This window comes from Papilio machaon, chromosome 13, assembly GCF_912999745.1.
Source record: "Papilio machaon chromosome 13, ilPapMach1.1, whole genome shotgun sequence".
Lineage (NCBI taxonomy): Eukaryota > Metazoa > Arthropoda > Insecta > Lepidoptera > Papilionidae > Papilio > Papilio machaon.
This window is the reverse complement of record NC_059998.1, coordinates 7,342,071-7,414,159: the sequence shown is the minus strand read 5'-3', so window position 1 is coordinate 7,414,159 and position 72,089 is coordinate 7,342,071. Positions and strand designations below refer to the sequence as shown.

General features: G+C 33.9%; 2 protein-coding genes across 5 annotated transcripts in view; one reads left to right on the top strand and one right to left on the bottom strand.

Moving 5' to 3' along the window:
- The window catches only part of LOC106709217 (RING finger protein nhl-1), a 32,381-nt gene extending 12,232 nt beyond the window's left edge, over positions 1-20,149 (top strand). The window contains exons 4-13 of one of the 4 annotated variants that reach the window (XM_045680427.1): positions 14,346-14,506; positions 14,618-16,048; positions 16,266-16,473; positions 16,561-17,493; positions 17,593-17,765; positions 18,200-18,340; positions 18,433-18,573; positions 18,875-19,092; positions 19,573-19,787; positions 20,075-20,149. In XM_045680427.1, the coding sequence (XP_045536383.1) occupies positions 14,372-14,506; positions 14,618-16,048; positions 16,266-16,473; positions 16,561-17,493; positions 17,593-17,765; positions 18,200-18,340; positions 18,433-18,573; positions 18,875-19,092; positions 19,573-19,786 (3,594 nt within the window). In that variant the 5' untranslated portion in view covers positions 14,346-14,371 and the 3' untranslated portion in view covers position 19,787; positions 20,075-20,149. Of the gene's footprint in view, positions 1-10,624; positions 10,822-14,345; positions 14,507-14,617; positions 16,049-16,265; positions 17,494-17,592; positions 17,766-18,199; positions 18,341-18,432; positions 18,574-18,874; positions 19,093-19,572; positions 19,788-20,074 lie in introns of those variants that run through there. The other 3 variants (XM_045680425.1, XM_045680426.1, XM_045680424.1) reach the window with 3 other exon arrangements.
- Positions 20,150-36,780: 16,631 nt separating this feature from the next.
- Positions 36,781-68,773, bottom strand: LOC123721595. Its single transcript, XM_045680722.1, has 4 exons — positions 68,546-68,773; positions 40,563-40,851; positions 37,611-40,307; positions 36,781-36,935 (listed from the first exon to the last, which is right to left on the bottom strand). The coding sequence occupies exons 1-4, from the start codon at positions 68,771-68,773 to the stop codon at positions 36,781-36,783; spliced, it is 3,369 nt and encodes a 1,122-aa protein (XP_045536678.1).
- Between the last annotated feature and the right edge of the window lie 3,316 nt (positions 68,774-72,089).

Here is a 72,089-nt window from a genome sequence, read left to right as displayed (position 1 = left end):
ATATCATAACCACCATAAAATGTAATTTATCATAAACTAGCTTTTACCCGCGACTCCGTCCGCGGAATAAAAAATAGAAAACGGGGTAAAAATTATCCTATGTCCTTTTCCTGGTTCTAAGTTACCTGCCCATCAATTTTCAGTCAAATCGATTCAGCCGTTCTTGAGTTATAAATGGTGTAACTAACACAACTTTCTTTTATATATATAGATGATCACGCATTAGTAATGTTAGTTTACGATATAAAAATACCAAGTTTAAGCTTACGAACAAGAACGTTAAAATGAAACTTAAATAAGTAACAAAAACAATAAAGTTTAAATAAATCATGACGTCACAAATTACTGTTCGTAATAGAAAGGTGTTTAAATGAAACAGCAAATGCGCGCGGTAACAACTCGCAAAGTTCTGAAAGCTCACGCTTTTATGTAAAGTGCTGTAAAACAACTATATTTATATGCTTAAACAATGAAACTCCATTTTCATTTGTAATTTGTTTATTTTCTGCTTCAATTAAATTTTACGTAATGTAAAAAAATCAATTGAAATTATTAAATTGATGTTTTTGGAAGATGTGAAAAACTGTGTACCAGTGCGGGTCTTTAAGATTATGAGTATGGCAGCTTATTTCATTAATCAAGAGAAAAGCACTATGGGATTGACAAAGCCTGTATGGACCAAAAACTCAAAAAAAGTGTGCCAGTGTCGCGCCAAATATAATTCCGTAGCTTATGCCCCTACCCCTCTAAAAACAGGTGAGAGTGCTGTTTATCATCATCACCCTGGCTTTATCCCATGTGCGGTTTGTGCCTAAGTTTAGGTTAAGTTAAATTACAAAAAAATGGTAAATGTTTATAAGAATAAAAAAAAGTTTACAAATACGAACAACCGCGTTGTGGAATACTCTGTCCTCGGCGGTATTTCCAAACAGTTACGACTTAGGGACCTTCAAGAAAAGAGCGTATACATTCCTTAAAGGCCGGCAACGCATCTGCGATTCCTCTGGCGTTGCGGATGTCCATGAGCGTCGGATCAAATAATTCTCGGTCCGTTGCTCGTTTGCCCCCTTCTCCTATAAAAAAAAAAAATTAACCAATACACACACTGCTGCGCTGCAGTCGTTAAGTATGATTTATTACCGTACCCAGAGTCGTAGTAATAGTCATTTATTCTGATCATATGCGTAAATTTCTAATACTAGATCTTCACTAAGTTTATCCCTTAGTGACCAATTAAATCTTAATGCGGCAGGTATACCACATACTCGTATACTAGAGCGTAGAAAATTTCTAATGACTTAAATTATCTACGTATAATTTAATTTTTTTAAATTGGATTACTAAATCTTTTAAAGAGCGAGCTCATTACGAGCTGAGGGGCTTGACAATATTACTACGTGTTAGATTAACGTTGTAGAGTAATACTTAAATGTAAATTTATCTGACAGCGAATACGTAACCTTAGCGTGGAATTCCACTGCTTTAACTCACGTATTATTACATATTCCAGTCTCTGTATTCCCAAAGCTAATGAAAGGGATGAAGTTATGTATAAAATTGTGTTACGACAATGAAATTCTACGCTTACATTTTAATGATAATTTTCAACTGAATTAAATAATTCGTTGCTATCTATAGTTTGTTATTTGGAATTATGAAATTAAATAGATGTTTTTTTAATATTAAAATGTAGAAGTTGTTCTAAAAAAAAAAAACTAAATAATTATAACACAGTGTTATTTAATTTAGGCTCGTGAAAAAATTCAAGTTCAAATTATCAGACGTAAAAAAAAAGAAAATCCGAAATAAGGACAAGTTTTTCAATTTGAAATTTAATCCAATTCGGTTACGGGCCGTTGACGATGTTGCCAAAATAGAAATTGCTTAGAACATTAGGATCTTCAGGGCACATGATCGTGATCTTTTACTGTTATTAGTCGAATCCATTGTACTGTAATACACCTTGAGTATAAAATTGGGTTACTCCCTTACAAAACAGAATTACAAGAACATGATGGGATTGTTTTAAGTGAACATTCTATTAGAGACTTGAAAATGTTATAGGCCTTCTTAGGGAATTGCCTCAATACTGAAAACACTTACAATGCCTAAGTGAATGTTTAGCAGATGTATGAAATACTACTTTTTTATATATTATATATGGCAAACGAACAAGCGGTTACCTGAATTCGCCGAAATAGCGAAGTCCATCCGACTACCCATGCGATATCCACAATTGCAGATGCGTTAACCTTCAATCTACGGAGGAGGGGAAACGAAAAAAGACGATTTTCTTCTTTCTCAATTCACTTCCTTTCCCACCCTTTCCTAATATGAAAAGAATTGAAAGGGTGAAGGAACTAATATTAGACCTCCGACACTTATGCTCATGATGCAAAACGCGGAATAACTTCCACTTCACATGTGTCTTTTGCGTGGTCGGTCCATTCGGTTAACGGATTTGTTGCTGGCATCTACCACAGTTAATATATTGGAAAAACTTCTAGCAAACTATTGTAAACTAAAATAAAATCTAATATATAAAATTCTCGTGTCACAGTTTTCGTTCCCGTACTCTTCCGAAAAGGCTTGACCGATTCTCATGAAATTTTGTGAGCATATTCAGTAGATCTGAGAATCGGCCAACATCTATTTTTCATTTTTTTTAATTGCGCGCGGACGGAGTCGCGGGCGACAGCTAGTATTATATAAATTTAATACTACTTGTTCTATAATGCTATTTATAATATTTTCTTCAATTATCACTCAATTAAATCTAGTTTTCTTTTAAAAGAACAAAATATAGTGATTAAAAGTAATGATAAAACAGTCTTAAAGTACATACTTAGGTAGAAAACTAGATTTTATTTCTGCCCTATTTTTCGCTTGAGGGAAATTTCTCTTCATCTCAATATTATTTTTCATTGAGCACTCTAATAGAAAATTCTTAAGCATTGATTAGTTCTTAATGAGCTCATTCAATGAGCAATTTGCGCAGAAGAGATTAAGGTTATATAGCACAATGACGTCACAAGATAAGAGTTTAATAAAGATACCTAAATACAATATTAAGACTATTAATTGAACATTAGTAAATAGTTAATCTTCTTAAAATATCGTCTTTGCCAAGTTATGCGATCATTAGTTCAATTTGAGCTCTAGAAACTGCAGCTCTGAAAAGCTTTCAAATCTTTCCTGAGTCAGGATATCCTGAGGCTTTGCTCACCTTTGCTCACCTTTGCTCACTATTCGTTAAGCTCTACTTTTTAATTAGCGCTAGTATATTAGCCTTCTATTATTATATTTAGACTTCACGCATATCATTGAATTTCTTCTCAGATATGTACAGGTTGCATGACAATGTTTTCCTTCGCCGTAAGAAAGTCAGATAAATGTACATATGAAAATCGAAAAACACATTGGTACATGGCGGGATTCGAACCCAGGACCTGCAGATTGCATGTCAAGTGCTTAACAACTGAGCCACCGACGCTCTCTGCCTAGTTGATGTAATCGAAAACTTGAAATACATAAACGTCTCGTGTATATACACATAATGTTAGACCTTTTTAAATAAAATATTTTTAATAAAATTTCTAACAATTTAATATACAGAAGGCAAACGTGAAGTTAATATGACATGATTTTTCATGTATAATTATGATCATGACAGTTAATTAGAACTCAGTTCAAGTTACGCTAAATTATTAGATGGTGCGAGTAAGGGCACTTTGCCTCATGTTACATTATTGTACTTGAGTGAAATAATAAACGAGCATGGATTTTTATCAAAGCTTATAACCATAAGCATTTTATGTTTCGAATATTATATATTAATAATTTATGGATGTCTTATAGGAACTTTGTAAGTTTCTATCTTGCTAATATTATAAATGCAAATGTTTAGATGTATGGATGATTTTTACAAGGTATCTCCAGAACGGCTGCAGGAAATTTGGCACAGATGTAGAACATAGCCTGGAAGAATTCATAGGCTACTAATAAGGTATTATAATACAAGCTGAATTTCAACATAAACATTGGAAGTTCTCAGAGTATTAATCCACAATTAAAAACCAATTGAACACATATTCAGGTTTGTGTAATTGCCATTACTCGGACTTAACCATCTTTTATTTTAGTTCGCTCTTACAAAACTACATAAGGATATGGTCAATTTTCCTTATAGCTTATTGTTATTCCGAATTAAGCTTTCACATAATATGTTGAAAAATCGAACAGGACTTTATACACTTGGATCTTACTAGACTGTATAATACTGTGTGCATAGATTTGATAAAAAACGATATACCCGTATAACATTTATTTACTATTTATTTATAATACAGCGTTAACCTTGGAGATACCACAAAATTCCCACAAAACATCCACTGTTTGTTCAATGAAACACGACACTTTACTTTTGATAAAAGAGACTGTTTATTCTTGATACACAACTTTATAATATACAACAATACACTACGAAACGTAAAATAAACTTTATACAAAACAAACTCGTTACAACGTGAAGAAAAAACACACACAAGAAAGAATAATGAAAATAAACAAAAGACAACTCTATTCGATACATTTTTTCATAAATATGTCGCGGCGCCAATATGTGCCAGTTCTATGCATTATCATTAGTGGCGCCATCTATTGAAACTGAATTGCTCTTAAACATCCACAAAATTATTGTCCCACAAAATTATTTAAAATAATTTGACTGTAGGATCAAAAATTATTTTTAAATTTAAATTAATATAAAATAAAAGTAAATAAGTTAAGTTAATTCATTATGTTCACTTCAATCTATCTTAGAATTATTCTAAAAGATTGCATATGTTATGAAATCAAGTACTGTACCATTAAAGTATTGGAGCAAATAAATAACCATATGACATAACAATATCGTTAAATTTATTTCAAATTCTTACCACCACAAATGTAAAGTTTTCGTTTTATTTACCAAATTCAAAACTAAGTAGTCACTTGCAGAACAGGCTACGCGAGTCTACGGATTTCCAGCGTAGCACTATCGTAGCACTCGTATAACTATAATATTTAAGTTTGTTACTTTAATGTTTGGATATGAAATATGGTAATTTTTTATGCATCAACGACATAAAGCATGTCAGAGGCCTAATGTTCGACCAAGTTCCTTTCTCACATTTTTCTTAAAAGGACATGATGGGAAGGGGAAGAGAATTCAGGTGGCTTACTCGTTACTTTGATTTGATTTATTATTGTAATATTTTTAGTTAAAGTGTAGAGTATACATAAATCTTTCAAGCAATATAATTTCTTGTCACACGTGTAATAACGATGAAATTATGTCACACTATTAATATATTTAGTAAGTGGTAAACAACCCTTAGCATCCTGAAAACGGAACATTCCTGTGGTATTTGCTATGTAATTAAGTGTGAAGTAGCGAGCGAGAAATGACGCAACGACATACAATTAATTACAGGAGAGTGGTTCCGAAAAGGGCGTTTTAATCCGTTTGAAACCCCTAATGTCTAGGCGCACTCAAGTGTTACCGTCACGTATATGTGACTGTTTTAAGTAAATATGCTACATTTGGAGCTTTATATCAATTGTTTAATTAGGTACATTGGAAAAGTAAAGTAAATCAAAGATATGTGTGAAGTGCATCAACCTGCAATGGGCCATTCATGGTAGAACAGAGGACCTAGCACGAATGTTTGCATCACGCACCTCCGTAACGTAAGTGACTAAATATGTCAAACTTTGTATGAGAATTTTTGTTGCACTTTACGCCCGATACACAAATTTTAAAACAAATTTTGTCGATGACGTTACGAAGACACTCTTACGAATATTCGTTTTAGGTTCTAGCTCTCGCTCTAGTTCTTGATTTTACAAGAGGTCTTAACCTAAAATGAAGTCGAATATCGTGAAATAAATTGAATATTGCAGTGTAACGTATACTATTCTACCCTATTATATGTTTTTTATGGAATCTTTGTACGGTCTGGAAATAATAAAATGTACTTTATGATTGTACAAGTCGCTACGGAATCGTAAAGTGCAGAAGCTCTGCAGTTTTATGTCTTGGCGAATGCGGTCCTAGGATTTACGTCTCGGATAGATTCAGCCTTCGAGAAAATAAATGTTATGTTTGTCGTTCATGACCAAATGCTAACTTTATTTTGCATACCGATCCAAACGAGTCGGATTTTATGTTTCTATTTCTAATATTATGACAATTGAAATGCATAATGTTTGTAAAAATAATATAATTCTTATCTATTTTTGACGAAGATCAAAGTAAATGTAACAAATAGAGTGATTTTTTTTAAGGCAAACTGTAACAAATTAAAGCAGTATAGCTACGACAGTACCTGTTGAGGTAATAAAATTTTATGTATATCGAAACGAAAAGAAAAAATCTTTGTAAATCCCAAATATCGCTGGATGGATGAGGTAGATAGGGATCTTCGGGACCTACAGGTCCGAGACTGGGTCGGGACGGCGCGGGATCGAAGAAAGTGGAGACTTTTGTTGTCGGAGGCCAAGGCCCACTTTGGGTCACTGCGTCACCCTAGTTAAGTTTAAGTTAAATAAACGTGTCAATATGAGTAAGAATTAATAGTTTAGTAGTAATATTTTAACAGTGAAGATGAAGCATGAGCTTTTACTGCTGAGACACCTCTATCATAACATGTTATATTTCCTGACATTAACTTTAAAAAAGGAAAAGAAAAATTATGTTTCGGTGAAAACCTACGGTTACTTCAAGTATGTAATCTTAGCTTAAATGCCCCTTTGATATCATACATAGATATAATGAAAATAAATCCACTTTATTATCTGTATCGAGGATTAAATGATTATTTAAAAGATTGATTACTATTGGAACGAAGTTCCTTATCGCGCGTTGTGAAAGGGGGCTAGACGGAAAAAATTCTTACGAAAAGTTGTCACGACACTTTTTGCTATAGTAAGTATGTTAACGACGAATGAGCCATGCTTCACCATGGCAACTACGTGACAATATATAACTAAAATTCATAGAAATAAAATGTACTTCTTGTGAAGACTTAAGTTTTTTATTCATAGAATAAACATTGGTTCCTTCACTAATTAATCGAAAGGAACTTCGTTCCATCCGGGTGTCCCTTGACACCTCTCAAGTTTTTGTTTATTGAAGAAAGAAAATTTCTTCATCTGAACATAAAACTGACCACATTTTCGTGTTCCGGTATAATAAAGAAAGTTAAATGCGAAACGAAAACGGATAAATACGGATAAAACGTACGTAAGGTAAATATATTTTATTTTGGTCGTTAATCTTACGCCTGTTTACTTTACTCGAGGGCACATTCAATATATTCCTTTAATAAAATACACTCAAGGTTGACGAATTGAGAAGAAAGTCTTCGCCAAAAAACTGTTCTTTTCATTATTATTACTATATTAAATTCATCGAAAATAGTCCCTCAGCTCAAATGTGAGTCAAAGAATTTAATTTGCTTCCCATTTACGATCGAAAATTGCACAGCAAATTGTCAGCATAAGAGCTATTTAACATCTATGATGCAGATATTTTTTCCACAGAAATGAGAAGGAATTAGTTCCTTTAAAATAATTATGTTATAAATGCAGTAAAATATTTTACTTTTAATTAGAAATAAAACTTTTTTTTAATTGATAACCTCCACATTACGTAATTTTACGCTAACTACGTCTATGAAAGAAATAAAATTTTATATTAAACCTAGATTTTTTTATGTGAAAAGGTCAATTAATATACGATAATTAATTAAGAGTACCTTTTACTAATAAAACTCGTTTGCATGATTTATTAATATTAAAAAGCTTGTAAACTGCATGAAAAGGAATATTTTTAAAAAAAATATTTTATGTATGGGTTTGTTTTAGAATATTTATTAAAAATAGAAAAAAAACACATTGTTTTACAAATCTCATTAAGAAAAAACATTGAGTAGTAATAGAGTTTTGGAGTTGTGAATAATAAAAAGCGTTATTAATTATTTATGAAAAAAAAAATGCAAAATTTTATTCAATAGTGAAAATAACAATTTTTTTATAACACAGTTAACCATTTTGATTGTTAGTTTGCAACAAAGCTCCGAACTACAGAATCGATTTGAAAAATTCTTTCACTGTTGGGAAACTATTCTGTCCCCGGGTGACATAGGCTATATATGTTTAAATAATTAAATTATCTTATATATAAAATTCTCGTGTCACGGGGTTCGAACTTGAACTCCTCCGAAACGGCTTGACAGATTCTCATGAAATTTTGTAAGCATATTGAGTAGGTCTGAGAATCGGCCTACATCTATTTTTCATACCCCTATTAAGTTGTTTTTTAACTGCGCGCGGACGGAGTCTCGGGCGACAGCTAGTATTTAAATAAAAAAGGGTGTACAAAATTTTACTAAGTTATAAAATCTAAAGGATCCTGAACTAGTACTAATAAATATTGCTGTCTCTATTTCGTCAATATGAATGAAAGAGACGATGTAAATTAATACAAATATCACGCTGTGAAGTTCTACGGTAAAATAACAAAGACGCAAGTCAGAGATTGCTTTGTTACGTTAAAATGAGCATTTGAGGGATCAAGTGCAATCGTAACAAGGCCCAGTGGTCTATCTGTGTCAGCAGATTGTCTGCCTTGGCAGCAAATCCCCTTTGTGTGATCCGGTGTATATGAATTCTTTGTTCTGTACTTATGTTAATATTTAGCATAATATTTGCGTCGAAAATTGAAGAAATGTACACTGTTCTAGTCTCTGTCTTCGGCCGAGGCCGGGATAGTGTTCATTGTAGCCAATATTTGTTTTAGGAATAATCTTACTAATATTATAAATGCGAATGTTTTAATGGATAGATGTATGTTCGAACGTATCTTCTAAATGGCTCATCTCGATGAAATTTAGCATAGATGTAGAGCATAGTCTGGAAGAAGACATAGGCCACAAATTAATTTTTTTTATACAACCGCGCAGATGGATTCACGGGTGACAGTATAAGTTTGCTTATAAGTGCCATGGGGGTGATATAACAGACCGAAAGCTTTTTATTAAATAAAAAAGAAGATAATTTTGTAAAAATATACTATAGTTATTATAGAACATATATAGTACTTGGAATAACAACATCGTCAGCCTTCATATGACTGTTGATGGACATTTATCTGACGATTTTCTCCAATAGTAGCGTCGACAATTTTACTTCTCAAAATCCTCTACGCAAGTGAACGCCATAAAAAACCGCCGATGAAAACCATAACAAAAATTTTCAAATTCAAACAAATGCGAAAATTTGCGTTTAGTATAAAGAAATAAAACTAAAACAAGGTGTCAGTACTTTTTATTCACATTATACGTAATATAATGTTTTCTTTGTGCTTTGACATTTGAAATACTTTGTATAAGATCAAAGAACTGCAAAGAAAAATTCGTTTATTTATACATTTGGCTTGTGCTGAAATTTATACAGAGTCATTGGCATTTTGATTTGAAAGGGTACGTACATTTAAGTTTTATTTATATACGCAATAGTTTGGCTCATAAATTCACTTTTATAAACCAAATTTGTCAAATTAACTTAGATCAAAAATCAATTTTAAAAAACAGTGTGACAAGTTTCTTGTGGTCATCATCATCACACGCACAGTATGTACTTCTCCATACATCTCTATCAGCCGTCATATCTGAATTTACTCCCTTCTTACGCATATCCTCTTTCACACAATCTATCCATACTTTCTTTGGTTTTCCTCTACCTTTAAAGCCATCCACATTCAATCTTTTTACTTTTTGTTTAAATGATTAATTTATTTTTTTATTAATTAGATTGAATTTTATATATTGTGTGATAAATTTCTTATGGTGCAAGTTATATTTGCTTGCTAAGCGTTTTCTGAAAGAAGTTTCAATTTTCAGAGTTGTTTCAAATCTTGTGACCCACTTGATAACATCAAAACAGTTGACAGCTAATTTATTTTTCATAGTTAAATGATCTTAATGTCCTTGCACTGAATACACAATTGGAATCGGTGGCCCAGTATTCACATCTCTGGCAATGAATATTTTTAAGAAGACACCATTTCGTTTGAAATACTGTCATACTTCTACAATGTGGGAGGTTTTGTTTTTACGATCAATCGTAAAGATTCCAATAAACTGTGGTATAAGAATTGAATTATATAAACTCGTGTTCTATGGTTGTGCATTTATTAATTTAATAATAAATGTGCTTTTACAGTAAGGCACTTTGCTCAAAGAACTTTAGGGTTATGAAAAGAGATTAAGGACAAATTTTTGACTGATTTTTATGGCATCTGAGTACTTGTGGCTTATACTGTAAGACAAGCGAGCCTTATTTTTCCATCACATTCTTTAAATTTCGACCTAATTTTCGTTACAAATAAAAAAAACCCCAAAATTCCAATAACAAAGTATGTTGTCGCATTGAAAGTTGAATTTAACGTGAAACAATGCTAAATGAAGAGAAACAATCGCATCTCGGATCGTGTCCAATGACCTTTCGGCGTCCAAAAGTAAGTCTGACGGTAGGGAAATATCGAGCGAACGAGTGCGTCCAAAAATAAGCGCGCGCGCACGGTGTCGTGTTGCTAGTGTAGATCCGTGCGCGACATAGAGCGCACACCAACCTGTGATATCCATCTAGTCCAAACCCGTCTGCAATATGTCAAGTAATGTTGTGAACCCATACCCCTTTTAAGGATACGCTTATTTCTCGCTTGTGTGGATTGGATTTTTCCCCCAGTGTTTTTTCTCACATGACTCATATACCGCTGTAAGTACCGCTTTTGTTCTGTATTTAATTCTATTTTTAACTTTATATTTTATTGTTTAATTTCTTTATATTTTTTATTATTAAACAATTCACAAATTTTATAACTATCTAGCCTTTGTAAGCCTTACATTTTTTGAATACTTCTATTTTAAAAAAAACCCTTTTATAAAACTATAAATAGAACAGTCATACTTTATTTTTGATTAACAATAACATGCATTGTGTTTATATTTTTGATTTCTTCCACTAACTAATGTGTTTATATTGTGAGTGAGTTAATATTAATAATTGATTTAATTTTACATAATATTAAATATATTTTTAAAATAAAGGTCAATTAAATATAAAACACGTAGTAGGTTTATTTCATGAACATTCTTCTGAAGACGTGATTACACGCGCACATAATCGTGAGAGTTCAGAAGACATTCCTAAAAACGTAAACATGTGATTGAGGTGAGCTGAAATCGTACGAAATGTAAATGTCTTTGTTTACAATCTTAGTGAAAAAGTGAGGTTTCATGTTATTTTTGTTTTTAATTAAATAAGCAGTTAAAATCAATGTAATGTTGGATCTAATAACACTTTAAATCCGCGTAATATAACCTAGTTGCAGTATTGACAACTGAACATTAATAGTCACTATTGTTCAGTGGTTACTGATTTTCAGTGCAGTTCAGTATTTTCAAATGATCAATCACCTGATGAAGAATAAAGTAACACGTGAACGATGAGATAGAACAGCAGAGTTTAATATTGAATCACGAGAAAGTGTAGATTGAAAAAAGTTGCTGTGATTGGAATTTTGAAAAGTGTAATTCGGTCGGACGGAAACATTTAAAACGAATGAATGAAGAGCGTGTGAAAAGATAGATTATTGATTTACTTAAATTAGTGACATTGTCAGTGAGTGGTGAACACAGGTGATGACTTGGAGGATGTTCTCTTATCACCTGATGTTCAGTGATGACAGAAGAGTGTGTTCGGCGAACATCGTTTATCACATGCTAAAATCTTAATGTTTAAAACAATAAAGCCTCGAGATTAAATATTTTTGCGAGTATTAGAACTAATGGCAAGTATGTGTCAGATGAGTTTTACAAACTATATTTTGTTGAAATTGGACAATAACAATATCAAAGAAATATCTGATGTTTAGACAATGCTTTTAACATTGTCATTCTAACGCATTAAAATATCAATTAATTTTCATTTTAACAATAACTAATTATTATTTTGTTGAGAATTAATATGTTAATTTTTTATTCTTAGGATTTCATCATACCTTTGTTTTCGTCATCGTTAAATTCGTCTAAATTTTTTTCAATGAAATCCCGCTACGTATTGTGTCTAAAGATATTTCCCGCCAAATACGTAGTAGGTATAAGATAAAGAGTGCGGACATTGTTCAAAATAACCCTGACGTTTCCCGTACACGTTCGGGGAAATATAAACAGTGTACGTCATCAAATTAAATTTACTCACGCAGACAGATATATTCCCTTGAAAATTCTTGCGAAATAAATCCACGAGTCGGGAGAAATCTCTTTTATATAGTACAGTTAGAAAAATATATCCATGCTAGAGATATTTGATACATCATAACAAAACAGTTGACTTCATAAATGAAGTCAAACCCTTAAAGTGGCATTAAGATTTCTATTTTTAAGCGCGCGAAAATTCTTACTACTCTAATTTTGCATTGATTTATGTCAAAGAGGGTATTATTTTAAGTAAAATATAAAGTTTGAATCCTTTTAAAAAGTTGAGGTAAATTTTGTTGACCTCAATTCGAGTCAAATTTGACTATTGACATAAGTTTGTTTCGGCGCATTCAGATGCTTTGCCGTACATCTACTTTGTACCAAAGTCAACTTAAGGCAAATTGAAGTAAGCAAATATTACTGCACACGAATTTAATCTACAATTCGAATATGCATCAGTATTATCGCTTATATGAACATATCTTTAGAAATCCTACACAAAAAAGAGAGTATGAGATGCCATTCATCAACACATTTTCCGTGTATTAATGTCAAATGTTCCAACATAAATATTTTTTCGATATACCAGAGACATCTGTCGGAATCTAAATAGATGTAATCATTCATATTGCGACAGATTTTGTTTTTGTTTACTATAGTAAATGAAATACTCGTATTTATAGTTTGTGATCGCAAAAAATAAGTGACAAAACAACGTACTAAATTTGATATTATTGATCCTTCTTTTCGTATAACGGCTACTGCGAAATTTAGATTGGATTTAACATCATTTAATAGATGTAAATGTTTTAGAAGATCTTAATAACTACGTTGACACATTATTAGGGTTGACTATCATCAGAGATATGAAAACATGCATAAACTAATTACATTACATAAATAAAATTATATAGCTTGAATCAATCTTACACCAAGAATAAAAAAAAAACACTTGATAAATCCCACGGCAAATACATAAGTTACATCATTATTTATAAAGTAACGTGTGAAGTCATAGGATATGACGCTAACGGATACATCTATTGGTAAAATTTACAAAACGGTTCTACAGTTACTGATCACTGTTTTAGGATAATAAAAAAATAGGACCCATCTGCAGGCACTACCTTTCGATTATTTTTTTTTTTCAAAATCAGATCACCTGGGGCGGAGCTACGCGCTAACACACATAAAAATACAGTCGAATTGATAACCTCCTTCTTTTTGAAGTCGGCTAACAAAGACATGTAATTACAAGTTAGCAATTATTATACAATCTTAATTGAATAATTAAAAAATATCCAACACTAATAAAGAAATGAAGGAGCTACAGTTTATGAAAATAAATAGCATTGATATTTCCGTGTCTTGTAACCAACACACGTAACGTTATAAAGATTAGTCAAAAGAATCTGATCCCCTTTAAAATTCTTAAAGACGTTTTAGCGAGAAAATTTGAGCAATTATCATATCACTCCACTGTCTTAAATATCACTTCGTATGCAACAACGTAATTTGTTTGTTATTCTCAAGGGATACAGTTGAATTTTCATTGCTACTCCTCGTAGAACATTTGAAATGTTTCAGGAGTCGTGTGAAACAGCAGGCGGAGTTTCTATTTTTAAAAATAGCCGCATCTCGGCTAAAATTCATCCCACGAATACCGAATTAAGCATCCCATAAACATGCAGAATCCGCTAGGGGGCGTATTCGGGGTCACATTTATAAATTTAAACTTACTCGTGTATTGCTTCAAAACTTGAGCGTAGTAATTACGATCGTTGCAAAGCAAAATTTAAACTTATGAGAGTATTTCACATTATACTATAAATGTATCGTAAACATTTTTAATCTAATAAAGTTAAATAAATACGCACATTCCGCTGTTTACTGACTAAACTTAAGGATCACAAAATAGGTAACCTATAAGAGGTTATTCTATTAGTTAAACGTTAGTCTATAGATGAAAAAAAAAAACAAAAACACAAGGCAACGTAGCTAAAAACTTCATGCTTATTCCTATAATTTTTTTTGTTATAGATACATAGGCGGAGTGAAAAGCTAAGATGGAGCAGTTTGAGTCGCTGCTAACATGCTGCGTCTGTCTGGACCGGTTCAGAAATCCAAAACTGCTGCCATGTCAGCACAGTTACTGTATGGAACCATGTATGGACGGTCTTGTTGATTACGTAAGGCGGCAGGTATGTACATATATATTACATTAAATAAGAAACATATGTTTTAAAAATATCATCATCATTTTTATGTTCACTCTTTATTTAGATCAACAACTAACTTCTGAATTTTTGCAGGTCAAATGTCCGGAATGTCGCGCAGAGCATCGTATCCCCTATCAAGGGGTGCAAGGGTTTCCAACAAACGTTACCCTTCAGAGGTTTTTAGAACTCCATGCTCAAATCGCTGGAGAGCTACCAGATCCTACTGCTGGGCAAGTTATGGAGAGGTGTAATGTCTGTTCAGAAAAAGCGTATTGTGCTTTATGTGCACATTGCGACAAGAAAGTTTGCGATGATTGTAAGTCGGCGCATATGGAAGTACTCCGCAGAGAAATTGCAAGAATCAATAACCAAATTCGTCGTGGGGTGAATAGACTTCAAGATATATTAAGTGTAGTTGAACGAAACACCACTAATCTTCAAACGAATTGCGCGGCTGTAGCTGGAGAAGTGGATGAAATCCATAAACGTCTATCTAAGGCCTTGAAGGATAGAACCGATTTCCTTAGAAACGAGATCGATCGTTATTTAGCTACGGAACTTAGGAATTTAACTAATCTCAAAGATAACCTTGAACTAGAATTAAGTAATATACAAAGTAACTGTGATCTTGCTGATAAATATATGAATGATGATGTGGACTGGGAGGACACAGAACTTGTAGACACTAAGGAAATATTCCTAAAAACGGTCGAATTTTTAAGAAACTTTGACTACGAAGCAGGTGATTACAATCGTAGAGTCAGGTTTATAATGACTCATGATCCAAATCAACTTGTACTTCATGTTGCAAGTTACGGTGAATTAAACATAACTCATCCTCATACTTATGCTAATAGTCTTCAACCGTCACAAGGATTAACAAGATCTAAAAGTGACCATCGTCTAGCTACGCAATTCCGTCAGCAAGAAGATGCAAAGGGCTATACTGAAAACGATGAGCCGATATTAGGCGGCCGTAAGTTTGGAGAAAAACGACCGCCTCCTCCAGAGAGACACACTAGAGACTATGGTGCTACGGATGATTACAGTGGTTACGAATCTGAACATAGACCATCACGAAGATTCCGTTCAAGATTTGTTAGAAGTCACCAACAAGATAATGATTCTGATACAGAACAGCCTAGCCGGGTCGTTAAATCGGAGAATAAAGAGAAAGAAAAGGAAAAGGTAGCCGATACAGAAGATGCAACGCGAGGTCCCCTCAGTGGTATTTTTAGACTAAGTGACTGTCCTCGAGTAATGCAACGAATTCTTGATGTAGACAGTGGAAAAAAGAAAGAAAAAAAAGAAGTCCCACCACCACCGAAACCTGTACAACCAACACCTCAACCTGCTCGTCGTCCTCCCACCCAGAGACAACAAAGTGAAGATGATGAAATAACTAGGCTTAAAAGGCAAAACAAAGGGGCTGCTTCCTCTCAGGAACCAGACCGAGCCACGCAACGAAATACCGAAGAAGAACGCAATGCGATTACTCGTAAACCACCGACACCAGCTCGGGAGGTGAGTTGGGAAGATGAGAGAGAGTAAAAGCAAATAAGAATAAGTACACAACGATGTAGAAATTAGTTATATCATCGATACTAACAAGAAACGCAAACATTAACGGCATTCCATAAATACACTCCACGTATAACTCATAACCACTTAAAACACGACACAAAAATAGAATAATGACTTGTACATTGGTGCCAATATCGATTTTAAATATATTTCCCAGGCGTCCAGCGACGGTGAATCCGATGAATCTGTAGGAACTTTGCAACGTACTCAACGAAAAAATTCTACAACGATTCCTAAACCAACCGTGGCAACAAGAAGGCCGTCTGCTTCGGAAACTCCAAGCACACATCGTCCTGCCCCTCGTGCTCCGAGTACTGAATCGAGTGCTTCAACAGAAAGTTCTGGCTCGGCGGTAAAACACACAGGTGCGATTCTTACCATCGCAGAATTAAAAGCAAAATACAGTCCCACAGGAATTTCACCAAAACCAGCCTCTCGTTTCTTTTCCGCAGGCAACGAGAGAACGACCACATCGACAACAAATGGAACAGCGGGAGGTGCACAACGTGTCCAAAGCCGATTTATCGGATCACAGCGGCCGACGCCAGCTCCAGCACCCACCGAACAGGCTCACGAAGATTCTGACACGAGCTCCGAGGAGGAGACCGAGTCGTCAGAAGAGAGTGAAGAGGAGCCTGCTACGCAAAGGAAGCCCGAGAGTCAGGCGATGGCTCGCAGTGACATTGGCCCACTTCTTGCTCGTAGTTCAAATGCTCGTAATGATACGCAAGAGAACAAGTCAAAAGACCCGCCTGCTCAGTCGCGTTATCGTACACGTCAACCAGCACCACCTGAAGAAGAACCGACTTCTAGATACGGGGCAAGCGGTTCTTCATACAGTCGTTACGGCAGCAGACCTAAAGATGATGAGATGACATCTTCCATTGACGACGACACTAAATATCCTACAGCTCGATCACGATACCTCGCTCTGAAGGAGCGTCGTAATCGATTAGCGAGAAGTAAAAGTAGCCACACTGGCTTCGGAGCGGGAGACGATGACGAAGCGGATGACCCAGTGTCTCCAACAACAGCATCTCCGTCAGCGTATTTAGCAGCTCGATACGGCTCTGGTACTGGAGGATCAGAATTATCTCGTAGCCGCTCCTCTCACGCTCTGAAGTCAAGAGAAAGTTCACCGGAACGACCTGTTACTGGAGAAAAGGATGGCGCAGCCTTAAGTTCTTGGGCTAGATACTTGAAAAATAAATATGGATCGAGGGGTAAAGATCGCGATTCGAGTGGAACGTCGTCAAGCACTGCTCGTCGTCTGTCTCTCGGGTTACCATTACGTTCAGCTAATGAGCTTGCCAGTTCTGATGACGATTCAAAAAACGCGGCAGGCTCCCCCATCTCCCCTACGGCGGCTACAGCAGCGGTAGCAGGTTAGACTAAGAGAGTGGCGTGTACATAGGATTGAGGCTTACATCAAATTCATTTCGAATTTTAATGTGTTGTATTCCTAATTTTACTTTTCTTCTTAGGTTTCGCAGCAGCAGGTTCCTCCCCTAGGAGCCAATATCTGCAGAAACGCCGTTTACAATTCAGCGTGGGGAGTCGGGGGAGCGAACCCGGTTATTTCACATGGCCTCGTGGTATCGCTGTAGGTCCCGACAACACTATGGTCGTGGCTGATTCATCTAATCATCGAGTTCAGGTAAAGATGTTTCTAAAGATCATTTTTACGTAGTTTCATTTATATTAGGTGTCCTTTTCAACGAACAAGTGACTATAAATTATACATCTGATGATATTGAAAAGATAGGAGTTTTAGAATTCATAACGAAATATTTTAGTATTTTCTAATGTTTACGTAAGAGCTGATAGAAAAAGATTCTCGAATTCATGAACTGAAGTCATTTCTATTTAAAATCGGTAACTGCATCCTGATCAAAGCAATTAAAATCGCTTTTAAGACATGATCATTAAATCCCGAAATAGTTTTCACTCTCTGTGACCTTGGTAAACGACATACGCTGAAACGATTACAACAGTTATCTTTTTATGAATACGAAGTTTTTATCGTGAAAAATAAGAAATATTCTTGTAGTGGTTACGTAGGAGTATGTTACTTATGATTTGTTTTTGTAGGTGTTCGATATGAATGGTATATTCATAAAGGAGTTTGGTCAGTACGGTAGTGGTGAGGGAGAGTTCGACTGTCTCGCTGGTGTAGCTGTCAATCGTATTGGACAGTACATCATTGCTGATAGATACAACCATCGTATACAAGTAAGTGTGGAAGTTTAATTATTTCCGCAGTCAATTCCATAGGGTCATTGCTGATGTAATTCTTGTAAAATAATTGACATCCTTCTCAAAAGGTGTTCGATCCCGCCGGTCGGTTTCTGCGATCGTTTGGCAGCCAAGGAACTGGAGACGGCAAGTTTAACTACCCTTGGGGTATAACAACCGATGCCCTCGGATTTATTTACGTTTGCGACAAGGAGAACCATAGAGTACAGGTAGGCTGAAAGATACATAATTTTCTACTATATGGTTTAGCAAAAATAAAATTGAATATCAAAAACCAAAGTCTAAAAATGTTTGAACATAATTCGGTTTCTTTTTTTTTTGGCTATTTAGATAACTAAATTACAAAGAAGTATCATCTTAGGAATTCAGTAACATTTATCTAAACAGTTATTACGGCTAAAATAACATCAAAATTAAACAGTCTAGTTAAATAACAATTTTATGTTTTGTAATATACACGATTTACTAAAACTTTCAGTTGAAAGAATTTTAATTTTATTTCAATCCCAGGTCTTCCAATCCGATGGCACGTTCGTTGGTAAATTCGGTTCGTTCGGCTCTAAGCTTGGTCAGCTTGAACATCCTCATTACATCGCCGTCTCCAGTACCAACCGAGTGCTAGTTTCCGACTCTAACAATCACAGGATACAAGTCTTCGATGTTAACGGAAGAGTGTTATCCTCATTCGGCGAAGAGGGCTCCGAAGATGGACAGTTTAAATTCCCTAGGTAAGACAGCAAACACATCTATTCACCATTAATTATTAATCCAGCCAAAGTTTTACATGATAAGACTTACCATCAGTTGATGCGTATGAAATGTTTTAATACTACAAGATTTTAATTCGCAAATATGCTGCATAATGTTCATTATTTCAGTCGTATTTTTAATAAATCGGTAATTTAAACCTTGGCCTAAATCTGTACCTTCCTAAAATACTTTCAGAATTTGACGTGTTTACGCGTCGTCTGTTATGTGTCACGTTTCAAGAACTGTATAGCTTGTACGATAGACGTCTGACTTTCGTTTCGGTATTATTTTTCTTACTTCCAAAGTTTTTTTATTAAAATAAAAAACCCTACGTGCGTTCGTTCATGCGTGTGTGCCAAGAAAATGTTATACCGTTTTGGTTTCGTAGAAGAGATAAGTCAAGAAACAACTTTTTCTAATTCGTATCGGATTTTAATTGTATCTTTATTATTTCGCAGAGGTGTAGCGGTAGACGATCAAGGTTACATCGTGGTCGCAGATTCAGGCAACAATCGTATTCAAATCTTCCATCCTGACGGCACGTTCCTACGCGCGTTCGGCTCTTGGGGCTCCAGCGACGGAGAGTTTAAAGGCCTTGAAGGCATCGCCGTTATGTCCGGAGGGAATATTATTGTATGCGACCGAGAGAATCATAGAGTACAAGTGTTTTAAGGTAAAGTATAGTGTATTTTTTTTTTCACGACAATAGACAAATTGCGGGATTAGAACTCTCGCCCACATGATTGGATGTCCATACTATTCTATTGGCCGTTTAGTTAATAGCTGCTTCAGAGCTTGTACTTAAAGTAGATAATTGTATTATATTTAAGTTTTATATTTCATTAGAAGTTAACAATTTTATAATTTTCTTTTTTAAAATTAGTATTGATGAGGAATCTTTAAAGTTATGAACGTAGCTAAATTTTAACAACTATCAAAATTGTTGATGATAATTTTCAGATATTCGGAGCTTATGCCAAAGAAGATAAAACAACGTTAACAATAGTAAATGTATTTACTTATTATTTATTTATCGCTTATATAATGTTTATATATAAATATATATTATGTTAATTGGAGACTGTAAACTTCATGCCAAAAGCTTCTTGTAACATTTCATAAAATCATTTACGAGCATATATTTTCACAAGCTTTCTTACATTTATTGTTATTTTTAATGTCATTTATTCTGTTTCATTTAAAACTATTTGTAAAATTGTAAAGTGTTTAGTAAAATTGTAAACAGATAATCTTTTCTTAATAACGAGTTGTTATGATGCTTCTAGTTCTATATATTTGATTGCATCTCATATTTATAAATTGCAACTTTTCGAAATTACAATTTTTTATATAATTTGATTTGAACTGTATTTGTATTCGAACCTATTTAATTTTATTTAAACTGCAACTTTTTATTTTATCTTGATTGTTTTTTTTTTAACAATAACTCAATTAGCTTAATAAATAGTTAAATATTAGTTATTTTCAATTTTTGTTTATTCGTCGTTCATTTGTCAAAATAAAATTCTGTAGTAAAAAATATTTACATTAATTAATATAATGATTATATTTTATAATACTCGTAATGAATTTTAAATTTTGTGACATTTAAATGATGCTATTAAATTGCATTTTACTTTTATATTTAATTATTTAAAATAAATAAATACTCAATTATTTCGTTAACCGTTACAATATTAAAATTCTTTTTATTATTTATACTTAAACTTTTAATACTATCTACTAATTGAAAATAAATATACATTTCATTTATATATCGATGTATAATATATTTCATGTAAATTAAATAAACATATTTAAATACGATTACAAATTTATGCAAGTTTTTATGGTTTTTCGAGATGAATTAAAAACATTTTGTTATCTAAAATGTTGTTTTATTTTATATATATAATTTTTTCATTCATTATTATGTAGGTACATAATAAGCTATTATTATTATTACTAAAATGAATTCGTTATTATTGTAAATAATATTAAAAAATAAAATTACTAATGTCTTCAAATCTTTTTTAACTTAAAAAGTGCACGTACATACTATTGTACATCTCATATTGTTTGGTATGTTTTTTATTTATTTATTTGTATTAATAATATATTAAAAATATTGTACCAGTACTGCAATAAGCAAATTGAAACTTTTCTAGCATAGTGCGTGAATTTGTACCCGGTTCTAGTTTGGCTTGGACAGGTATTATCCGGTTTAGAGCGGACTTAAAACTTGGTGATATAGAGTTGTCTGTAGGATTCAATTCGAGGAAGTTTTCAGACGGATTACATGCTCAGTTCACATGACGAAATAGAATTTTCTTTCTATATAAAGGAGCCTGTACACTGGACACTAATGTAATAGGAAACATGGAAAGGACTTTTAGGTGTATTAAATTAAAGTAGTATATAATCAACTTTAAGTAATCCCATCACTCACACTACCAGCTTCTATTGGCTACTCTATGTCTGCTTAGATTCCGACAGAAAATATTTTTTATTACATCCGAATTATTAACAATTTGTTATTATCAAGTTAGTTCTCGGAACAATAACTAATAATTATCTGACTTTCGTGGCATAAAACCGTAACTTCTTGTCTTTACACGATTATTTCGACAATGGAATCCCACAATAACTATGGGATTCCATAGTCGAAGTAAGCAGACACTTCTGTCAACATTTTTTCATTACTAAGCTTAGTTACATTATTTAATTTAATTTTGATTATACGAAATCCACAGAAACCAATTACTGGCGGGCAAACAGAAATTTCTTAACACCAAGTAACTAAATATTCCTACAGCCCTTAATTTTCTTGCCTAAAATAAACCGTAACTTCCTGACTCTGCGTTATTTATGAAAGATAACAAACAAACTTTGTTATTTCAAAACCAGTTTTAGTCAGTAATTTCTGCTAAGAAATTTATTTAGAAACATAATTAGTAAACTCCTTAGGTTGTTTCGAAATCTCGGCAACTTATATAATATTAATTTATGATCTTTCTTAGGATTAATAAAATAAAACCATTTTGAATTTTATTATATAAGAATTTATATAATAATTTTTTTTTATTTTTATTTTAAACCATAATCCCGTTTTTAATCAAGGAGAAATTTTCGTACGATTTTTTATTCATTTTAAAGTATTTTATTTAAAATTTGCATATGCGATGATTCGAGAATTTTAATTATCTGAAATGCTGAAAAGAAAACGCAGAGCTTAAGAAGTGTCCGAACGAATCCGTTGTTTGAAACAGTGATTGATAAGTTTGTTTTTTTATTTTTTACACCAAGCAAACGAAGACGGGGGCGACATCTAGTTATGTATTAAATGTAAATAATGTAAATAGAATACTATGCTTCAAAAGATTCTAATATCCGAAGAATTTGTATTCCGAGCACGTTTCTATTAAGTTCTATGTCTACTTAATTTGTAAAGTCAGAATAGACAAACATTTCGCGTATTGTAATATTAAAAGCATCGTGATGTAATTAATATTGTATGGATTTATGTCACAGAAAAACATTTTTTTTCTTCTTTTGTTTTTCGTTGTATTTTAATTTCTTATCGGCTTATTGCTCGCGACTTTGTCAGTGTGGAATAAAAAAAATACATATTATAAGCTCCCGCCAAAATCAGTTCAGTCGCTTCGGAGATTACCCGGAATATACGCGAACTAGCTTACAGACAGACAATTTTTTAATATAATAAATTCAAATACATTATGTTATACTAAATACGAAAATTATTTTTAATCAGTCGCTGCAATTTTATTTATCTGCATAGTAAAAAATTGGATGCATTGGGGAAGACATGTGTCCTGTAGTGGACAGATTGGCTGATGAAAATGCTGAATAAAAAGATAAGTTAATACGCTTTTAAGAAACAGTAATTTAATAACAAAATATTGTTGATAAAAACATGTTTCAATAAAACATCTCGTAATATTTCCTAATAATTATTTATTTTCCTAAAATAAAAACATGTTTTGTTTCCTTCTTTATTATCTTTACGAATCATTTAAAATGTTCATGGAACTAATTTTAATTTTTAAACTAGGTTAAATTGAATAAAGAATTCAAAATTAAACAGGTAAAAGGCATGCGAAAAATAACTGTTCATAATTCTTTGAAGGTGACCTACTAACTGAAAGCGTCTAAAAGTTTTGAGTACATATTAGAGTTAATGCAGCGGCAATTTTTAATTTAAAATACACCTCGAACATGGAAAAGATATGTGATGAAGTTAATTGGTAAAAAACACTGACCTTTTCCAAGAAAATAGACAATTAACTTGCTTTTTTCCATTAATGTTTTTAGGCTAAGTCGAAAAGAGATTTATGAATTAAAATGCAATTGAAGTATATATAAATTACTGATTTGTGAAACAAGCATTACAAGGAATTTGTTCTATTCTAAACTGAATTTAAGCAATAGTAAACAACTATTAATGATAGCTTAAGTTCAATTCAATCTACGAAGAGCGGCAGTAAATTGAAGTCAAAGCGAACAGTAAACTAGTTAAACTTAGGCTAGCTTACTTATCAATTTGGAGGCGATGCTTAGCTCAACGTTTGGCTTTACTTACAATTTATACTGCAAGTTTATTTCACTATCAAATGAATGAATTACCAGTAATGCACTTTGTTCCACTAAAGTTCATTCTTCTGATTCCAGTGTCTACACACCTGTAAACTATATTGGTCATCATCTCATAGATGTCATAGAGATTGTGTAGTTTACTCTTGGACTTCTTGCTGTCATAGCATCGAAATTGGGTGAATCGAACTTTCAAATTAATGTATCGGAAGTAACTGATAAGATGAAAAGCCTCTAACTATTTATCACCTCATAAAGGTGAAGCAAAGGGAAAATTAAAGTCTAAATTCGATTAATATTACCTTAGCATGTCCGAGAGCGTCGGTGGCTCAGGGGTTAAGCACTTGACTTGCAATCTGCAGGTCTTGGGTTCGAATCCCGCCATGTACCAATGTGTTTTTCGATTTTCGATTTACATATGTACATTTATCCGACGTTCTTACGGTGAAGGAAAACATCGTGATGCAACCTGCACATATCTGAGAAGTAATTTAATGATATGTGTGAAGTCAACCAACCCGCACTTGGCCAGCGTGGTTGACTATGGCCTAGTCACCCCTAAAATTGGGGTAGGCTCCGAGCCCCTCGGTGGGGACGTAAAGCGAGCTGATGATGATGATGTCCAAACAACATTCTAAGAAGAAATCTAGCAAGAGTAGAAAGTGCACTAGCTTTCTATATATATGACTCATTGAAAAATTTATTTGATCATGATCATCATCATCTTCAAAATTATCATCAACTTTCATCCATCATCATTTCAAAATAGATATTATGTTCTCAACATGCATGTTATTTACGAGCGTTAGTAAAGATTTGATAATTCCTGGAACTGATTTATTAGGAATATCCGAATGAAAGATAAACAGCCGCTGTCTGAAACTGGTTGATGGCGGTACATCAATCAGTGTCATTACTAAAGCCGTGCAATGTCTGTATTGCGAATCCTTTTTAACACTTATCTAATACTGAAGGCAATTTAATCTTCTTTTTTTTATTAATTCTCTTAGTTATAATGGACTATACTAATAAAAAATAAGTTGAAGTGAACATAAAAACAGCTTCATAAAAATACTTTTTTTTTAATAATATTAACTATGGTTAACTTTTTGAAATACATAAAAATAAGAAAAAAAAGTAAATTCATCCTCATATAAATCACCTATCCGTCTCGCTTAAGAAGTATAGGACATAAGAACTATTTTCCGACTGAACATGACTTGGTTAGTAAATTGTTTAAACTTTCGTGAGACATAGTTAATTAATTAATTAAGAACGACTTAACTTACGCGTGATCTTCCGGTAACGCCACCGACTAGTTTCGGACCTGTTGGGGGTACAGGGCGAGTGTTTATTTAGAGGACTTCGCGGTCGCGTCACATCTCGCACTGAAACTAGTCGGTGCCGTCACCGGACGATCACACGTGAGTTAAGCCGTTCTTAATTAATTTATTTATTTCTTTGTTATCTTCAAAGTATAGCGGAATAATTAATAAGAAAAAATTGATAACAATAATACAGTGACACCTTTTGTTTTTAAAATAACTAATTGTAAAATACACTTGACGAAATAATAAAACGGGCAGACACATAAAAATTCTAGAATTGCCTGAGCTATTTCTTTTTTCACATTAACTTAAACTGATGGATACATTTTACGTGACTCAGAAACGACGATACGTTACTTTGTATTGCTTACAGAACAGATTGCTCACGTTACAATAAAACTATTGAGTTTTGATGTCGCTACGTGAAAGAAAGTTTTCCAATAAAAGCCAACAATTGTCATGTGTACCTTTTTTTTTTACAAAATTTATTTCATTATAAGTTGATTTTACTAGGTCCATGTCTAGGCATTCACTACATCTACGATTACAGCTACTTCTACGCCTATACCTATTTCTAGGTGAACATCTACGAGAATGTCTTCAATTTTGTCTACGATATCGGCTACGGAAACGGCTACAATATCGCCTACGATATCCTCTACGACCCCATCTACGTATTTTTTTAAGTTGGATCGTTCTGTGGATAGCGTCCGCAGTTTGTTGTCACCTCTAAAAATGACTTGAAGTCTACCGCTCTATGGCATAAATTTAAATTCCCAACAATTTATTGAAAAATTTATGTACTTATTCAAATAAAACATACCGTAGCATAAACAAAATATTAATAAAGCAAAACATCCGATTCTTTGTTGCGGTATTTATTTAATAGCGAAAAACAAAACAACATCAAAGAAACAGAACAAAGGCTACAGAATATTATAAACAAAGTCGCAACCGCAGCCGCAGTCGCGTTGTTCCAGATCGAACACAACTTGTTTATTTTACGTTGTCAAGAATAACACACACTGTATTGAAAAAGACCTACTTTCAGTATCGCAAACTTTCTGCAAAAAAAATGTGATCCATTGTCATACAACGACATACAACCAATCAGTCGTATAACAAATTAGCTGTTGCCTGCGACTCCGGCCGCGTGGAATTAAAAAAAAAACATAATATGTAGCCTATGTGTTTTACAGACTATGATCTACATCTATGCCAAATTTCATCAAGATTCGTTTAGCCGTTCTGAACATACCTTCAAACAAACATCCATCCATCTAAATATTCGCATTAATTATATTTGTAAGATTTATTAAATTTTAACTGCAAATAATTTGGATATCTGTTTTTTAATGTAAGAATAGCAGCAATGATAATGTTTTGTCTTTCCTCTTACTCTTTAAAAAATAACATTGATTCTTTTTTTATGACGTTTTTAATCGCGAAGCTCAAGAAACAATTTGGTGAAATTATTTATTTTGAGAAAACGGTTGTTAATTTTTTTATGATGGGTAAAATAAAATATTATTCCTTTGGCATTCACATTTTACTTTTTATCAGAGCTTTGATTTATAGCAACTATTCCTATACAATACGGGCGACTATTTTCTTTCAGAAACTGTAAGGAACAAAGAAAACCGACGCCATAAAATTAAAATAAATAACCACTGTATTGAATTGAATTTCTTTTGTAGTGTTTGTCAGTGGATTTTCTATAGCCTTAGATATTTACCCATTGAAGTTTTAGCTGTCCCAAGTGTTTACTATACGCTTGAAACCAATAAGGAGAATTCCAGTGCGCTTTCGTACGGCATTCAATAGTTAAAGAGGAACTCTACAAAGGAATTTTCAAGTTATTTATATTGTTTCATTTGAAATAGATTAGCTTTTAATTTTTATCGAGAATACCGAATATTAGTGCATTTGTTAAATAGTGAATATTAAGTAATATGTGGCCATTTTATATGCATTTTTTTTGCTATAAAATTTAATATACAATCTGTATTTCATACGGAAAGAATATATTACATTTAAGGACATTCTATTTGCTATATATCTTGTATTAGTACTCGGTGTCGTAATAAATAATAAAAAAAACCACTGTTGAATCTTCAGTAAATTTATGATGTACACAGGATATAAGATTGTCAACACAAATTTAGGTCACAAAATAAAATCTAGGAGGTATATTTTACTATCATTTATATGACTACATAAAGACGCAGATTTAATAACGAGAAGGCTTCCAAGGGATCTGTGATGCGTCAGATCAATCAAAGGCGATCCACTGCCTGTTTGCCCCTTTATACTATAAAAAAGTGCAAAAAGATTTATTTTTTACATTATAAAGTGGACAAATAGCAATACGCCGATATAGCGAAACGACCGTTGGCCATAAACATCCGCAATTACAGATGCGGTGCCTACATTTAATCGACGGAGGCAGGGACGTATAGAAAAAGGATATCCCTACTTATGCGTTCCCTCCTCCGTCAAATTTACTTCCCTCATCCTTTCCTTATAAGAAAAGGATGAGAAGAGAAAGGTATGCACACACAGCAGACGAAACGCGGAATTGCTTCCGTCCAACAGGTGTTGTTGCTGGTGTCTACCACTGTTTAAATTTTAGTTCAACCTATTTTTAATCCTAAATAAAAAAACATCAAACTAAATTTCAACCAAAAGGTCATATTAGTTCATACAATAACATACCCGTAGTCCAGCTATAATAAAACAGTGTCATAAGTTTTTATACAGGTTTTTTGTCAGTGTAAACACACGGCATATCCTTTTGTAAAATGTATACCATGAAGTAGACTTTATCGCTACGTACTTTTACATTATTCAACGTTTCAAAGTGAATTCAACACATTTAATGTATTGTTTTATAAATGAAATAAAAAAAAATACTTCTAGTAAATAAACTAAATAAAATATGTATTAAAAATAATACAGTACATGACTATTTACATTATATACAGTACATAAAAACCATTTAAGTTATTTACAATACAACTTGGCAAATTGAAAATAACGCCATATAAATCCTATTAACATGAGTTGTATGGTTTCCATCCAATTCAATATCATAGAAATAATTTATTAATACTATTGTGGGTTCTTAATATATGTACGAATTATTCAAATTATTTGGATATCTTTAACAGTGGGTTTCTGAGAACCAATTCCTAGTTTTAAGTATATTGTTATCTCTATTTTGTCAAAGATAATGACAGGGATAACTATATGTTTCATACAAAGATTTTAGTCTTAGAAATGAACGGTTAAATAGTTTATTTTTTTAATAGAACTTTAGATAATGTACAGATTAGATATGTTACAAAAGCGATATCAAAAAAAGGATTAACAATATTGGAAAGGAGCAGAAATAAAGGACAAAAGCTCCCTCGGGCGATATTCGTTCAATCAGGATTCGGCCACTTAAATTTTATTGTTAATGCCACTCGAAAAGGTTTGCTTATCTATAGAGTAATTAAGGGGACAAAAAGCATTTTAAAATACTGCATCTCTTATCTGAACCTTAAGTCTTGAGAGCTTTTATATAGCCTATTTAATTTTATTTCAAATATTCGATTTAATTTATACAGTTACAGTAATTTTTGAAAATATTTTTCCAAAAAGTATTAATGAACTGGAAAACTCAGAACATAGTATGACCATCAATATATAGGTATATTACTTCATACTAATATTGCACTCGTCTTTGGCAAAGTTTAAATGGATGGATGGATGAATTAATATTATCAGATTACTCAGAGATAGATTAGTGTCTGTAACATCGTATAGACTACTTTATATACATTTTTTAATTCCGTAAAATGTCGTCAGGAAAAATATTATTTTAAAAATACCTTTGTTACGTTACGGTACGATTTCCTTTCCTTAATTCCTTAATCTTGTCACTTATTTATTGAGGGTAAAGTTGTGTATAATCTGAACATAAATATGAATGAAACTGCCTAAAAAGATCCAGCCGTGTGCATATTTAAGTCAAGCTTTTAACATAATTTAAGACGAGAATATTTTTTGACCTACTGACTACGAAAAAGTAAATCTTACTAATATTATAAATGCGAATGTTTAGATGGACGGATGTTTTTTGAAGGTATCCTCGGAGCAGCTCAACTGATCTTGACGAAATTTGGCACGGATGTAGAATATAGTCTGGAAAAACACATAGGCTACTTACCATGTTTTTTTTTAATTCAGCACGGACAGAGTCAATAAGTAATATTTGAGTTGTTTATCTCAATTAATAAACATATATATTTTGGAATATAAGAAATAAACGACAAATTTGAAGACATTTTTTTTTAAAATTAAGATAACTGGGATGTGTGGCCAACTAGTTTTTAAGGATTTCTACGAGTAACATCATTTTAGATTTTCACGAGCCGTTGACTTTACGAAGTGTTTCCTTTATGTATATGTGTATATTATGTACTTTATCTTTAAGGGAATATGTTCAATCGACCCTTCAAAATGGATTAAATTATGCAAACACTTAAGTAGAAAATTGGAAAAGGTACGGACTTTTTGTTAAAAGAACAATTTTGAACAACAAACAAAATAATGTCACTGTGTTAAAAAAAAAATCTTTCAATAAACCTAATAAATATCTTTATTTTACTAATAGCTGTCACCCGCGACCCCGTCCGCCCGGAATTTAATAAAAAAAACTTAATTAGTAGCTTATATGCTCTTCCAGACTACGTTCTAAATCTGCGGAATATTTCATTGAAATCTATTTAGGCGTACTGAAGATACCTACAAATACTGGACTTAATTTATTTATTTATCTATTTATTTAGTTATGTATCTATTTACTACCTTTCACCCGAGACTCCGTCCGCACGGAATTATAAACAGTAACTAAATTAGTAGCCAATGTATTCTTTCAGACTGTTCTACATCTATGCCAAATTTCAGATAGATCCATGAAGTCGTTCTGGAGATACCTTCAAACAAACATCCATCCATCCAAACATTCGCATTTATAATATTAGTAAGATTTATTTCTTTATGTAAAAGATTATTAATAAAAACGTTTTAACAAACAGTCATCGTCTATGCGTCATTGCGAAGGCACGTATCAACGATGTCCGAGCCGGTGAGGTCAATGACCCCGACAGTGTTAAAGTGCGCTAGTTGCAATATTGTGATTAACGAACTATTAAGTTTTATCCAAAACAAATGTGACGTAATGGATGAAGAGGGCATAATTCGTCTATGTGTAACGACGTTTAAGCCAGAGGATATTTCTTCTGCAAAGAACTTATTGTTTGGCTCCATGAAGCCTATTAAGAGAAAGACTGCTCGTAAGGGAGATGGTAAAAGTCGGCGAGAACTGGAAGACATCATTAGCACATTTAAAGAAGTTGATCCAGAAGAATTGCCGATGTTCGTGGCCCGAGATTTGCAGAAACTGCCGCCGATAACGTTCGACCACATCGACGTTACTCGACTGCTTAAAGATTTAGGTACTATTCAGACTGCACTAGCGGGTGCGGTGGCGGGCGCGGGCGCTCGGGTCTTGGCGTCTGCGTATTCACAGTGGCGATCGAGCTAGGAGTGTCATTGCACATGTGATAGGTCGTTCTCAAACTTTGCTACGTATTTAGAAGACATGGATGAAGATTTGTTTTTATTAATGGAAAATTCATACTTGAAATGGAAATTTCAATATATGAAGTGTGGCACACACGATTTAAATAAAGGAAGAGAAAATTTTGGAGAATTTTATGTATTATACGCTGATTTATTACTATTAAATGTTGCAGATGTTTGCTTTGCCAAATAGCAGTGCGATGTTGTACTGCAGATATAAATTCTTCAGTATTGATATCCATGACGATTGACGACGCTTCGGCGGGTGAATCAAAATGGTTTAGAACCACACGCGTAGTCGCCTAACAGACGCTATATCACTGTGAATGATACGGGCGGACTGAGCCATTAGAAACTCCCGCGCCACGCGCGCCCGCGCCCGCCTCATGAAGACGCGCAGCTCGCGGGAGCACTGTGAACGCAAATGGCGTCTGCATACATTTTGATTTACACGCGCCCGCGTTAGCACCCGCGCCCGCCGGCACTCTGAATGAGTACTTACTGTTACTAAGAAACGACGTCGAGACTCTAAAGAACAATTTTGTCGATAAAATTACATTTCACAAATTACAAAACGAAGTCTCAAACGTAAAAGAGATTGTGAGTACAAATGATTTTGAGTGTTGTAATTATGTAAATACAAAACGAGGTTGTGCCAAACGACAAGAAAGTTTTAATAGTTGTGAAAGCGGTCCGATAGGTCTAGGTCTATTCTATATAATAAAGTTACGACGAAGCACATGTTTTGTGCCTTAAAAGCCTGTCTGTGTATGTTAGTGCAAAAGTTTTTGGGTCAAAGAATTAAGGTACATCTACGAATTGTTTGGTCAAAAAATTATAGTTATATATTTGAGATGTTGATTACTTAGGTCCGATGAAAATGGACATTAATAGTGTGTCATTTTTTTAAAAATGTATTTATATATAAAGCATACACTAATATTATAGAGAGGAAAGATTTTTATTTCTGTCTGTAAAGAATTAACTCAAAAACTACTTGTCCGATTATAAAATTTTATTCACAATCAGAATGCTACATTATCTCTGAGTAACATTAGCTATCTTACTAATATTTTAAATGTTAAAGTTTAGATGGATGGATGGATGTTTATTTGTAAGTATCTTCAGAACGGCTCAATGGATCTTGATGAAATTTCGCACAGATGTAGAACATAGTCTGGAAGAACTTATTTTTTATTCCGCTCGGACGGAGTCGTTGGTGGCAGCTAGTATTTATTAATGTTAAAAAAAAATCGAAGTAATTCCGGAAACTCTGCTAGTATATAACGTCTAGGTTGCTTTCATTATTTTGTCTTTTAAGTATTAAATTTAACCAAAATAATTTGAAAAGTCCTGATGAAGGTGTAATCTAAAATTAATTACGTTGAAGTTAATTAATTAAATGTATATTAATAATGCGTACAAATTAAGATTTAATTAAACTGACGATCATTTATTTTCGTTATCGTCGGAAGCACGTATTATTAAATGAAATGTAAAACAAAGAAGAGAGAAAAATCTAATGATATTATTTTGAGACATATCCTTTCACAGTTAACTATTCACACTTTAGGTTTAATCTGCCAATACACTTGTGTAAAAACATCTGCAGGTCCTGGGTTCGAATCCCGCCATGTACCAATGTGTTTTTCGATTTTCAATTTCGCTTTGTACATTTATCCGACGTTTTTACGATGAAAGAAAACATCGTTATGCAAGCAACTTACACGTGGCTAGCGTGGTTGACTATGACCTAGTCACCCCTAACTTAGGGTAGGCTCCGAACCCCACAGTGGGGGCGTATTACAGAAATTATTTAATTTAATACTAGCTGTCGCCCGCGACTCCGTCCGCGCGGAATTAAAACATCATAAGTATTCTATGTATTCTTCCAGACTGTGATCTATATCTTTGCCAAATTTAATCGAGATCCGATGCGCCGTTATGGACATACCTTCAAACAAACATCCATCCATACATACAAACATTCCTGTTTATAATATTAGTAAGATTATCTCGTGCATATTTTAAACAATGTAATTTAATTTATTAGCAACCTAATAATGTCTAATAACTCTTATCAGATTATACTCCTAACTTTTGTTTCATAGCTCAACGTCTTTTAATCCGATTCCAAAACAATTTGTGGCGATAAGTAAGTCTTTTCATCAAAGTATCTGGTCCCTTAGAGAAATCGCGAATTCCATTTATTCATTCATAAATTAAGCATTTATATATCTTACATTTAAGTAAATCTTTTGAAACCGAGGAATTCCTTTTAAAATTAAACTTCTTTGATTTAATTGGTATTAGAATAATTTGTAAAATATAATTTATTTTGTTTATCAACATCAAGTCCTTTGCCCTACGGAAGGTCTTGATTTATTTTATGGCATACTAATTTAAATATATTTTTAACTAGCTTTTACCCGCGACTCTGTCCGCGCGGAATAAAAAAAAATGACCATAAGATAAAAAAGTTCCTATGTCCGTCTCCTAGTTCTAAGGGAGGTATCCCCATCAATTTTCAGCTAAATCAGTTCGACCGATTTTGACTTATAAATAGTGTAACTAACTCGACTTCATTTTATATACAAAGATAAAAACAATTTTGTAATTCTAAAACTTGACCGCGAACTATATTTAGTCGCAAAATATATGGAAAAATCTAATAAAGCAGTTTTTACATCACGTTTGCCATTAACGAAATTAAATAGTGAATCAAGCTATCAATTTTCAAGCAGGAAAAAGTAATTTTCGGGTCCGCATTCGACTCTTATTTAAATTGAATTTAAACGCGAATGATGTTAATGCTCGATATGTGAGGCGGATTTAAGTCCGCCTGAAACCGGTATCATCCGGTATTAGCCAGATTCTCACCGAGAAAAGTACAGACTCCGGTGGATTCAATCACAGCCAGTCTATAATGGATTATTGGAATGGAATTCAATAGTTTTTTCGATTAAACTCGAGATTTTAATTCTAGTAAAGCATATGCTGATAGCATATACTTGTTCAGTGTCATGTAGTTAATTAATCAGCATTAAGTGAAATGCTTACGTGATCAAACCTTGAGTACAGCAAATAAAGTTTTTTTTTATAGAAGGACAATAACGTAAAGCAATCTTTTTTTATATAAGAGAAGAGAGGAAACGAGCGGCGGACACAGAGGTGATCATTGACGCCCATGGACATCCACAACACTAGAGGAAATGCAGATGCACCGCCGGTCTTTGAGAATGGGATAGGCACGCTTCTTGAAAGACCCCTAAGTCGTACTGGTTTTAAGTGATAATTAACACCAAAGTAAGTGAATTGTCAATATTTAAAAAGTGTATTTGCCAACTTATAACAGTATGTGTCGCCGTAAAATTATAATTTTGATATTGCCTTTAATTTAATATTTCAAATTTAGCACTCAGTAATGGAGATGCATTATAAATGCTATTTAGTTAAGTTTAGAAACATATTTTAACTAAAATGAAATTAAATTAAGTAAATTGCCTTTAAATACGACTATAAAAATGTCACGAGTATGCCGTAAACGAATTTTTACGTTGCCATTATCATTTAAAATGGTTAAAGAAAATTGCTGCTTGAAATTTTCATAAACAACAATAAGGTGAATCGTTATAAAGAAAATGTTCTCACGAAGAGAAAAAAAAACATACATTCGCATTTAAGCATTTTTGCATCATCCTTAAGTAATAAAAGAAACTGATTTACAATGAACAATAGTAAATGTTGGCGAGGTCTTACTAATATTATAAATGCGAAAGTTTAGATGGATGGATGGATGGATGTTTCTTAGAAGGTATCAGCGGAACAGGTTAACGGATCTTGATAAAAATTTTCGCAGATGTAGAACATAGTGTGGAAGAGCACATAGGCTAATTGTTTTTTTTTAATTCCACAAGGACGGAGTCGCGGGCGACAGCTAATCTGTAGATATATATATATATATATATATAAAAATGAATTGCTGTTCGTTAGTCTCACTAAAACTCGAGATTTATCTTATCTTAGTCTTGAAATGTTCGTGGAGGTCTAGGGAAGGTTTAAAAGGCGAGAAAAAAATCGAATAATTTCCGGGAAAACCCTAAAAACAGCCCTTTTCTATTTACCATACAAACGTTTTCTAGAGTCAATTTGAACTTTTTTGCTATTCAATACAATTAAAAAAAATAAATAAATTAATTTATACAAAAGTTGAGTTACAAAAGTAAAAAGTCACGCGTGAATTGCTGGACCGATTTCACTTTTTTTTGTTGTTGTGTTTTTTATTGTCGGGAGAAGATTCTTATGAAATTTAGTATAGATATAAAACATAGTCTGGAAGAACATGTTAGCTACATGTTAAGTTTTTTTTTAATTCCGCGCAGAAGATGTCTCGGGCGAAAGCTAGTATTGGTATAAACAATAATGTCAATGCTACAATATAGAAAGATATATAGTACACGAGATTTATGAATACAAGATATATATGTACCAATAAACAAGAATGTACGTACTCGTAACTGGAATACCGTGAATACAATACTATTTTACGATACCAGCGTTATGGGAAATAAAATTGTAAGCACTACTCTACAGCTTTCGATGTAAATTGGTGGTATAAACCGCAAAAACTTATTAGTATTTTTATGTAGTTTTAATACTCAATAAGTATACTAAGGCGTTTAGACTATAAAAGAAACTCTTTAAGTCTTTATTCAGTAAGTAAATTTACTATTTTCTAGCTTTCGCCCGCGACTCCGTCCGCGTGCTATTTAACAGGGATATGAAAAATAGATAATAGCCGATCCTCAGACCTATTGAATTTGAATATAAAATTTCATAAAAATCGGTCAAGCCCTTCAGGAGGAGTACGGTAACTAACATTGTGAGAGGATTTTATTTATTTTTTATTAATACGAAATATCAGTACAACAATGTTGAAAGCTAAGCACTAAAGATTAGATTTGTTTAATTAAAAAGTCTTAATCTAGATAAAGCTGACGCGATCTGTTTCCATTCAAAACGAAATTCAATGTCTTGAATAGTTAATTTAGCTTCGCTTTTGTGGGAAAAGTGCATTAATATTACGATTTACTACAGTTTAATAACGAAAAAAATTAACTATAACTTTAATAAAGCATGTTTTTTTTTAAGTTGAATTAAGTTATGGATAAAAACTTTCATCAAAGTTGACATATTAGCAGAAAATTCTTACGTATTTCTTAGAACTAGTCTAAGAGTAACTCGTCTAGGAAAATAACATCATCCGAGAATTGAAGAAAAATCTTAAAATTTAGACTTTGACAATTCAAAAACTACGATACATAGTATACTGACATGCTACATTTAAAATTCGCTTTAAAAGTAAGAGAATATGTAAAAAGCTTCAAAGTAATAGAGAAAAAAAAAAAACTTTGTAAGTATGCTCGAAGCAAAAATCCGTCCCGCAATCATTTTAAAGTCCTAAATAAAAGTAAAAACATTACATTTTCTTTGAGGTAATTTTATGATATATGGTTAAAAATACGGAAAAATTTTCATATTAATCTTACATTTTATGCTATGATAAGAGTAAAACTAAAAATATTAAATACATTCTTTACAGTTAGACATTTTGTACACATTTTTGGTTCTTAAATTCACATTAGTGTACTAACTTTTATGGCGCAACAGTCTTTGTTACATCGTAGTTTGCAATAAAGCAAATGAGCTTAACAAAACGTACACGGAACAGCGAGTTCGTATTTGTTCCAAAACTTATTAACGATGTAGTACTTACTTAATTACTATTATTTGCAAAGTTAATATAGCCAATATTGCTTTTGAATTAACGTTTTGTGAAAATAATTTGTTATTGAAACGTGACTATTGACGTATTTATAATTACCAAATTTTCAGGTTTGAAAAAAACAAAACACTGCAAAAGTTACTCGCGCGCTTTAATTTAAACCTCAACAAACATTTTTTTTTAATTTATCATGAAGTTATACTATACTCTAATATTATGTCGATATGATTTAATTATCTATATATACGTGGGACACTCAGAAAGTTTTGCGACTCTAAAAAAAAAATGTTCTATAGGTAAATATATTTTTATTACATCTTTTCAAAGGACTCTTCACTAGCCTCTATACAAAGTTTCATGCGTCTGAACCAGTTTTCGAAACACTTTTTCCAGTCCGCCGCAGACACCTCGTTTACAGCCTGCTCCAACGCTGAGAGCGCATCATCCGGCGACGAAAATTGAATCCCTTTGAGTTGATTTTTATTTTTGGGAATAAGAAGAAGTCACACGGTGCTAGGTTAGGGCTGTAAAAAGGGTAACCCAGGAGTTTGACCGGTGTGCTGTCTAGGAAGTCCCTCATTTTGATTGCGGTGTGGGGGGCGCATTATCGCGGTGGAGCAGTAGCGCGCGGAGACCTGTGTTTTTTTTTTTTTTTTTTTTTTTTTTTTTTTTTTTTTGGGCGGCTCTATGCCGCCCTCTCGTTCCCCTAACATGATCAAGGTCAGGGACCTGGGGTGCGGGATATTCTTTATTTCTTTATTTGTATAAAAACCATTTCATAAAACTTAGATTACTAACACATTCGTTCTCTTAACTACTATAAACATAATTTACTAAAATATAAAATTAAACCAATAAAATATTACGATTAAACATCTATGTACAGTTTAAAATTTTCAATAAAATAACATTACAATTATATATATATCTATTTACAGTTTAAAAAGCAATAAAAACTAATTCTAGGGCAAAAGGGCTATATAAAATAAATACTTAAGAGCTACGAATGTGAGTCAATTATATTTTTATGTCTTATTCCTATTTATGGCTTGGAGGGCCGACGCTTTGCAATATTGTAAAAATCTTTCTCTTGTTTTTCTATTTTGTGTTAATGTACTTATTGTTTCCAAATTTATCTTACTATCCATCTCTATTTCAGCGCCGGCCCTCATCGCACCAGATACCGGGCACTCAGTGAGAAGATGCAGCACGGACTCTTCGGTACCCGGATCGCAAATGCACGAGGGGCTCTCCTTGCAGCGGAACCTGCACAAGTACGAGGAGAACCCCCCGTGCCCAGTGAAAACTTGGGTAAGTACCTGATCCGGGTCTATTTTTCTGAGCACAGGGAACGCGCGTACGACGTCTGGGAAGAAGACCTTGGTTGTTGAGGCAGTTTCCCCGTCCCTGTAGCGCCCGTTCCATACCTCAAGCGATTCCAATCGGAGTTGCCACTTGACGTATGAAACGGGACACTTGTCGTAGTTCGGTTTGGTCTTCATTCCGACCGCAGCTTGCTTTGCAAGTACGTCCGCCCTTTCGTTTCCCTCCACCCCGGCATGCGCTTTCACCCAATATAATCTGACATCCTTCCCTTGCTCTCTGCTCTTTCGTACATTCTCTCTCGCTTTCACTGCTAGGGGATGGAGGGAATCGCCTTTTGCTACCGTTTCGAGGGCGGACCTGGAGTCGGAATGAAGACCAAACGAGCGTCGGTTGCTCTTCATTACAAACAGGGTTGCCTCGTGCAGGGCCAACAGTTCCGCCTGGTATACGGTGCAGAAGTTTCCCAGTTTTAATTTCCGGCAGAGAGTCTCCGCGGCGCCATCCCAGATAGATAACGCCGCGCCGACCTTGCCTTCAATTTTGCTACCGTCGGTGTAAATATTTACATCGACGGCAGCTCGCTGGGCCACTTCGTCACCGTCCGCCATGCAGTCGAACTGCAGCCCCTCCAGGTGCACCGGGTGCTGCGTCTGGGCGTACGGGACTGGTAATTCCAAATCAAGGTCCCCTAGCACTTGCTGGGAGTGACCCTTCTTTACCTCATAAAGGAGGGCCGCTTCTTGGACCCGAAGGTCCAGAGGAAGCAACCCAGCAAGTGCTAGTACCGAGTTTAGGGACGCAGTCCTGTACGCCCTCACAATCTTCAGCGCGAACCCCCGTTGCACCCGGTTCAACAACGTCAAGGTCCCCTTCCTTTTCGCCGCCTGTGCCCACGCGCTGGCCGCGTAAAGAATGGTGGGCTCCACTACTGCCACGTATATGGCCCTGATGACCTCTGGGTTCAGCCCCCAGGAAACTCTGGCAGCTCTTGACAGTTGACGATATATGCCTTGCGCTTTGATGCAGACGTTTGCCACGTGCGTCTTAAAGGTGAGTCTATCGTCAACTGTCAAGCCCAGGACTTTGACCTCCTTAACCAGCTCAATGGGCTTTCCGCCCATGTTCAGACGTGGGGAGTCGTATTTGATCCTCCTAGTGAGGACCATTGCCTTGGTCTTAGTAGGCGCGAATTTTAACTTGTTCCTAACCCCCCACTTCTGAACAAGGGCGAGGGCCGCATTGGCACGGGTCTGTATTTCCGAAGAGCTTTCCCCAGAGAACATCAGGACCACATCATCCGCAAAAGCCTGGCAGTGTGTGCCCGCGCTATCTAACTCCACCAGGAGGGGATTCAGCAGCAGGTTCCAAAATGTAGGCCCCCCGATAGAACCCTGCACGCAGCCCTTGGTGGTACATTTCGCGTACTCCGCACCCGCAAATCTGACGCGCACTGATCGGTCGCTAAAATAGCTGTCGATCATGCGCCTCAGATTTACGGGGCATCGCGTTTCCGCCAGTCTGCACCGGATTGCGGGCCACCAGGCGTTATCGAAGGCTCCCTCTATATCCAATGATACCAGCACAACGATCTTTTTCTCTAAAAGCTGAGACCTGATGTGCTGGACCATCTCATAGAGGGAGTCTTCGGTAGAACGCTGCGGCATAAATCCGTATTGGCGCCCGCTTATCGACGGCGCAGTATACCACCGGACACGTCTTACAGCCATTTTTTCTAAGATTTTTCCAAATATCGGCAGAAGGCCTATTGGTCTGTAAGATTTCGGCTGCGTGAGGTCGTCCCTACCGGGTTTGGGTAATGCTACCACTGCTGCCTCTTTCCACCTCCTAGGGAAGATAGAGAGGCTTAAACACTTGTTCGCTATCGCCAGGAAGAGGTCCGGATCCAGAGTGATCGCGGCTAGACAAATATCAGCCGTGAGTCCATCGGGGCCAGGTGCCTTTTTTGGATTAAAACTTGACGCGGACCACTCGAGTTCTGCCCGTGTGAATGGGGGGTCACATGAACTATCATGTGACTCCTCGTTTACCCTATCGGCCACTATTCTCGTTTCTTTGTGGTCCGCGTCGTCTCCCTCCGGCTTGTCTTCCGGGAAGAATGCCTCCGCTAGGCACCTGGCTGATTCCGCCCCCTCTAAGACCTTACCGTCTTTAACGAGGGGGGCTTCTTCCTTCCTCACGGCTGTACGGCGTATCACCCTGTAGATCCCGTCCCACATGGATTCCCGATCTTGGCGGCCACAGAAGCGTTTCCAACTTTGGGTCTGAGCGTTCTTAACCTCGCGCTTGTAATTCTCCTTTGCGTCGATGTACTGTTTGACGACCCACTCTCTGCGAACTGGCGCGGCGGAGGAGATCCGCCTCTTCTTCCTCAAGACCTCGGTCTTGAGTCGAGAGAGCTCTTCGGTCCACCAGGGCAATCCTGCCCTCTTCCTGCTGCTAACCTTGGGGAGACCTGTGTTTGGTTGCTTGTTGCTCACAGCAGAGAAAACTTCTGCCAAGTATTTGGTAGTATACCATTCGGCGTAAATGGTTCTTTGGTTTCGTAAAGGAATTGACACCAAGTAGCCAGTCAATTTGAAAAAATTCACGATCAAAATCTTCCCTCCGCTTCTCGGTCGCTTTACTTTGGTAGGCGTCGATTCGTTTTGAAACACCCTAACCGTCGACTGGCGCTTTGTTTCTGGATCGAATTGATAAATCCAGGATTCATCACCTTTAACGATGTCGTAAACACGCCGAGACTAGCCTGCTTCAAATTTGTCTATCATATCATGGCACCAATCCACCCTTGCCTGCTTTTGAACATCGGTGAGGTTGTGCGGCACCCTTCGTGAAACTATGCTCTGCACCCGTAGATGCACGTGTAGAAACTCTTTAAGGCTCCCTGATCCAATCTGCAGTTTATGCTGAATCTCTTGATATGTAATTCGTCTATTGTCTTGGACCAAATTTTTCAGTGCTAGCACGTCTCCTTCCGTAACAGCCGTCAAAGGGCGACCACTTCTTTCTTCATCCCCCAAAGTTAGTCGACCTCGCTTAAATTCATTATATCAACGATACACGGTTGCCTTAGAAGGGCCTTCATCCAATAATACCATTTGAAGTCTATCGTACGATTCGTCCGGTTTCAGGCGACATTTAAAATCGTAAAAAATCATAGCGCGAAAATGTTCTCGACGCAAATCCATTTTTCAATGAGACACGGTAATTTTAATAAGCTCGCAGAAAATGTGTAGGGTAGTTTTGAATTTAGAACGTACCTATTTTTACTTATAACTAATAATGTTTTTAAATAAATTATAACAGACGAGTCTCACATACATAAAAACTTTTTTTCGCAATACTTTCTGAGTGACCTGGTATATAAAAGAAAGTCGTGTTAGTTAAACTATTTATAACTCAAACAACAAGAACAAGAACGGCTGAATCGATTTGACTGAAAATTGGTGGGCAGGTAGCTTAAAACCAGGAAACGGACATAGGATAATTTTTATCCCGTTTTCTATTTTTATATTCCGCGCGGACGGAGTCGCGGGTAAAAGCTAGTTATAAATATTTTCGAGTTAAGTTTTATTTGGTATTACTGATTTCATTTTCTTTTACAGTTATTGAGTACGTGACTTTGAGATGTCGTAAATGAAAACAGTTTTGTCTGGACACAGTAATGGTTGACTGAACATTGTCGATAACAGATGAACTTGAATGGGCAGTAAATGCATTGAAGACAGTGTGAAGGAAATGAATCACTTTAAGCTTTGTTACATCAATTTTGTATACACGTTACGTATTTTAGAATTCTGATGGAAATATTTTATGAGAAATTCCTTTGGTTTCTTGAACATTTTAGAATGCTTTTTATCTTGATTTTTATTTACTAAGACGACTTGAAAGCATAGACTTTGAACTAGAATAGTTTTCGGACAAGTAGTATTTAAAAATACCAATGTAAATTGACCTTAGAATTGTTTGATCAAGTATATAAAATATACATTAACTTAGCTTGGATTGCCACAGGAACACGCACGCACACGAAGTTTCAACATCTAATCCATACTAATATTACAATAGAGAGAAAATAGATTTGATTGTTTGTATTGAAAAAGGTCTGAAATTACTGAGCAGAATTAAAAAATAATCTTTCACATAAATTTATTCCTTATATGTATGGTATAGGTATAGGTATGTATCCTTATGAAGTCGCGGGCAACAACTAATATTATAAATGCCAATTTTTAGATGAATGGATTGATAGATGTTTGTTTTAAGGTATCTTCTGAACGGTTCACGGTTTTGCGTTTATTACGTTCGGTTAATTCTTTATTCATGAAAATCCATTGATTGAATCTAAAAGAATAACAAGACTTTGAATTTCCGTTCATATAACAGGATATTGATATTTTTGCATATCCAATGAAGGCTTCAACATTCAACGTTGTTTTAAATTTTTACCGAATAAATTATTTTATCCGTTGTTGAGACCAAAATCTATGTATAAAACGCATTTTCATGGCTGTCATTATCTTTGACAAAACGAAGATAACAAACCAAACACGGTTAATCAATTTACAATATAAATGTTGATTTAAGGATAACAAAGTAAAATTCAGATCACCAAAACTTGCAAATAAATCCAATAAACAAATACTTTCGTCTTGATCCACATATTTTTCTTTCGCATTTTGATAAATCCTTCTTGTCTGTCCTAATACGAGTCAATTTTAACACTTTATTTCTAGCATAGCATTTAAATAAAAGTAGAAAAGAGACTTGCAAATAAAAAAAACAGCTGCGAATTTGAAAGAGTTTTGCTCCGTGCGTTCAATTGGCGGTTTTATAGTGGGCGAAAGCAATAACGTGCACTTGAATAAAACATGTGGAAAAGCGTTTACATTGAAGTGTGCCGCAACTAGATTAAATTGATGGAATTTATTTCTAGCACTACAAAACAAATCATATGTGCTTTGATATCAATTATTAAATTATGACATTTTCTTAACTTTGGTTCAGTATCAAAATACTTCTCAAAATAATAATGCTCTATTTACATTGCTCTAAATCAGTGTTTCCCAAAGTGAGCAATAACCAAAGTAGGCGTTTGAAACCTAGGAAGGGGCGATAAGGGGCCCAAAAAAAAAATGGGGGGCATTGAAATTAATTAAAGTAATGAAATTGTGGTTTTTAAGTTTTAGGGCTGAATAAAAATTAGGGGGCTCTGAAATATAATTGATTTTCAAAGGGGGCGGTGAAAGAAATAAGTTTGACAATCACTGCTCTAAATAATACTGTTGAGCATTTAAAGTGAGATGTATTGCTACTTAGAGATAAACACATACGAGTGAATGTCATAACTTTACGAAACTTTTAAACTTTAAGACTCTTATATTTCATAATGGACATTAAGTGGCTGTTTAATATAACTTTTACAAGCATTTCGAAAGTTATTTATATTTCATACTAGCTTTTACCCGCGACTCCGTCCGCGCGGAATGAAAAAAAAATAGAAAACGGGGTAAAAATTATCCTATGTCCGTTTCCTGGTTCTAAGCTACTTGCCCACCAATTTTCAGTCAAATCGATTCAGCCGTTCTTGAGTTATAAATAGTGTAACTAACACGACTTTCTTTTATATATATAGAAGATACATAGGTATAGATTGACAAGCATATCTAATCCGGTGGGCATAAGTCAAACTAAATAATAATAGCTTACTAGCGCCCTCCTGTCAATGTCAAAATAGTGTCACAAGATCGTTTTCGTATTGTAGTTGTGATGTCATTTCTTTCAGATAATTTTCTATGCAGTTATCGACATTTTCTGACAGAACTAACCGCGATAGGATCGTCTCCCATCGGGACAATAATAAAATATGTCAAATATACATGGTCACAGGAAATGGCATAAAAGAAAACATATGACAAAATAGCTACATTATGAAGGTAACACTTTTGGAACGAAGTTCCTTATCGCGCGTTGTGAAAGGGGGCTAGACGGAAAAAATTCTTACGAAAAGTTGTCACGACACTTTTTGCTATAGTAAGTATGGTAACGACGAATGAGCGCTACTTCACCATGGCAACGACGTGACAATATATAACGAAAATTCATAGAAATAAAATGTACTTATTGTGAAGACTTAAGTTTTTTATTCATAGAATAAACATTGGTTCCTTCACTAATTAATTGAAAGGAACTTCGTTCCATCCGGGTGTCCCTTGACACCTCTCAAGTTTTTTATATATTGACATGGAGGCGCTAGTGGGCTGTCATAATTTGGTATGACTTATGCTCACCGGGTCACATATCCTTGTTGGTCTAAAATATGTTATTTAAAAACACACTTTGCCTTGAAATATTTTACTCTTCTGTTATGCAAAAACAATGCTAACACAAGAAAAATCATGAATACAAAATATGCTCAGCTGCTGGTTTTATAAGTTAGCTCGCATCCAATTGGATAAGCCGTGAAAAGTGTATTTGAAATCTGCGTTCACTATGCATGAGTTGCAATACCAAGTAAAACAAGTACTTGCATTTATATCAAACGATTTTGAACCCTGCCGGCATAGAAAAAAAGCTTATGTCGTACGCAGAAGTAACTTTGCCATTACACCATTTCTTTTACCAGGTGCACTAGTTCCATTTTTAAACGTTGAGTAAAAACAGGATTGGTTTAAATTTTGCATAGGAATAAGCTTATGATAGTACTTGTTCTTTGTTTATTCAGAAAATCTGTTAATGAGCCCCATTTAAATCTATATATATAAAAGAAAGTCGTGTTAGTTACACTATTTATAACTCAAGAACGGCTGAATCGATTTGACTGAAAATTGATGGGGAGGTAGCTTAGAATCAGGAAACGGACATAGGATAATTTTTACCCCGATTTCTATTTTTTATTCCGCGCGGACGGAGTCGCGGGTAAAAGCTAGTTGGATATATTGGTTGAAACGACCCTTTATTACCTTAATCGGTGAAGTAACTTGAATTAAATAATTACATATATAAGTTCTTTACATGTTCAGTTTCAAAATTAATTAAACAAAATGTTATGTAACCTTTTTGAAATATATTGCACATTAAATAAGAAATAACACTTGACATTTTCAGAACATGTTTATTATAAAGATTTCATGTTTCATATTGTGAAAATGTCAAGTAATACTTTATTGTTATTTAAGCAACCTCGGGGAGGAGCAAAGGGTTTTGATAAATAAACGATATCTTGAAAAATGTAAGGCTTTGTTATTTCTGAATTTAATATTTTGCGAATTGTTACATTTACTTTATTATATTATGATCTAATATTATTTATCATGTTTACTATTAAATAGTTAATAGTGTAATAATACTAATATTATGGACTAGATTTAGATTTTCAGGATGCCTATGTATCGCAACTTTAGTCTATTTCACACCTATTTCTTTTCTCAATGTCATAACATTTTTAACCGACCTCCTTCTACCTGTAAGGCTTCGATAATTTTTTTTTGTGCCTCACTAAGAACTCGAAGTCTTGTACAAAGTATTTGAATTACAATTTGTTATTGGCTTGGAAACTATTCTAGGAAAATTAATAAAAGTGACTAGAGCCGGTGGCTCAGCGGTTAAGGACTTGATTTGTAATCTGTAGATCCTGGGTTAGAATCCCGCCATGTACTAATGTGTTTTTTTGATTTTCGTTTTACATATGTAGATAAATTGACGTTAGTACGGTGAAGGAAGACCTCGTGATGCAATCACACATATTGCCACCCACCACGTTCCGTCTCCCGAAATGGCGAAATATGGATTGCGGTGGTTCAATAGGCCACACCAAATAGAGGTCCGTGATCTCTGCCTATCCCTCTGGGTTATAGGCGTGAGTTGTGTAATAAAAGTAATAAGTTACTACTTCATTTACAGGTACTTTGACCTTATTACTTTCAATCTATCTATATATATAAAAGAAAGTCGTGTTAGTTACACTATTTATAACTCAAGAACGGCTGAATCGATTTGACTGAAAATTGGTGGGCAGGTAGCTTAGAACCAGGAAACGGACATTTTTACCCCGTTTTCTATATTTTATTCCGCGCGGACAGAGTCACGGGTAAAAGCTAGTTTTCAATATTTTCAAACGGCCTAATATAAAAGTTGTTCCTCTGTACTTTTCAATATCGAAGATATTCTGCGTTTCCTTTTGGTTTTACATTTCAATAAATAATTCATAGAGCTGACGATGGAAGATAAAAAAAGTTTATCAGATTCTATTAGCATCACAAATATGGAAAACAAACTGGGGGGGGGGGAAATCTTAAATCAGGACACTTCCAAATTACGTGCTATCATTACTTCAAAATTCTTTCAATGCATTAATTAACCGACGTCCAAAAATTTTTACTCATAATTGCTTAATAAATTAGTAAGCGCTAGAGAGAGAGAGACTTAATAATTTTAACGTTGATAATGTCTTCGACTTAAATTAGAGATTTATTTTTGGAACGAAGTTCCTTATCGCGAGTTGTGAAAGGGGGCTAGACGGAAAAAATTCTTACGAAAAGTTGTCTCGACACTTTTTGCTATAGACGAATGAGCGCTACTTCACCATGGCAACGACGTGACAATATATAACGAAAATTCATAGAAATAAAATGTACTTCTTGTGAAGACTTATGTTTTTATTCATAGAATAAACATTGGTTCCTTCACTAATTAATTGAAAGGAAATTCGTTCCATCCGGGTGTCCCTTGACACCTCTCAAGTTTTTATGACTCACGTACTCAGAGTCATGGCCACCAAGTCCATAAGTTTACATTTAACTTTTTAAAAAAAAATCTCGACCTTTAAAGCTTTTATTCATCAAAGAATATTCCAAATCTAATAAATTGCTCGAATTTTTCTGTTATCAATTGGAGTCAAGTATTATTTTAAATAAGAAAATCAATGCTTGGAATACACAAAAAAAGGTAAAAATCACGAGTAACTAACCTTGTTACCTTTAGTAGATCAAATTTCCGTTTCACTTAACTCGAAAAGGGTCCGAACTATCTTCGTAAAATAGGATGTGATAATTCTAAGAAGGAACGTTACTTGCTGATAAGGAACATAAATCGGAAATCGTTCGTTGCCTTGAAAAGGTAAAAGGTAAAACTTCGAGCAGATTCTTTTGTAATTTTATCATAGATTTTGTGTCTTCGAAATATAAATGTAAAATAAATAAATAACCTAAATAAGGTGACGCAATGACTCGAAGTAGACCTTGGTCTCCGGCAACAAAAGTGTCCATTTTCTCCAATCGCGTGCCGTCTTGACCCAGTCCCAGACCAGTAGCTCACGAAGATCTACATCCACCTCATACATCCAGCGATACCTGGGACAGCCGACCACTCGGTCGTTCCACGTATGCGCGTTTGACTGTCCAAATATCATCCATTCTTTCTAAGTCAATTTCAAGGCCACCAGTTAAAAGCAAAAAATATCAAGTAAAAGAAATTAATAAACATAAAAAAAAAATAACAATAACCCTGGATTTTATTACTAATAATTTTCTGGGTAATTTGATAATTAAAAACCAGTAAACAAGATGAAACTATTTTCTCAATTTACCGTTATGATGTTGTTCCGGAAGTTTTTCGCGAAAATGAGGCTAGATTTTTTTTTACTGAGAAACGAGAGGTTCACTTTTAAATTTACCCTCTTTCAAAATTGACGTCACAAACAACCCTCATTACCCGTAATGGCCGAGCCTAAACAAAATCTCTTGCCGAATATTTTTATACCTAGGGACATGACTTGTTTTGTTCCCGAGAAGAAAATATTACGCCATCTTTGCTATAATTCCTTATTTTATTAAATGAATGTTTCAATTTTTTTGGTATGGAAATGTTTCATTGCATTACCCTAATTCTGAAAAATTTTCGCATTGAAAAAAAAAATATAAAATTAAAAAATATCGTCGACCCTCTCCTGTCCTTTGAAAAATCTGAGACAATATTCAACAAGTTTCGGCAGTTGAAAACCATGCTTAACTTATTGTTATCCACTAACAGCTGAGTTACAGAAAACATGCCCAACTCTTTCTAAAAGTTCTATAAATTTCCTCGGAAATGTTCAGGTAGTGCAAACTCTGCAGTGAAATTTTGAAGTTAAAAATACACTTAAATACAGTTAAACTAAACGTTACATAAATTAGCAAAGAGAACTTGGTCATAGCCACATCTCTCGAAATACATTATCTCACCAAAAATAGTGGTTGTCTTCGTCTTGGGGTTGCAATTACTCAAGATAGTTTCCGTTAGTGGGGTAAGGTAGACGATTGAATGGAATCGTGCTTCGAATTTCAGAGCTCATTAAAATCATTCCAGACGTGGGTGGAACGCACAATCTTATGTCAACTTTGCAATTATTTTGAAGACATACTTTTTTTACGTTAGAGATGACATCAGTTAAAAAAGGCAGAGTGTCTATTTTTAGATTCTAAAAAAAAGAAATGAAATTATATGTGGATGGCTATAAAGGTAGAAGAAGACCAAAGAAAGTATGGATGGATTGTGTAAAATAGGATATAACGGAATGAATTCAGATATGGCGGTTGATAGAGATCTCTGGTGGAGTAGTACATACTGTGCCGACCCTCCATAGGCATAAGTACAGCTTGATGATGATGATGTCTATTTTTTTGATGTAACGTAATATGCGCTCATACTAAGTCGGAAAAAGAGGAACATAGTTACGAAAGAGAGTGAAATTAATTATACCGTTTTCGGTTAACGTCTTGCTTAACGTATGCCGATGACGTTTTCTTCTCCTATACCATAATCATATAAATAAAAAAATCAACCATAATATATTTTTTTCTGCAGTTCATTAAGTAATAATTTTTAAACTTATAAGTACTGACAAAAATTACCCATATCAAATAATTTTTCATTAATTCATAATAAAGAACGATTGTAATTTAAATACTACATGCTATTTCGCTACATTTTACACGGTATCTTAAATGTTCACTTCGGTTTTAACACGCTTTTACATGAATAATTTATTTACTTTTCCCCTAAAACCATTTTTCTCTTTTATCTTTACTCCAATGCTTTAATGTGCTACAAGACAAATCACGCGGAAGTGATTAAAATACGCAACAGTAAAACACTTGAAAAAATAAATCTTTTTAAACTTTTCCTTTTTAAACTTTTTTTATCTTTTTAAAATCGTTACTCCAATGTGAGCTATTAGAAAAGTTTGCGTGGTTATATCAACAGATGTCGCTAGTGGTAGATGTTTTTGTGGTTTGACAAAATAATAATTGTAACAAAAGAACGACAATGCTTGGCTGAACCGATGAAAGCTCACTAGTGCCCCCTTGTCAAGGTCAAAAAATATCACAACATGCTCTTTGTACTGTAACTGTCATGTCGTTTCTTTTGTCATTTTCTATGTCTAAGTAGATTTTATATATTCTGACAGAGCCAACTGCGATAGCAGCGCCTCTCTAACCGGTTGAGATATCCTTGTTTGACTAAACTTAGCAGTTAACAAGATGGTTTTCTTAACATTTACAATCAATTAATTAATTGTTTAATTTGTGTTAATTAGTTAATTAATTTGTGTTAATTAATTGATTAATTTGTATTAATTAATTGATTAATTTGTATTAATTAATTGATTAATTTGTATTAATTAATTGCTTAACTTGTATTAATTAATTGATTAACTTAGATTAATTAATTTACCTAATAATTTATCCATTATTACATTTATAACATATTGAAATAACCGTAGAACTCAACTGACACTTCTGTAATACATATTGTCTCAACATCCTTTTCATTAACTTGACAAACAAATATGTACTAATAATTTTAGAGACATGACAGTCGATTACAACAGTAAAAGAAACATATTTTCATATCTCCTTTTCTTATCACTGAATAAGCTATCAATAACACAATATTTATTATCTTTTACAAGCTTTTCCTGTATAAACATGGCACGGTATAAAGAAAGTTAATCCGATTCAATAAAGCCCTCGCTTCGCGTCGATATTCAAACTTCCTAAGTACTTGTCTCTTGCTAAAGTTTACTGATAGCTGTCGTCAAAATTCTTTGATCTTCCTTATTACTTGTTTTAGTACGCGTTTATTCGAACAAAATATATTTATTATAATACTAGCTGTCGTCCGGGACTTCGTCCGCTCGGAATTAAAAAAAAACTATATAAGTAGCCTATGTACTCTTCTAGACTATGTTCTACAGCTACGCCACATTTTATCAAGATCTGTTGAGCCGTTCCGGAGATATCTTCAAACAAATATCCATCTATCCATCAATCTAAACCATTCATACTGTGAGTAGGATTACATCCTATATTATTTTCTATTTTCATTATTTTGTAACGTGCATACAAAACATAAAAACATGATTTAGTAGATAAAACTATTTGTTTCTTTCGTATTTACTTCCATCTCTTTAGAACAATCTGGCTGTTACAGTAAACTTTTAATTTCTTCAGTCCTAAGTATATTCTTTTATATTAATTTTCCAATAAATGCATTGTGTCAAATAATTATTACAATCGCTTTTTACTCTACAATTTTTCATTTGTTTTTTCTAATAAATCTAATAAAATCGTTTCAAGATTTAACGTTCAAAGTCGTAAATTAGATAAGCCTCAATGGAATACTAATAACCTTGATAAGAAGCCTTTATCACTAGACTGTCTAATATAACACTGATTTATGTTGGATGGACCTACACTATGCTAATCTATTTGAAATTTAGTTTATGTCTTTGTCAATCGTTGCTGAATGTAACAAAATAAAGAGTGTAATCTAAATATGTAAAAGAAAGTCGTGTTAGTTACACTATTTATAACTCAAGAACGGCTGAATCGATTTGACTGAAAATTGGTGGGCAGGTAGCTTACAACCAGGAAACGGACATATGGTAATTTTTACCCCGTTTTCTATTTTTTATTCCGCGCGTACGGAGTCGCTGGTAAAAGCTAGTTTAGTATAAAAAACAGATCACTGACTGACACTATGATACTCTAATAATACGAATAGGAAGAAACGTGAATTTTTAAAATCACTTGAGCTATTTATGCTCCAGGTTAGAATAAAATAGATATAGTATACTAGAGAAAAGTATAACCATCTTGTATTGAAAAGAAAACTATCCCTTAAAAATTAGTGCAATTATTTTCTAGGAAGAATTTTAAAACAGATCTATACCCTTTATAATCCGTCCGCTCGGAATAAAAATAAATCACAATTAGCCTATGTATTCTTCCAGACTATGCTCTACATCTATGCTAAATTTCATCGAGATCCGTTGTGCCGTTTTGGAGATACCTTCAAACAAACATCCATCCATGAATCTAAAAATTCGCATTTATAATATTAGTGAGATATGTACCATACTCCTCCAAAACGGCTTGACCGATTTTTATGAAATTTTACATGCATAATCTGTAGGAGTATCGGCTACTATCTATTTTTCATTTGTGTTTTTTGCAACTGCGAGCAGATGGAGTCGCGGGCTAGTATTAGTATAGATTAAAAGAATCAGTTAATTAGTAAATGATTTATAATAGCATTATAATCCATTTACACAGTTAATTACCCTACATTAGTATATTTATTACAAAAATTGTGTCCACTATTCCGTTAATGTTGTTGATTAACTAATGACAGAAATGATTTGTGTTTTTGCTATTTATTCTGAAATTTATATTAATATTGTCATTTTTGTGTTGAACGTCGAACAGTGTTGTTGATTGTTAAAGTGAAATGTCGTCAGTATCAGAAAATACGAATTGTCGTACGAAATTTGTTAGTTTCCGAATTTTTAAATACTTGTATTTTTATTGTCGTGACACTTGTATATTTTTAGAAGACTATTGCTATCTCTGTTTTCTTTAAAGAGGATAAGAGGGATGGCATAATTGTTGTATTCTTGTTGTCTACACTACATATTTTCTGTATATTATATCGCATGTGCTCTTTATTTTAATTTTATCGTCACGTCATCACGATATTTTCCTTTACCTTAAGAAGGTCGGATAAATGTACATATATGAATCGAAAATTACATTTGTACATAGCGGCATTCGAGCCCAGGATCTGCAGATTGCAAGTCAAGTGCTTAACTCCTGAGGCACCGACGCTCAAATGTATGTTTAGAATATAGAAAATATAAGGCCTTATTTCAAATGTTTTTTTTTTTTTTAATTTCAGGTACTTCAATGGTTAGAAGAGCATGATAAATACTTTTTAATTCGAACACCACAGAGTACAATACAACAGAGATTACTCCCAGACTTAATTCAGATACCATATTACGTTCCGGCACCTTATCTTATATCACCCGTGAATCCTCGTGCGGATTGTAACAATTCAAATAGAAATAAACACAATATTTAAAGGAACATTTATTTTTTTATTCTATCTATTACTAACAAATTTAAATATAGCCTTTTCCTTAATCTAAAATATATTGTTTTTTTACTTTTACAAACGAATCCAAAATCGGAAGTTTATACGAGAGTATGAATTTCAAGTTTACATAATTACTAAGTAAATAGCTGTTGCCTGCAATTTAAAAAAAAGTAAAAAATAGCCTAAGTTATTTCTTCACATAAGGCTACCTTTTAGTAAAAGTCCTTTCAAAATCAGTCAAGCCGTTATAGAGATTACTTGGAAAGAGTGCGGATTTGCGGCCAGATAAATATTTTAGAAATTGGTTTTTCCTTACAAGTAACGTAAAAGGCATCACGTTCGGGAAATATAATTTTCTTGATAGATAGATTCAGATCAGAGAACGTCGGTGGCTCAGGGGTTAAGCACTTGACTTGCAATCTGCATGTCCTGGGTTCGAATCCCGCCATGTACCAATGTGTTTTTCGATTTACGATTTACATATGTACATTTATCCGACGGTCTTACGGTGAAGGAAAACATCGTGATGCTGCCTGCACATATCTGAGAAGAAATTCAATGATATTTGTGAAGTCAACCAACCCGCACTTGGCCAGCGTGGTTGACTATGGCCTAGTCACCTCTAACTTGGGATAGGCTCCGAGCCCCTCGGTGGGGACGTATAGTGAGCTGATGATGATGATGATAATGATGATAGATAGATTTTAGATTATATCATCCCATGTATTTGTTGACATCCGATGCCTCTTCACTAAAAAATCAACTGTGGCAAAGCAGATTTACGGCGTCACAAAAAACTTCATTAACCTTTTGTTTAATGACCCGAGGAAGACCCTTGCTCTTCCTGATTATCATGTTACATTACGTTTAAATTAATTGTTTTAACACGATTTCAGATTGATTTTTGCATATCTCATTTGAGATTTTTGTTTACAAAATATAACGCTATTAACTTTCTTCCTATAAATAAATCCCTGTCTTAACTAAAATGAAATGTTTACTTTAGGAGATACTTTCTTTTCTTTTATTTCATTCGTTGCTGTTAATTTTCTAAATGTTAAATTGAAATAATCTGCACCATAGATTGAACTTCAGTTAGAACATTACTAATTACTAACCAGAACGTAATAATATTGTTGATATTTAGCCAACTTCAAAAAGAAGGAGGTTATCAATTCGACTGTATTTTTTGTATATTCAATTTGTATAACATCAATAAACTAAAACTTCATTATTGCATTTAATTTTGTACACGAGAAAATAAGCCAAAATTTGATTGCCTTTCTCAGCGAAACTTCTCAAACTTCGCCATGCAAGCTTCAGACTCATATTCACTGAACTCACGATATTATTACAAATACGAACATCCAAGTTTCTCTTCCGAAATTAACCTAACTTCTCTCGTCTTGTTTGTAACATGTGTACATTCTGAGAGTTAATTGTTATCAACATTGTTAATTATCTACTAATGCGTAAATACCAATTTTTCCTTATAAATTGATTTATATTACATAATTACTGTTAACAAATATCTGCAATAAATGTACATGTAGCCATCTATTAACCAGGAAAAAGGATGAGTGAGACAGTTGAATAAGACGTAGAGTTCGTTCTTAATAATGTAAAATGCCTACCAGTTCATTATATAATGTTCGTAAGAAACGGGATTCTTACCACGATTAGGCTGTTTGAGTTTCTTACGAACATTATATTAGTAAAAACCACGAAAGTTTAAAGTTATATAACAGTTCATTATATTTACACAAAAAAGTTTCTATATAAATAATCTAATGTTCTTTTTCTAATTTTTAAGAAGAAATATATTCAGTCGTTAAAACACAAAAGTATTGAACAAATTTAAAGGAATTAATCGAATTGTACTTTAATAATAAGAGGATACACTGGATTATGTATAAAGTATTACTGTATACAAAAGATTCCTGTTTACGGTCTACCAAAGAGAAGTCATTTTGGTGAACTCAGTGGGCTGTAATGTTAAATATCCGCTGACCACTGGTTTTCTCGAAGATAACGAGGTGCAACGGCAAAATATTGCATGATTCTTTTAAAGAAATATTTTGCTTTTAATTTTCTTTAAGTAACAGATCCTATACTTATTTTATACTAAAGCAGTAACTGTGAAAATATTGTTATCTCTATTCTTAAAAAGGGATTGGTGGGGATGACAATATGTTACTACGTATTTCAGAAGTAGAAGCCCGATAAAGTATTACTGTTATTTATTACAGCTTACAGTTCTTTGATTTAAGCGTTTGATAATAGTTTTTAAGAAGAAAAAAATGCTTCCCGTATGACGTATATATTTTTGATACGTCATTGTTCATGAAATGCCTTTAGCTATACGTAAAAGTTAACTTCAAGTTCCCGAGAGAAATACTTGAAATGAGTCAACAAAGTGCCCAGAATATATTTTCTCATTTCGTATTTATTCAACAAAGATTCGAATAAATTGTTTAACATACATTTATGATAACAAAGTCAACAAAGTTTTGCCGTAGATTTCTATGTTTTGTACAATAATACATGTTTTGAATAATAGAACAAATAATAGTTTGACTTAAAGTATTGTACATTTCTACATAGTATACAATAGTGTTCACAAATCTTACAAATATTATAAATGCGAATGTTTAGATGGATGGATAGATGTTTGTTTGAAGATATCTCCACAATGGCTTAACACGATGAAATTTGGCACAGATGTAGAACATACAAAAAATACATAGACTAATTATTAAGTTTTTTTTTTTCATTCCGTGCGGATGAAGTCGCAGGTGACAGCTGGTATTGTAATATTTTTGTAATTTATAACTCTTCAATTACCCCACTAGATATATTCTGATATTAAAAACGAAAATGAAATTCATACTTTTGGCTTATTTTTTTAGTCTACATTCTTCGGCCTTTATAATCGGTGCCTAGTAGTTGTTTGAAGGCTATTGTAGTAGGTTTTGTAGCAACAACCCTTGCCAAATTTATTCATGTCACGTCGCCGCAGTAATCACTTGTGTGGCTATTCCAACCCTCAGGCGCTTTTTGTGTTTATAGACTTTTTATATTGTTACTAAAACTGGGTTTTCTATTTAAAAATTAAAAAAATAGATTTTTACTACACTTTAAAATTGTTTAATTACAATTGTAGCCTTTCGATTATTAACATTTCAATCAAATCGTTAAAAAACATTAATTATTTGGCTCGGCCTAACGGAGTTTGGAATAAAAAAACCGGTTAACTGTGAGTCGGACTCATGCACCGAGGGTTCCGTACAAACATGTATGTATAAATAAAAGTTCACCCATCAAGTAATAGTAATGGTTGATTTTCGCAATTTTTCTTTTACCTGTGCTATAAATTCCAGCTTCATACCTGCACGCGTTTTTAACAAAATGGGTCTTGGCAGACAGACATCCGGACGGACAACAAAGTGATCCTATAAGGGTTCCGTTTTTTCCTTTCATGGTACTTCTTCTTCTTGAGGTGCCTCTCCGACTAGCGAAGGTTGGCAGTCAGTTCTCCATATTTCATGGTACGGAACCCTAAAAAAGGCAATTTAAAAATGATCAAGGATTTTCCAATGTTTGTTATTTTGTGCGGAGTTTGTGCAAAGCAAATTACGTGAATCTTTTGTAAGCAGCAGAAATCACGTGGATATTTTTAACGTGATTCAAGTCAATCCAATTATCGACGATGATTGATAACAACTTTTTTCAGTAAACGAAAACTCTATCTGATTAAGCTCGTTATAAAAATGTCTTCATTATAGAGTTTTTGAATTAATTAAGTTATGTTAAAATTTTAAAGTAAAAAAAAAACTTAATAAATCGAGCTATATTTAAAAATACATTCGATACATATACGTGTATAAATTGTACAATGTTACGTTTTGAAATTTTCCTCATTTATTAAATTTAGATTTATCGGTTTTCCGTCCATTGTAATTTTAAATAGTCATCATGAAATCCATTTAAATTAAAATGTAAAGAATAATTCTATTCCCTTGATCTCTAGGACTTAGTTACGCTGTTTAATTGCTATATAATTTAGGATTAAGTCACAGTCTATGAGTCTGTTATAGCTACTTTTTTCTTATATCTTCTAGAAGACCAGCAGATTACAGTTTAAAAAAAACATGCAGAAATTTAGTAAATTAAATATTTCGAATAAAAATACAAAAATAAACAGCAACTAACAAAAAACTAAGGTCCTAGCACGAATATTCATAAGAACTTTTTCGTAACCTAATCGACATTTGTATTATAACTTGTGCACTACACCAACAGATCTCTTGTTAATTTTGCCGATGAAGTTGTACAAATATTCCTGATAGACCCTCTATTCGCTAAGACGACGATGACATGAATTAGACGTATTTTGTTTTTAATCTATATTTCTTACCAAAATTATATTTCACAAAATTAATAACATGTTCAATCTTCTGTGAAGATAATTTCTTTTCTTGCTTTCTTTATTTTGTCTGATAAATATAACTTTGATTTGGAAATGTTACAATAGAACGGTCTCTAATCGAAAACCCAACATCAATGATGACTTGAGTCTATTAGAATTCAAGGGGAAACGCTGATCGGTGTATTGTACAAACATTGAACCGGCACGTGATAAGAATATTTGCAACTTACACTAGCTTAATAATGTTGTTCAGACAAATATTTGGTACATTCAATTGGATAGTGAATACTTTTGTTGATTTCCTTCTTAGTATGAATTAAAATAAAAGCGTTGAAATTACACTCATAGTTACAAATATCTACATCTTATAACCGACACACACTCAGTATGACGCTTAGTGTAGTTTTCTCATACTATTTCTACACTTAATGACTCCCTTTTCTGAGTATAGCCTTAAAAAGTGAAGTAACATTTTTATTATTATTAAAAAATAGTACTTAATTGAAAGTCAAGTTAAGTAATGAACTAAAACTTTGACTTAGGCTAAGCAGCGAATATCAAACTTAATTTTTTTTTTTTATAAGAGAAGGGGGCAAACGAGCAGCGGGAACACCAAGGTATTCATCGACGCCCATGGACATCTGCAATGCCAGAGGAATCGCAGATGCGTTGCAGATGATTGATAAATCAAATGTCTTTGTGAACACGACTTTAAGTACAAAATACTTAAGTTGAAACATTCAACCAACTCCCAATCCGGTAATAATAATGAAGGAACAGCCCGAGCCGAGGCTCCTGAGGGAGTCCTCGAGACTAGTTACTCTTAAACGAGGTTTAGGCTAAGCGCCTTCTGCGCCCGGCCACCTCAAGCCCGGTGAAACTGTACATGCCTCCTCAAAGCAAACAGTGACTACTCAGTCACAAAAAAAAAACATTCACCTTCATGTTTCTGAGACCATAATCTCAGTATAAAATATTATCATCTCTGTCATTATCTTTGATAAAACAGAGATAACAATATGTTTCAAACGAAGGTTTTGATCTCAAAAACCCACGCTTAATAAAGTCCCACTAAACTTAAAGTCCTCGCCAGCCTATGCGAAGAATTTCAATTAAACTCAACCCTAAGACATAGAGAATCTCCATAACTAATTCAAAATTATCCTTAAGCCGGGTTAGTTAACACTATTACAGTTGTGGAGGCGATGTTCTTAGTCACCTGTGCCCACTTCAATAAAGGAAAACGGTTCGTTACTTCTGTTAGAAATGTTATAGTACTCTCCATTTCATTTGAGATGCTTTTATTATAAATCCAGTTATTATGAGAAAGACAATATTAAACTTTGGGACCAGTTATTTTACGTTTGTACACAACTTTCTAAAACAGACAAAACTTTGTAAACAACTCGGTCATTTGACGTTAAAATTTGCTAAATGCTGAAAGAAATCTACTTATTTTTACTATAGTAAATTTATTTGTTTACAATTCTTAATTACAACATTAACAGATAAAATAATGCGTTTTAAAACGTAAACAAGAAAATAAATATTTTTTAAACACTTTCGAAAAATATTTGATGATTAGTTAATAACTTCGTTTTGGTTATTACATTACATTTAACAGTATAAATACTATAGTTATTACTAATTTTAATTCAGTGTAAAAAATTATTTCTGATACTGTTCAGTATTATTGATATTAAATATGTCTTCAGAAAATCAAACGTGTCGATCAGAATTTGTAAGTGTACGAACATTTTAATTGATCTTATTCTTTTTAATATTTGAGTCGTAGTCATCTGTTTCATTATTTTTCAAAAATAGAACGAGTTTTTTTTTTACAAATGTTTCGAAAGTAACAACGAACACTATGATAATGATATGAAACAGCCTGATTTTATTTTTTAAATCACGAATTAAATGTGCAATAGTATAAAATTATAATATTTTTTTTTAGAAATAAATTGAACTTCAACACTTTTTTTCAGGTGGATCGTTGGTTAAATAAACATGAAAAATATTTTTCTTCTGCTGGATTGTATGCGCATAGAAAGCAAGAACCAATTTCGAGTTTGCTGCATCAACAATACTATGTTTCAACGCCAAGTCAAAACAGAAGTAGATCAGCTTCACCACAATCTTCTTTTAAACATAGTACAAAGAAATAGAAGATCTTCTTCTTCTGACTTCATACATGTCTTTAATATGTGCAGGCTACATCACGATGTTTTCCTTCACCGTAAGAACGTCGTATATATACATACGTGTACATATGAAAATCGATAATCACATTGATACATGAGATTCGAACCCATGAGCTGCAGAATAAAAGTCGAATGCTTAACTCCTGAGCCACTGACGTTATAATAACCTTGCTCAATATTAATTTCAAGGATAATTTAAATGTAGACAAGTTTTAAAACACTTAATGAAATTACTTCACAAATTACTTCAAAATCTTGCTTTTTAATCGACAATTTAAAGTTAATGCCAGACAATAGAGTTGAGGAAAATTATTGGTGTTAGTGTTGATTCTTAGATTCAAATAATAAAATTTATAAAAATAGTTAATTTTGTTTTATTACTTTATAGATATTTCAGATCATATTTTGAAGTAAATTAATAACAAAAATGTACTTTAATATTTATCATTAAATTACAAACCATGGATTAAATTTAAAAAAAGGAAAAAAAAAATTATCGATAGAAACACGGAAAAAAGATATCTGAATTAAAAATTTGAAACATCCTCTATTAAATTACAACAAAGCAGATTAGATCAACACCGAACATATTTCTTCATTCCATTATTTTCTCGACGGATATAATCCCATTGCACGAACTGTAGCCAACAAATCACAATAATGGAAATCACCCTGTATGCGAAAGAAAAAGATAATAAAGTATTGTAATTTATTATCTTTTTATATTTTTATATCTATCTATCATCACACTCACAAAAACTAACAAATGGTACGAGGAAAGAATGCAATTTTTTCAGTAGCACGACATTCAATAGATATTAACATAAATGGTATACTTATACGAAACAACTGTCTTCTTATATTCTATAAGTTATTTGGATATAAATAGAGATTCTACTGTGTATTTTTAGCCGACTTCAAAAAGAAGGAGGTTATCAATTCGACTGAATTTTTTTTTTTTTTTTTTATGTGTGTTACCGCGAATCTCTGCCCCTGGTGGTTCGATTTTGATAAAAAATATTTTAATCGAAAGGAAGTGCTTGCAGGTGGGTCCCATTTTTTTGTTTTTTTTTTTAAATAACTAGAAGACTAGTAGATTTTGAATAAGCTTCAAAATTTGTTGCGAAAATTAGGGACATTTTTGCTTTCAGCGCTTACGTAGGCTAAACTATAAGACCTACATCAAAATGACGTATGGCGAATTGTAGCTCTTTAAATGTGCTAAATAAAAGTCCGCGAGCATATATCTATCTTTTATAGTTTTCTCACAATAACCATTTTTTTCTTTACGAAACATTAATTATTACATAAAGTTTTTTATTCTAATACCATTACTTGAGGTTGGCCATCATCTCTGTCCTGTGCCAAGAGAAAAAGTTGTTCAAACCTGGCAATAGTACTTTACTCCTAGATGTTACTCAGCTTACTTACTTATCTTCCAACGCGTCTTCTGTACGCAATCTTGCTCAGCATTATGTTAAAGAAGCTCATATTTTTCGTGTCGCAAGATATAAAGTTTAATAGAAGAATAAGGTGGAAATTCGGTGAAGTAAAATCATTTCAGTTTTTTTATCTCATCTCATTATCAGCTCACTATACGTTCCCACCGAGCTCGGAGCCTACCCTAAGTTAGGAATGACTAGGCCATAATCAACCACGCTGGCCCAGTGCGGGTTGACTTCACACATATCATTGAATTTCTTCTTAGACATGTGCAGGTTGCATCACGATGTTTTTGTTCACCGTAAGAACATCGAATAAATGTATATATGTAAATCTAAAATCGAAAAACGCATTGGTACATGGCGGGATTCGAACCTGGGACCTGCATATTGCAGGTCAAGTCCTTAACCCCTGAGCCACCGACGCTCTTGTGTTTTTTACTAACATTAATTAATTTTTAATCTTTGTCAATGTAATCAAAAAATTAAAATCTTTTATCAACAAAATACATAAATATCCTTAAAATAAAAAAAGCAATTTATCATTAAATTAACACATGTGTTCCATATGGCACTGGTAACTTTATCAGAACATTCAAGCTATAGCTATAGAAAAGGGTGTGTGAAATATCAAACAATAAAAAAAGAATTCTTTCCACATTCATATGTTATTAATTTTTTTTACCGCAGGCGTATGCAATTTTCATAAATCATTTCTTTCCGCTGGATACTGCCAGTATCACAAGAGGGTAAAACAGTGAAACAGAGCAGTACTGATCGCAGTACTGCAATGTCTCTTCTGTCTCACTTATGCCTTCGTGTGTGAGTAGCATTATGTTTTAACACCATTGTTTGGAGGCGGGTGCGAGACGCGAGACTTTACTAGTCTTTCTCGATTATCTTTTCCCGCTTATTTTGCGGTTACATTTGCATTGTCAGTAATTTTCTCTGTACAGGATTAGGGAAAATGAAAGTAGAATTTTTTGTCGAGTAGGTTTAAAATAAATTAAGTAACCTCGATTTTACGTAGATGGCAACTTTGTATGTACAGTTAAAGAATTAAATTTGCTTCCCACAACATTAAATATCGTAATGCTATATAAACCACGGATTTACTATTAGTTAATGCTAATATAGTTTTTATAACCGTTTCATGAACCAATGTAAAAATAATCTGAGCAAAAAGGGAGAATTTATAAAATAATACATTTTTTGCCCTTTTTGTCCTAGACCAATTGTTACACAGAAATTCTTTTTATTCTAGCATATAGCTAGATAACCACGTTTTTAGCGTAGATATTGTTAAAGCTACATTAACTTCCTAATTAAACGACTAGAATTTCATCAAATTTTGATTTTAGAAAGAAAATTTTTGTTACGTCTACTTTGATAGTCTAAAACAAAATCATTACTTAGTCTAAATGTAAAATTAACTCAAGGAATCTCTATAATTTTTGTAGGTTAATTTACTTATTCTTAAAATTCACGTCGGTCTCTAATTATCCCCACATCGTGTGTTGTCAATAAAATAAACGAGTTTAACAATTCTATGCATGCTTTACTGAAATCGTCTTTGTTCCAAAACTTATTTACATATACAATAAAATACAATTGTTTGCTTTCTTGTTATTTAGAACATACATATGTATATCTATATATATAAAAGAAAGTCGTGTTAGTTACACTATTTATAACTCAAGAACGGCTGAATCGATTTGACTGAAAATTGGTGGGCAGGTAGCTTAGAACCAGGAAACGGACATAGGATAATTTTTACCCCGTTTTCTATTTTTTATTCCGCGCGGACGGAGTCACGGCTTAAAGCTAGTTTTAAATAAAACAGAAAATGTAATCTTTAGACATTCACTAATTATGTAAATTTTAATTTTCTTAGATTTTTTATCGCATTTAAAATAGTTTCAATAAATTTATATTTTAAATACATTATTTTTTTTAGATTTTATTTTGTTATTTTAATAATTTGACATTGGATTTATTATTTCTTTGTGATAAAGATGAATGAAGATAAACTTTCAACACCAGAGACTTTCGAACGACGATAAATTGATTGATTGATACTTAAAATATTAGAAGACTTTCAAAGAAATAGAAGTCACCTTGAAGTATTTTATCATTACTTTGTATTATTCAATTTTAAAAAGACGAGTCATCTTGATACTTGATACGGATTTTCTATTTTGTTTTTATTAGATTTATTCGAATAGAAATATCACAACATAAATAACTTAACATACAATACAAAATGATAATAAGTTTGCTTGAGCTAGCAACGTAATGAAGCGAAAAGAATAAAACAAAATGGCGGTAAGAAAGTATTGAAATCAAGTTTGATACTACTCGACGAATTTATTAATAACCAAATAAATAAAATAACATTGAACATAATCAGCCATTTAGTTTAATTACTTGACTTATTTAATGTACTCGCTCAGTAGCGGTGGAGGCGCCAGATTCGGATATAAAGGAGCGGTTCCCAATAAGATATCATATCTTTAGAGGATTTCCCCGACACCAAAAAAAAGAGGCGCCACAATCTCCCTCAGGGCGCCGGAAATGGTAAAACCGCCTCTGTGCTCCCTTTGCGCTGGGATGTCAAAAAGTTTTTAGAACGCTCTTCATTTGTTAATGTGTAATTTTAACTTTGCTATTTTAGGTAATTTACTTTCCTGACACAGTCATTTAATAGTCACGTAGTGTAAATTAAAGCGGAACTTAAATGTAGATTTGTCGTGCTAAATTTAAATTAAAATCGTTTCAGAAACCAAAGGTACAATCGCGGAAATTCCCGGTGTTCCACCTCTAGGGCTAGAGTCGTTTAAACATTTCGTACGCATTGAGACTACGACGCGGAAACAATAACCAATAGGGTGCAGCCTTTAACTCTAATGTTCGAACACGGTATGTGAATGGTCAGCGTTGTAATAATAGACTCAATGAAAAGATTATTTTCTTTGTTGTCGTTCGAAACGAAAGCAGCGAGCTATCTGTAAAAAGGGGGCGGAGTTTGTTACGTTGCACGGTGCAAGGCATATTTTCTGTAAGTGGAACACCGGGAATTTCCGCGACTGTACATCGAGGAATGCAATGAAAGATTGTAAGAAACTAATCAAAATTTTACTTTTACAAGTCTCTAATTATAGACTTGTTTAAATCATTAAGTTAAATAATATGATTTTCAAAATTAAATCAGAGGTGTAAATACTATTTCTTATTTCCATTGAATTCGACTATAAGAAATTCTGTAAATTCTACATAATCTTTTAGTAGTAATTGTATGAAACCTTTTTTCATATTTTATATTTCTTGCTTACTAACGAAAATGTAATATGTTACTTCTTAAAACTCTAACAAGTTCTTGGAGACGCGAAGCAATATCAACGTCACTAACATCAGAAGTAGCGCAAAAAATTTAATCTAGCGCGCTGTTGTACTACAAGCAGTTTTCAAATTACTCATAAGTCACTGAATTGGATTTAATAACTTGCTTTATTTGCTACTTGCTTGTTTAATTTATTAATAACGTTTGCATGAAATTAAATCAACGTTTATTACTAGCTGTCACCCACGACTCTGTCCGCGCGGAATAAAAAACAAACGTTATCTGTAGCCTATGTGTTCTTTCAAGATATGTTCTACATCCAAAATTACAATGAGATTTATGCAGCCGTTCTAGAGATAACTTCTAACATCCATGCATACAATTAAATATTCGCATTTATAATATTCTTACGGTGAAGGAAAACATCGTGATGCTGCACATATCTGAGATGAAATTCAATATGTGTGAACTCAACCCGCACTGTTCTATGATTGACTATGGCCTAGTCACCCCTAACTTAGGGTAGGCGGGGACGTATAGCGAGCTTATGATAATTTATAATATTATTAAGATTGCAACAAGAAAGTAAAGATTTTTTAAAGCATTACGTCATTTGATTGTGAGCTAAAGCCTAAACGTCTAAAAGAAATTCCGCCTTTTTTCTGAGGTGTCATAGAAGATATATAACTTCAAACTTTCATGGTTTTTACTAATATACTATTCGTAAGAAACGGGATTCTTACCTCACAACACCAGTCAACCCATGAACATGGCGAATGCAACTGTGCCGAAATATCGGGAGCTCAAATCCCCGTTCTTAGGAACAGTACGAACAGAACAATAGAACAGTAAAAGATGTTCGGACGACTTTATTTCTTTCATTTAATTTTTAGTAATAATTTTATTCAGACATTATTACGGGATTGGTCGCGTATATTGATAAATAAACAATTTGATACATTACTGCATTTAATTTAAGGTATTTTAACGAATCCGAATAATTTTAATTAATATACGATGTTATTTGGTCGACAAGCTCGCCGTTACGTGAAAATTATTTAATCCACTTACGTTAAATTGATACGAGGCAATTTGAATGGAATTCAAATTTCAACATTTTATATATGTCGCCGATTTACCAATAGCTTTCTTAGTTCATGTTTAATTTCTTTTTAATATCACATTTTTATACGTAAACTAAGAAATGTTTTGTTTTTACATTTTACGTTCTATTATGAGATACTAAGATATTCAGAGTATTCCTAATTTTCCTTAGAAGGGCAATGTTTTTTAGTTGCGTAGGTATGTTTGTTAGTATGTATATATATTTGTAGCCTATACCCCTTTGAGAGATTTAGATACGTAAGGTGTTATTGAATAAATCCTTTTAATGGTTATTTAAACTAACGCTGGTTTTAGTGCACTACTTTTCAAGTATACTGTATTCTGTATACTGGAGTATAATTTAGCTGAATAACGCAACATAACCGTACATGCGTGTTGTCTCTATACTTGTCAGGAATACAAGTGAGTCACATCGCTATGAAAATCTGTTTATATAAAGAAAGTCAATAAAGCAACCGTATCCATTGGTAATTCTGCACCGTAAATGAAGGACAACACTTATTTGTATTTTTTTTTTTTGTATTTATTCACCCCAATATATCCTGTATAAATAGTGTTAGATTAAAAATTAAAACAATTTATGTTCGATTTTATACTAAAGAGAACAAGGGAAATAAAGGAAAATTTGATTAATATTTTCTTGAGAACGTCGTCAACTTTAGAACGCAAAATATTTAATGTACTTGCGATGTTAATACGGCACTTTGAAATATGCTGTTAAAATTAACCTAATTTTACTCACATAGTTATTATGTGAATATAAAATATTAATTTACGCGTGATATTTAGTTTTAACGCACAAACAAACAAGTCCACATATATATTTAATACCCGCGAAAAGTCTGCGAAACATTACCTAGATGTCATGACAAAAGAAGAACATGAAGCAGAGAGTGTATTTAAATAGGACGTCTGATATACATCTATGGAAAAGAAATACATACTATGCCAACTTTCCGTAGGGAAAAGTGCAAACCTTTAATGACGAATAATAACTTAAGCATAATCTACGTTAATCTTAAGGTGAGGAATCGTCAATTTATATAAATTTCTTAATAAAATAATATACACATTCGTTACGAATATTGGATATAACCTCTCTATTTAATTTGGTCCGGGCTCGAATTTGCAGGAGCTCATCGTATGAATTATTCACAGTAGCGTCGACGCCCGGGGCCACTAAAACCGTCAATTGATCAGGAAAAAACGAAAACTCGTTTCAAATGTAGACGAACATTTTCTCGATCTGTGTGAATATTAGGTCCTTACATATGAAATTGGCGTTTTTCGTACTGGCCACTTTAATCACGAATTTCTCCTCTTTGGTAAGGAATTCCAAATTCAAATTTGTACAGCTATAGACTCATGTATTTGTGGTTCCATGACCGTCATTCATTTGTTTTTTTTCTTCTGTTTTTTTCTGTTTGCGTCACTCATTTTACAAAATGGAAAACTTAAAATATCGCATTATTTACGAGTACGAGTTCCGCCGTGGCACTAGTGCTGCGGAAACGACTCGAAGGGTGAATGATGTGTATGGCGGTCGTGTTGCAAAAGAAAACACAGTTCGTTTTTGGTTCCAACGTTTTCGTTCTGGAAATTTCAATCTGCAGAACAAGCCCCGTGGACGGCCTGAGACTCAAGTTCATAATGAAGAGTTGAAGGCTATTGTGGAAGCGGATCCATCGCAAACCACGTCCGAGTTAGCTGCAGGCTGCGATGTTAGTGATAAAACTGTTTTAATTCACTTGAAGCAAATTGGGAAGATTAAAAAGCTTGAAAGGTGGATACCTCACGAATTGACTGAAGCAAACCGGCAAACGCGCGTTGACTGTTGCGTTACATTACTAAACCGGCACAATAATGAAGGTATTTTAAACCGAATCATTACCTGTGATGAAAAATGGGTTCTTTACGATAATCGGAAGCGCTCAGCGCAATGGTTGGATCCTGGCCAGCCAGCCAAATCCTGCCCCAAGCGAAAATTAACCCCAAAAAAGTTACTTGTAAGCGTTTGGTGGACTAGTGCCGGTATTGTTCATTACAGTTTTCTCAAATCTGGCCAGACTATTACGGCTGATGTCTATTGTCAGCAATTGCAAACCATGATGGCAAAGCTAGCGGCTAAACAACCTAGGCTGGTCAATCGCTCCACGCCACTGCTGCTTCACGACAACGCTAGACCACACACTGCGCAACAGACGGCTACTAAATTAGAAGAGCTTCAATTGGAAAGTCTAAGACATCCTCCGTACTCCCCGGACCTTGCTCCAACAGATTACCATTTTTTTCGAAATTTGGATAACTTCTTGCAAGGGAAAAAATTCAACTCCGATGGGGCAGTCCAAATCGCCTTCAAAGATTTTATTGATTCCCGTCCGACTGGTTTTTTTTAGTAAAGGGATCAATGAACTACCTATGAGATGGCAAAAGTGCATAGAAAATAGTGGTTCATACTTTGATTAATTAAATATATTATATTAAAAAATATTCGACTTTTTGCTCCTCCCATACAAAACGCCAATTTCATATGTAAGGACCTATTATTTTGGATGTTCTGTGTTAACGATAGATGTGTAAGAATGTTGGAACAGTTATAATACTAGCCAGAATTCGTTATCGTGAGACAGAGATATTGCTAATCTAATGAGCGCCATCTATCGACTACATCACTATTTTAAATCTGTAAGTACTGTCGAGTTTGTTCAATGTAAAATTATGTTTTTAAAATATTATGTAAGAAGTATCTTTACAGTTTACGTGCAAAATACATAGGTACTATTAAAGTAAATTGTAATAATTTTGTGTTTTCAAATCCTCCCACGCTTCCCTAAATGTAAGTACAAATCTTTCCTTAATTAAAATTCTAAGCACGTTACGATAACATCCAATATTATCGTTTCAAAGTAAAGTCACCAACAATATCCTGGTGTTAAAACCAAAAGGACTAACATTGTTTTAAATTAAAATAAAGTTTTTTTGCTATAAAATAAATATTTATTTTTTTAGATGTGGCACAAGATACATTAAACTACAATATGCAAGATGCATACAATAATTTAACAATGATACTTTTTCGTGCACGAAGAATTTTCAGATGTTACAAAGTTTGTAAACTCCATAATATTCAAAACGTTGGAGTGCTAAGAGCTCTATATGAACGCGACATGTGTAAATTATTGCCGGTGAAAATTTTACCTTTATTTCGTTCAACAAAACAAATTCTTAGGGAAAATTATGAATTGTGAATTAATTTCATATTTGGGTTTAAAGTGCTACACAGTTGTTAGATATATTTCTGGCCAAAATAATGTCCTTTAAAAAAACAGTGGTAGACGCCAGCAAGAACAACATCCGTTGCACTAACTGGCCGGCTCGCCCGCTGAAATACCACGACCGCACAGAAGACAGGCGTGAAGTGGAAGTAATTCCGTGTTTCGTCTGATGAGAATGGTGCCGGAGGCCTAATTTTAGTCCTCTTTCCCTTCCCACCCTTTTCTGATAAGGAAAGGATGGGTAGGGATGTAGATACATAGCTTAAATATTCTCTTTTTGTGCGTCTCCTCCTTCGTCAATTGGGGGTAGGCAACGCAAAGAAGGAAGTCTTACTTTTCGGCTTACTCAAATAATCACCGGGCACGGCTGCTTCGGTGATTATCTGTATAGAATCGGACGGGAGGTATCGGACAGCTGCTTCCACTGTGATGGGAGTGCCGATACGGCTTCTCACACCCTGGCGGTATGTCCGGCATGGCAACCCGAGCGACTTACTCTGGTCCAACATATTGGGTCGGATCTATCTTTGCCAGCCGTCGTATCGGCGATGCTAAGCGGAACCTCAGCTTGGAGGGCAGTAGCCTCCTTTTGTGAAGCTGTTATGGTTAAAAAGGAGGCTGCTGAGCGAGATAGGGAGCGCGCGATTAACGCTCGGAGAGGTCGGCGGCGAGGCACCAGAACCTCGACATGAACGACCTTGACTAGGTGCTGAACAGTCGTCATTGTGGTTGCAAACTAAAATGGGTTACGGGTTGCAGGGTTAGGGTGGGGACCCTGAACACTATTAACGCAGCCATGAGAAGGACCATAAAGGTAGCGAAAATTCGCGCGAATTTGTAAGGAGTTGGGCTAGTCGTGTAGCAAAGCGAGGAGGGGCTGCGGTTGCGTTCCGTATGGAGATCCCGTGTCCCCCCGCTATCGCTGTTGGCGGCCACCGTGGGGTTTTAGTCGGTGCAGACCCGACATAACTTGTCTGTTTTCCCCAGGCAGATAAGTATGCGTTAGGCATTTCCCCACGAAAAAAAAAAAAAAAAAAAAAAAAAAAAAAAAAAAAAAAGGCAACGCATCTGCAATTACGAATGTCTATGGACAGCGTTCGCTTCGCCATTTCGGCGAATTCATGTGGACGCTTGCTCGTTTGCCACCTTGTGATATAAAAAAAACTATGACGGGGCAATGATATTCTACTGGATTTAGTCACCAGCCTCGCCACTGAGGTGGTGAAATAAAACAACAACAACCTAACACTGGCCCGTAGCCCGAGAGGTAGACAAAATTAAAAACACTTTTATCACATGTAAAAATTAAAATATTGTATTTAAGATTATAGTAACGGAAAATTTAAATTTCCCACTTCATTAATATTCATGAAATTTTTATTTGAGATACGATCTACGCGATATTATATATAACAAGTTGTCTAATTTCCGCTTAGAAATCTGATTTAAGTTATTCAAATATTTTGAAAGTATTTTTTGTTACGGTAAGTATTGAAAGTATTGTGTTGTGATTTTTTCGACTTGAAAATTTATGACTAAGTGAAATCAAACCGAGATAAAAAAAACTCTCTGATATAAACGTAATTAACATTTATAAAACTAGATGGCGCTGAAAGAGTTTTAGAATGTACTATAGAGAATGGTCATTAGTTTTTCTAAGCTACTTTTAGCCTTATGATTTTAGAAGCAGTAAAAATCACTACAGAGTAAAACTAATAAAAAATCAGTTTGGCGCACTGGTGTTGTTATTTCATACAACAACCTCTTGGCGGATCTCCAAGCAACACGGATTGTGAAAACAGGTCTAGGGGACGAAAAACTAACGTTCCTGGTTTATTACCAGCCTGTTATCTGTCGTATTTCCTTGCACTAAAATATAGCGGGCACAATCTTAATATACAAGCTGTGAGGCATTATACATTCATAGTTAGTGCTTGTAACAGGGCCGGCGTTAGAGTAGGGCGCTGTTGGGCCACCGCCCAGGACGCTGGACGGAGAGGGGGCCACAGGTCTGCGAATTACACAGACAAGACCTGCAACCCTGTTAACCCTCCCTCAGCCAGGGTACAAAAGAGTGTCGTGAATATATCGTCCTCGGATTTAGTTCAGTTAAAACTGTTACTGGCTAAACTATACATTCTCGAAATCTCACTAAATCCTCAAAGTGAGTGGTATTCGATTTAGTTTTATTGTTCAAACCGTACTAAATTACGCTCGTAAAAGTTTATAGTAAGCACAAAGGGGTATTAAACCTAAAACGTTCTCATTTTAACAATCATCTCTTTACACTGCCTTTTTATCTTTATAAAAAGGCTAATTGGACTGTTTTATTTCCATGCTTAACACGTTCAAGTGTTAACACAACCCAGAAGTGAACGTTGCTACAACGCAGTGTTTGGTTGCTTTATCATTGCGCGCCCTCAGTGATGACTCCAAGGACTTTTATTGTAACACCACATGAATGTCACTAATTGTAAAAGAAAGATAAAAAAAATATGTGAGTCGTCATGGGACGCCTGGCAAATGTGAAACATCGTGTGTGTACAAGTAATATGCATAACAGTTCTGTTTACAAGTGAGCCTATAGATATTTCACATCAATTTGATTTAAGTTCTAAAACACGATATTGAAGTTTTTCTAGTAGCTTAATATGTATGCAAAGCAACGATTTAAAAGGTTCGAGGTTCCGATCAGAACAATTATCGGGATCACATGCTGAACCTTTAAGGTTCCTTCATCCTGTGGAAAGTCCCCGGCGTCAGGGCGGAAAGCGTCGTATTGTGGTGGATTCAGGCCGGGTTCGGTGCCATATAGGGAGGGAATTTACGACCCGTTTGGCTATCGACCCGTAGCGTTGCTCAGAGCAAAGATAATGTTGTTAGAGATTTAAATACCTCAGTATAGCTTGGCGACCCGTCGCCACGGTAAGCGTCGCCACGCCAACAATTCGGTTTACAAGTGATCCTAAAGATGTTTCACATCAAAAATTTCACACTTATTACTTACTTATTATATATTATATACAGATACAAAAAGCGATAGATTGCATATATCCATTTATTAGAATAAGAAAACAAACATCAAGATTATGTGCTAAGAGAAAACACCATTTTGATTACTATCTTAATTGTAAAAGAAAATTGTACAACTGCCTATCGGCTTTCATGTAAATTAAAGGACAGTTTTGTCCGGTCCTGATTCCCTGAAGTGCTTTAAAAAGGTTTGTACACACTGGATCCACGTGATATCTTATAATAATTTAAAAGAAGTTATGCAACGACGAACTTAATACAATCTTTTCCAACACATAAACACTGTTTAAAATTAACAAACCGTTCTATAACGCAGTATTTTAATTTAAATAAATCATACAAAAATTTAGGAAGAACAGTAGAAATTGTCCTAACAAACATATTCCTTCTGTAAAAATTTATCCATAGGTTAACAATTATTGGAGTATTATGTTTTTTTTAAACCCAAGCATCAACATCTACAAGCAGTTTTAATTCAAATGCCTATATGAAAGCGACCTTAGAACTGAGAGTATAGGAATCGGAGTATTTTCAATCTGTATTTATTAACTACAAGGGACGCATCTCTAGCTGACTGAGAGCGTAACGAACTGAGATAGAAGTGATCTCATTTAAAGCATCTGCTTGACGGGCTTTTGTTTTCAAATAATGTGTTTGTATTTCGACTTGTACTGCTCTCGAATTTATTGTTCCTTCGAGATACTACGAGCATAACTATTTAACCCTAACCTATATGACCTAAAAAAAAGATTATTTGTTAAATTTTTAATTGACAAAAATGGTAGCTCTTGGAGCCTGTGTGATTTTTTTTTACAAAAAATTAAATTGTAATACAACAACTGTATATGTTGCGACGATGGAAAATATTTGTAAAGGTAGTGTTAAGTTCATGGTGAACCAGCCCTTTGCGCTCATTGGCTGTAATTTATTGTGAGCTTCTTTTCGTAGTCGTTTACATGTAATATGCCCGATATCTGTAAACAAACATCAGTAAAAAAAAATTAAGT

What these genes read in the sequence shown, in the direction of transcription:
- LOC123721595 (XM_045680722.1), bottom strand. Translation starts at nt 68,773, where the DNA reads ATGACGACTGTTCAGCACCTAGTCAAGGTCGTTCATGTCGAGGTTCTG. An exon ending in ACCCAATATGTTGGACCAGA is followed by an intron (nt 40,852 to 68,545) that starts GTAAGTCGCTCG and finishes AATGAATTTAAG; the next exon opens with CGAGGTCGACTAACTTTGGG. An exon ending in GATAGACAAATTTGAAGCAG is followed by an intron (nt 40,308 to 40,562) that starts GCTAGTCTCGGC and finishes AATACTTGGCAG; the next exon opens with AAGTTTTCTCTGCTGTGAGC.